The 66,493-nt window shown below is 26.3% G+C and overlaps 3 protein-coding genes across 6 annotated transcripts; 1 reads left to right on the top strand and 2 right to left on the bottom strand.

Moving 5' to 3' along the window:
- Nucleotides 1-246: 246 nt before the first annotated feature.
- LOC113557874 (myosin-3-like) lies at nucleotides 247-5,327 on the bottom strand. The gene is made up of 4 exons (XM_026963416.1): nucleotides 4,869-5,327; nucleotides 3,126-3,305; nucleotides 1,946-2,263; nucleotides 247-501 (listed from the first exon to the last, which is right to left on the bottom strand). Exons 1-4 carry the CDS (start codon nucleotides 5,325-5,327, stop codon nucleotides 247-249), a joined length of 1,212 nt encoding a protein of 403 aa, XP_026819217.1.
- A 19,155-nt stretch (nucleotides 5,328-24,482) lies between these two features.
- On the top strand, nucleotides 24,483-32,618 carry LOC113557446. Its single transcript, XM_026962972.1, has 6 exons — nucleotides 24,483-24,761; nucleotides 26,350-26,450; nucleotides 26,540-26,643; nucleotides 28,419-29,297; nucleotides 31,647-31,881; nucleotides 32,400-32,618. Exons 2-6 carry the CDS (start codon nucleotides 26,391-26,393, stop codon nucleotides 32,472-32,474), a joined length of 1,353 nt encoding a protein of 450 aa, XP_026818773.1. The 5' UTR covers nucleotides 24,483-24,761; nucleotides 26,350-26,390; the 3' UTR covers nucleotides 32,475-32,618.
- Nucleotides 32,619-36,272: 3,654 nt separating this feature from the next.
- LOC113556380 (rho-associated protein kinase 2) lies at nucleotides 36,273-54,702 on the bottom strand. 4 transcript variants are annotated; one of them, XM_026961278.1, is made up of 30 exons: nucleotides 54,142-54,702; nucleotides 53,603-53,712; nucleotides 47,047-47,128; nucleotides 46,208-46,308; nucleotides 45,071-45,130; nucleotides 44,803-44,938; nucleotides 44,608-44,725; nucleotides 44,461-44,545; nucleotides 44,093-44,391; nucleotides 43,928-44,019; nucleotides 43,706-43,865; nucleotides 43,574-43,619; nucleotides 42,773-42,781; nucleotides 42,364-42,555; nucleotides 42,091-42,249; nucleotides 41,794-42,031; nucleotides 40,631-40,867; nucleotides 40,144-40,167; nucleotides 39,909-40,069; nucleotides 39,590-39,844; nucleotides 39,239-39,508; nucleotides 39,089-39,182; nucleotides 38,757-38,962; nucleotides 37,798-38,020; nucleotides 37,553-37,712; nucleotides 37,404-37,482; nucleotides 37,010-37,235; nucleotides 36,720-36,936; nucleotides 36,516-36,636; nucleotides 36,273-36,305 (listed from the first exon to the last, which is right to left on the bottom strand). In XM_026961278.1, the coding sequence occupies exons 2-29, from the start codon at nucleotides 53,708-53,710 to the stop codon at nucleotides 36,549-36,551; spliced, it is 4,125 nt and encodes a 1,374-aa protein (XP_026817079.1). In that variant the 5' UTR covers nucleotides 53,711-53,712; nucleotides 54,142-54,702; the 3' UTR covers nucleotides 36,273-36,305; nucleotides 36,516-36,548. The 4 variants fall into 4 exon arrangements, 1 of the variants encoding a protein (XP_026817079.1); XR_003405489.1 differs by having other exon boundaries at nucleotides 36,283-36,305; nucleotides 36,490-36,636; XR_003405490.1 differs by lacking the exon at nucleotides 42,773-42,781 and having other exon boundaries at nucleotides 36,283-36,305; nucleotides 36,490-36,636.
- Nucleotides 54,703-66,493: the final 11,791 nt, after the last annotated feature.

The raw sequence follows: 66,493 nt of genomic DNA, 5'->3' as shown, positions 1-66,493 counted from the left end.
ACATGGGAAGAACATATCCTTTTATCTTACCATTCATTTAGACAGTTTAAAATTACGGTAAAAAGTGTAACAGAAAGCACTGAATTTTGATATGAATATATAACTAAATATAACTATGTGTAATAACTTTTGCTCCAATTAATTTTTATTTTTGTTCATGCTTAATAATTTAATTAAAATTTGTTTTTTTGAAATATTGATTAGAATAAAAGTTATAATATAGTTATTTAATTACATCAGCTTCAGTTATTCTTCACACTCTGTAATTGGTCGATCTATGTTCAATTCTACGTCATAATCGTATGTCTGTATGTACGCTGTCTTGCAAGTAGAAAAATGTCTGACTGCGCCTCTGTTCAATAACCATTCAAAGTTCATCTGGTCATACGACGTTGGTCGTTCTTCATCGGTCATGTATTGATTTGCTTTATTTACGATTGTTCTAATTTCGTCAAACATTTCTTTTAAATAATTGCACTTCCACTCTTGTGATTCTTTTTCCTAGGTAAAACAACACTAATAATAATAATAAAGAATCGTATCACTTATATATAACAGTGGTATTGTGGTAACACTATATACTAGTAGGTAATGCTTCACATAAATTGATTACTGGGAATTGGATATAGGCAATGACAAAGTTGATTCAATATAACTTTATGAAGCAATCACATCACCTACATGGAAACATCTAAAACCATATAGGTATGCAGTATACACACTACCTCACCATGACACAATTAAAAAAAAAAACTATGGATATTGAAACCAGGTTGAATATTATGATATTAATGTAATAACAAAATATACCTTAGTTACCGGTGTGCTATGTTCCTTAATATATCTACTCTTTTCAGAGCAGTGATGAATGTATTGGTTTTATAATAATACGTGTTTTTTTTTTATCGATAAAAAGTTGAAAAAAAAACGATTTTTGTGATTTTGTTGTAATTTAAAAATATGAATACGTAGTTAGTTCTTATAACACATTAAAAAATAATAAAACTTTAAAATATATATGCAATGTAAAAAAAGGGAGAAAAAACCGGTGTAATATGTAAAGATTTAATTGTCCCAATTTATGTCCCAATCCGTCCCTGAATTATAATAAATTTAATGTTATTATAGCTGAATTAGATACATATATATATAATGTAAATGTATGCTATGGGCTTAGTAGGTGAAGCCTTTACTGGCTTTACTCTTAAAAATAAAACTGATTACTAGGGCTGGGATTTATTTGTAATAAAAAACCAAAAATATGTGCACATATATGTACTTAAAATAGCCAAAATATGTAGTATAAAATAAAAAATATGTAATAAAAAATTTAAAAATATGTTAACGTGTTAACTTAAAATTCAATTCTAAATAATTTTTGAACAATACGATTCATTGTTTTTAATTTTTAATCAATTTAGTTTAAAAAATATAAAATATAAAGATATTTTCACAACCGCACACGAACGCAAGTACTGATAATACTGTTGCAAATTCGTAAATATATTTTGTCGAATAATTCTTAAACATAAAGTATAATTTAAGATCATTGAGGTGTGGTTATCGAACAGAAACAGATAAGATAAACTAAGATCAAGTTATTAATATTTAACTGATAGTTTTATATACTAATTTCCTATATGCATTATACACTTAAAATTTTTACAAGTACTATTATCGAAGTTTAAATGTATAATACTACAACTACTAAATCACCGAAATTGTCAAATTTACGGAATATGTGAAAAAAAATTCAGAAATTTTACAAATAATGTAAAAATATATATAAATAAACTATATTTTATTTTATTGCAAATCACGTGAAATTAATTTATCATTTGCAATAGGTACTTAATTTATCATGTTTTAGTAAAAATTTGTATTTACATACAAATCCCAGCCCTACTGATTACTATGAATAAATAATAATCAATATGACGCTTACTGTTATGGCCTGTTGTGTGGTGTTTTCTATTAGTTTTCTTTTTAGTTGAATAACGTCTCTAAGGCGTTCCAACTCCGCGGGCGGTTCATGCTCATGCTTTGAATTTTCTTTTTGCACATCAATTTTACTACTGCTTAGTTCTTGATGAAGATCTACGATCTTCTCCGGCACGAAATTTACTTTTTTCGACATTTCGGCCCTCATCTTTGCTTGGATTATCTCCAGTTCTACTGTTGTTTTAATTTTTTGTTCGTATAGTTTGTCCAATTCCTGATATTTACTAGGTGGTATATAGTTTCTTCTGTATTCGTTGAATCGCTACGCAGATACAATCATTTTAATTAATACAATAATCAGGACAGCGAGGGAAAAAACATAAAATTAAAAAAATCTTATGGTGTTCTATTATTAGGACAGCAAATAAATGGTGGATCCTGTTTTGCTTATACATTTAGCGACATAATATTGTTTATCGTGACAGTACATATTTAAATATTTATTTAAAAAAAAATATATGTTTTAATAAACATATGCGGTTTATTCTATCGTGATAATAATCAAAACATAAGTATGAATTTTGCAAGTCTTTAATCAATGAAATTATAATCTATTTAAATTATATTATATTTATATTTTATCCATTACAGTGATTTCAATGAATATCAGTGTTTACTCAATGCATACTATATAGCGAAGTCATAATCTACTTGACGTAAATTTATTAATGATTAAAAATTAAAATTAGGATCGGTGTATATGACATTAAATTATATATATATATTTTTAATTACAATTAAACTCTATTAAAACAAATGACTACTGAGTACTGATGTAAATTTCAATTGTTTATAAAATAATTTATTTTCACAAGGAACTATTTTGTGATTTATGGCACTCAGTATATTTGCACTTAGTATACTTGATTAACGATACTTTTGTTATAAATAACATCTGTTATGGATCAATCAAGGGTTTTACCTCAGTGATTTATACCTCATAGATTTAACAAAACGTATGATATAAGGGCCAAAATAAAATAATACTTTTAAACTTTTTCTGAATACGATTTGTAAAGTCTAACTTTATTTAGTGATCAGACTTTATTGGTAACCTACCTATTTATAGATACAAATTATTTTATTATTTATCGTTTCGAATCATATTACGCGTGCGTACATACCTCAAAGACATTATAGTATTCGTTTATGTTTTGTACTAATTGCTGATTGCGTATATCGAATCTGCCAAGTAAGACTGTTTCAAAATATTTTCCGATATATTTCTCTAATTCCTCGGTGTATTCGTGCATTGAGCACACCAATATCTGTCTATTGGCGTATATACCTTCTTGTTGTTTTTGCTACAAAAATACAATATTATAGTTTATAATAATACTATCATTTTTTTAAATATACCAGAGGCCACATGTGCAAACTTCATTAACTGGGTATATAATACAAAAAAATGGGCATTAAAAATAATAAATTAAAGCCTTCCCCCAAGAAAAAAATGCAGCAATATAATCACTATATTTACTGTTGATAAAACATAAAATAATATAAGTGACCTATTAATTTCACCAAAATATTCATTGACTAAAGCTTATAATAGTCACCTATTTACTAGTACAAAAGTTTTGATCTCGTCTATTACTTATAAGTTCTTTTATTAATATTTATTTTCAAAACTATTTTTTCTAAACGAAAGTCTAATTATTTTAATATTGAGTTCTTTAAGAAAAAAACCTATTAAGAGAATATAAATGGATTTTTTCTTATAATCATACAATACTATAAGCAAATAAGAAGTAATATTGTATTTGCTTAAAAATTAAAATGTTGTGAAAGGTTTACGAAAGACCTATAGAAGAATATAGACAAGTTTCTTACCTTTAAGTTTTATAATAAGTCCATTTACTTTAATATTTAAGCTATACAACACAAAATTGGAACTGCTAAGTCTAAATATTGGTATAGTATACGTTAGTGAGACGGAGACAATACATACGGATAGGTATAACGTCCTCTTAATAATAAATGTATTTAAATTTTAATCTTTGAGATTTTTAAGTATACTTAGGTAGTTAATATAATTACTTAACTACTGAAGAATCATATTTTAGATACTTATAGATTTTTATATAACTTAAGGAGTATCTTGAATTCCTGACTTTCTAAAATTATTCTAACTTATTTTTTTCAAATATAAACCCCCCTTTTTCCTTGTAAATTGTGATGATTGTTTTCAAATATTTTAGACTAACCTATGTTCTAAATTCGAACGAGTATATTCTAAGTTATTAATATGTATTTACTAATACTTAAAGCATAGAAGTGCGTACGAGGTTACAGGGTATGTAACTGCACCCACAGAGAGTTCAGCTTAGTTTATTGTTAATAAGGTACTGAGTTAAATAATATTTCAAAATGTTAAAATCTGTTTTTAGTATTGTGCACCCCCAGCAAAATGTTCTGCGCACGCCTATGACCTAAAGAGTATATTAAGGTCTAATTATAGTCCTAAACATGAATAATAAACTTAATTTAAATTATTGATTTGAAACTCAAATGCTATTATTTTATATTTTACTATTTTAGAACATACTATGGCAACCAAATAGATTTTTATTTTGTCCAAATAATACAATTTTTTCACTGCTATTGTAACTACGATATTCTTATAGAACGCCAAAAATTAATTGAAATTTGAAAACGCTTAATTTATATTAAAAAAAATTGTTGTGTTCGTTTCTATGTTTTGACGATGTATAATACCTAACACTTTTTGGAGTATAAAATATATTTTAAAAGCGCATATTATGTTAACGTTGTTTAGTGTTATAGTGACTATTTAATACCAAACCCATTACGATGGTTATAACTTTAACTGTTACAACCAACTCGTCGTGTTGCACTGCACTCACCTTAAGGTTGCTCGTATTCTTCAACACCCGAGTGATCTTGTCCATCATGGCAGCCCTTTGCTCGATCCTCTGGGTGGCGGTCTCGTACCTGGTTCTGACGAAGTCTGTGTCCTCTTTCAGGCGCGTCAACATCTGCTCGTATTGGACCTGCCTGCGTTCGTACAGCGCGTCTACGAAGGTCCAATAATTGTTCACCTCGGCCTCTAGCCGCTGTTTTTCGTCCATCAGCCCGTTCACGGACTTCTGGCGTTCCGTAATCAGGCGGCCATTCTCACCGAGCACCATCTCACGCCGTTCCTTGGTACTGATGTACTCGGCCTCGCCCGCGTCCAGGGCATCACTGGCCAGGCAGTGCTCGGCTCTGGCAGCGGCCAATCGCCTGTTCAACTGCACTAACTTCTCATCGTAATCTTCCCTGGTTAGGTCCTTAACCGACTCCTGCACCTCAACTGTCTCCATCGAATTTATATCTAACCTTTCGAATTTTAGTTAAAAACTTTAAAACTTTTAGCTGTTTGCTAAAATGAAATATATTATAATAAAAACATATGTAATACTAAACTTCGGTCTCTACGCAAAATCACGAGTTCGCCTGCAAGTGTGTCCCGTATATTGGTTAGAGTTAGAATTTATCAATTTTTGTCCCCATGCTTTAAACCGTAACTCCGTAATTGCATAAATGTTTTAAAGGATTCTAATTATTTTATAATGATATTTATTTTTCCTTAGATTTTGTTCATTTATTCGATTTCTTATAAAACATTTTTCACAATTAATTTTTATTTATTTATTTTATTCATTCAGTTTAGGTAATATTTTTTTGGGAAAATGTCCAATTATAAAGAAACGAAACTATATTTTATTTTTATATAACTACATAATATATATACTTACCACAAAACGCGATTTCCCCGCTAAAAACATGAGCAAATATATAATATACTATATTATATTATATAGGTGTATTATTGTTTTAGTGTAAGTATCTCAGTTCATGGCCCATTTTCTGTAGGTATTCATTTTTCTGAGATCAGCTATCCATCCATCTGTAGCGGATTCGATACACAGCACTTGGTATACTTTTAATGCAGTATTTGCCATTTATATAGGGAACACTAATTATAAATAGATAAAAACAAATCGTTATACATAAATCGAAAAAGTTAACATTTACAAATGACTTAAATAGCAAATAAATATTTAAAAAATATTAATAAGTACAAATATTTAAAAATGTGTATACAGTTTTTCAATTGTCAATGTCAAAAGGTTAAATTAGTATCAATCGTGTACTTAACTTATCAACTTATTTAGTTTATAATTTATCTAATTTATTTATTTTTCTATTAGAAATATTTAATAGAAGACAAAATGTTAGCATAATAATAAATAATTATTGCGAAATTTAATTCTAGGACAATTAGCCGCCCTGAACACTTAGAACGAATGAATCAATAAAATATGAGCTTGCGTAAGCACATGCGTGAAATTGGCCCCCCGCTTTAATCTATTTATCTCAAACTTTTACTAATATTTTGGAACCTATTTAGAACTATTTGGAACTCAGTCGTTCCACTAACCCTGCTCTCGTAATAGAAATGTTATAATTTTTTTAAATTTTGAAAATATCAATAAATAGCACACATTTAACATGCATTTGCACGATTATTGACAAAATTGTATTATATACCTAATAATTAATATTATGTAATCATAATATTATAGCATAATAATATTCAAAACAATTGTTTAACAATTTCTTATTAATAAAATATTTAAAAAAATAAATTTTCAATAAATTTTTAATAATTTCACAAAAATGGTATTACATTAAAAAAAAAATTATATAATTTTTCAATTATAATATGAGTTTATATATCATTTATATCAATCGCATTGATATATATATAAATATAATTGTAATATTCTATAGGCGTATCAATAATAGTTAATATGTAGCCGTACAATGGCAAAAAAATAACATAAAAGTATAAAAACCGAAAAGATTAATTTCTGAAATCTCATAAACAACGAGTCTTTTATAAATTTGCAAGAGATATATTTTCTTATATATTATGAGAAATGTTAAAGCCATCGAACTTTCTAGAGGGACGTAACAATTTTACAACAAACTATGCGATGTAATAGATAAAACATCTAGCACACGTTTATGTATATATACAATATACATAACAATATGTAAATTAGCTACAAAACATCTATTAGCGAAATTGAAAAAAAAAACTGTGATTGTATAGGCAAGTACTTGGTCATTAAATTTTCACGTATAATATGTAATTTAAAACGCAACATTTTTCTGTACCAACCTCGCATCACTCACTGAGGCGCTGAGTTGAATATATAGTGTGGTATATTATATTATTATTTATCATTAAAAATATAAAGTGAATTTAACTGTTTGCTTATTTTACGAGTTTGTTTTATTGTCGTTTTAAAACATTGTTGTGCAAAACAAGAAAATATCGTGACCAACAGTTTTAGAAATGTACTTTAGACCTAGAACGTCAATAAGTCTTGAAAACAAAAATATTATCAAAATAGCAATCTAAAAATAAATATTAATAATATATTATAATAATTATATTATCACAATTCGTGACAATACTATTAGATTATAGGTACTTTCTAAAGTTTTTAAATAAAATAGCATAGAGGTACCTATATTTAATCAATGCCGTGGAATACACGACAGTTATACAACTGTTTATTGTACATAAATAAAATATTAGCAATTTATAAAGTATATAAAAATAACATAAAATAAATTAAATCATATATACTAAGGCATAGCATGATTATGGTGTTGAGTTATAGAATCATGTAGTATTTCCGCAACTAATATTTCGAATTTTCGAAAATCTCTTCGTTGCTATATTTTGGTACGTATATCATATTATATTATATAATATGTATTATAAGTATATTCTTACATATTTATGTCAGACCATATCTCCGTATAACAAACGGTCGAAATTAAAATAATATATTTGAATATTGTACAGCGGAAAATATCGGAAAGTAGAATTTGACATTATGTGCACCTCGAAGCTTTTATTCAAATAAATAAAGATATAATAAATTTGGTGCTTAGCTTATATAGGTAGTGAGTCTGATACTCTGATCTCGTCTGTTTTGAGAAATCGTATGATTTTTGATTCTTATCGGGATCGAATGCTTCTATCACTGAGCACAGTGATGATGCTTGTTCGAGCGTGTTGGAAAGTGGAACATTCTAGGGAGATGAGTTTCATAGAGAGTATTGTATGCAAAGACATTTAGATATATTTCGTATAATATAAGTTCTGGTTAACTGTTATAGTGTGATATGACTAATATGAGGATATAAGTTGTGTGTGTCCAATGCACACTCTTGCTTGGGGAAAATAATAAATGTTAGATATTTCAATTAAATAGTAACACTGCAGACTAAAATTTCGACCGAATGACTTGATTAAAATAGGTGTGTGTGTGCGTTATAAGACTTATAGTTTTTTAATGTTAAATGTTAACACATATTATTGTTATCGAATTCAAATAGTCTATTTCTTATAAGCGACTTTGATTTAACTTTTTTTCTATCTCAAAAATTAGTGTATCACAATAATTTTAAGTTATGGGTGAGGGGAGAGGTAGCTTATACATGCAATAGACTCAGTAGAGATATCTGAATTTGGTTTATGTAAGGAAATTTTTTATTAAAAATAATGAAATAATATAACAACATTAAGGCGTGTTTTTTTTTTTGAAATTATCAGTTATTTGAAAAAAAATTGGGCCATTTGAATTTAGTGTTTGTAATAATACTAATAATAATTAGTGTTTAATTTTAATTGTATTGAGTAAATTTAAATGAGTTATTTAAAAATTAATCCAGAATGCGTACAATGCCTATACTTATATTAGTAGGTATGCTCAATCTTCCGCGAAAATTCTCATTTCAATCTAAGGTCATCATCCGACTGAAATGTTTCGTGCTATTATGAAACACACTACACTACTACAGTATACAGCATTCGCATGACAATGTTGTACAGTTGTACCGTTAATTACAAAAATAAAATATACCTGGTAATAGTATTATTAATCACGAGTATAAAAATAATATTATTCAACATAAGTAGTGGCTACTGAGTCATTAATGACACTACACAGGACTGAGTGGACCGCCGGAATTCAGAAGTGAAAGTAAATATTATTAGTTATTATATTATATTGAGCATCGCGACTGGGATTTTCCTGTAACGTGAAATCATTTAAAGGCCGACTGCAATGTTTATTGGCATTGCCAATAATTTATCAATATTAAATATTACGAATTGACCAACATACGGTCTATAATAATTTTACGTTTACGAGAGATTAAAGCAGGAAATATTCTGTACTTACGCATATCCAAAATCGTTAAGAGCGTTTTGTCAAAATAATGTTTGAGCGAACTATTATAATATTTAATGCCATTTAATTCACAACCATAGGCATATACTATAAAATTCGATTTACATTAAATATTTAATCCGTATACGAACGTATGTGTTATTATATATTAATATGTTATATAACATACTGGTCAAACGGCATTATATCGATTAGAAATTAATAAGGCTCGTTGCCCAATGGGGGGTACCTAACCGAATCACCAAACACATCTAAACTGGTGATTCCAATCCAGTTTGGGAGAATTTGTGGTTTATTTGGTATACACTCGAATTTATCGATTCAGTAAGTAATAGTTTTATTTTCACAGTTGTTTATATCCACTTAATCCAATCGGTTCGAATAAACAACCTTTCTTGGTAATTTGTTGACTGTTTATCAATAAATTTGCCATCGTGTGTTATCAAATTATTCAAAAACGATATTGATATCGTTTCGAAGTATCGAACCCTTGGAAATCGCTATTATATAGAAGTAGAATATTTGAATATGAGTAATATGACATTTGCGTGAAGGCAACGCGTTAATAACATGTCCACTGTCCTGATATGATGTAACTCAGGTAATACCATAAATTGTATTTGGAATTCTGAACCAACAACAAATTATTTAATTATGTAATTTGCTTGTTTGCCAAATGTACATTGAATATATCAGGACAGTAGCACTGGAGGTTTGAATTCAAAAAATAATTGTAATAAGAAGTTCAAGTTCATATGTTGTAATGTATTATAATTATTCTATTATATCCATTCGATAAGGATATGCCAAAAGAATATAGACGGGTACGCGAAACTGAAACAACTTTCACCAGCGGCGTTTGCAAGGGGTTAAATGCTCCCCCCCGGCCCCCACTACCATGATGCACTATTGACAACGTTATTTCTTTTTTTGTCTCGTGTCATATTATCAGATATCAATAGTCGACAGTCGTCGTAAATACGTAAATTAGTAAATAAATATGAGTAATGACATGTCAGTTTTAATATTTACTACCATAACATAATCATTACCAATACATATATATAGATATGACGCTAAAAAGATTTATTAACAACTCTTATATTAATCTTACCTATTACGGCCTTCGATGTTTTTGATGTTGTTGTCACGGCACTGCGGCAGTAACACGGTGACGTAGTTTTGTTTTTCATATACGTTTCATGGATATTGGAAATTCCCATAGTTTTGGTTCAATATTTTTGTCTCATTGCTTATGTGCATAATTCGTAAACCACTTAGTGTACACTTCTATAGTTCAATTATCGTTTCACGATGTCAGAAAAAAACAGAAGTCATATATAATTCGTAATGTGTTACATTATAAATTTTTTTTTATAACTAAGTGATGATTGCGTTGATTCTAGTTTACTCTAAAGAATATTTTATAATGTATAATATATATGTATTTAAATACATTTTGATTGGAGTATCTCAAACCAATTGATGAGTTGGACTAATGAATCGGTAAATAAAGTTGTAACTACATAAAAAATATAAAACAGAGGTACAATATATATCAGTATTGACTAAAGTTTAGCAAGTAATATTATAGGTATTGATATTACGATTATTATTAAATAATATAGAAGATTTATTTTTTCGCAATGAGTACTTCAACCCGGCACGCGTAGTATTATACTAATAAACAAATAAATTGCAACAGGCGACTTAGCCGAATCTGCGCCACTGCTATCACCGCCACGACTTCCATCCGAGGGAACCGGCGAGCCACGTCGATGTCCAACATTCGGCATATCCGTGGCGCTGTCCATCGCGCCGACGACTGTTCCCGTAACCAATACCGGCCGAACTGTCGCTTTAGAAATGTCTGCAAATGCACCAAAACCGAAGTCCGCCACAACATGTCCGTCTAAAAAATACGACCGCGGAAAACAGTGGTGTCATTTCAATTTTTTTTTTTAATATCCATGGCCACTAAGCGCAAGCCACTATCAATTTATTATAAATATTTATAAAGTGGGCCATATTAATACAATATTGGATTTTAAATACGCAAATGTATACCCTGCGCGGTCCAAATGACGCCACTGATATTATGTATAATATATAGTATATACCGTAATAATATATATCGTCTAATTGTACACAGTTTAGCTAAATATCCTCCAGAACAATGGACAGGAAGAATATATTTTTCAAGTTTAATTTCTGATCTCCATTTTTCAATAGCATTTACAAATTGATGTTCAACTTGTTCAGGGTCTATACTAAATTTTGGCCTAGAACTACGACCAAAGTCCAATAGATCCATGGCATATACAGGTCTACGGTTATTTGATATTTATACCAGCGACAAAACCAATTTTGCGTTTTCCTGTTTAGCTTCTAATGTCCATATTTTATCTTCTACGGTACAACATTAGACTTTCGGCTTTTGACTTTAGCCATGTATCGATTTGCGCCGGTTGGGGACTGATGGCTAGACACTCGATTACCAATTTTCGGTATGCATTTATTCTTTAATTACCGGACAAGCGTCGAGACAAACTTTTACACCGAATGATTACTGCTAGACTCACAAACATTATGGTAATCGACTTTATCATATTTTTTAGTGACCAATTCTAGACACCTGACTACCATTCCCTATCGAATTTCCGGTGAAACGATTTTTGCTCGAACACCTCGAAAGCGGCTTCTACACAGGTAGCTATTAATAATAACAATAATAGGTACATTAAATAATAACTAATTAAATAACATAACAAAAACGTTTGTACTTGGTTCACATGTCACATCAAACACAATTTGCAGTAGCTATCTTGATTCTTAATATAAGTATATAAATAAAAAACAATTTTAGCGTCATGACAAATACTCGTATACTCAAATAGACATGTTTATCCGAAATATTTTGACTTATTTTTTTCCATTGTATTTAAATTTTAAAATTATTTTTATTTTGATATTATTCTGTTTTAAACAAATAATACATTGAAACTTTGAACCATCATAATATACATAATTAATATTATTTACAATTTTAAGCGACAAGAACAGTTTAGACTTTAAAGTTGATCAATTTGAGTAAATACGAAAATGACTAATGAGTATATGATATTTATTTTGTACATAGATATTAAAATTAAATGTTGATCAAATACTAAAAATAGTAAAAATAAACTATTTTTATAAATTATTGCCTATTACAATTGTCATAAATAAAATAACTAAATATTACAATCAGTATAATGTTTGTTATATTTATAGACATAATTTCAAAATGTATTTTTATGTACAGAGTGATTCTTTTATCATAAAACACTTATTATTTCTAAGATTACTCGTGTTTTTGAAATAATGAGTGTTTTATGATAAAATAATCACCCTGTTTATAGAACGATGATTCTAAAAAATGCCTTCAGTGTAGTATTTAAAATAATAAATATTCAACGTTTACTATTTAAAACTAGGAAAATAATATAACTTGTACAGTTTTACTAAATTCTAAGTACTAGATTATCTGATTATGTATTACATTTATTATACATTTTTCTAAAACCATTTTTAAAGACTATTATTATTTTTAATAACTCAGAAACTATATTCAGTATAGTATACTGGTTACTAGTTCAAATTTTTATTTGAAAAAGTAAATCAACATTTTCAAAAAAATAATTTATTTAATAATATGGCAATATGCAGTAAAGAGGTTGGTTTTTTCTGAAAAATCGAAATCACTGTTGCTAACTATAAAATACTACTAAAATAATATACAATTTAATATCTATATAAGAGAAGGTTTTACTCATCAATGTTGTATTCGTCTTATTATTCATTACCTAATACACAAAACTATAAAGAAAATGGACAATTTAACATTCAGAAGAATCTGTTTTACTCTGTTATTGTTGTTTTTTGGTATTAGAGTAATAGAATGAAATGGCCATTACCACATTGAAGTATAAGAACATATTTATGAGGCGCCTTTCAAGGTTTTTTGTATATTTAAATTTTGAAAAATGTTATTAAGTGTTAACTTGTTTGCTATTTGAAAGTATAATGTATTCAAGTATACTTAAAAATTTCAGGATTCAGAATTTGAAAAAAAAAACATTAAAAGAAAATATGAGGTGAACATGATTGGTGAATCACTCTGTATTTAATTTATAAATAGCGAATAACATACAAAATGCGTATGTAGGTATAATATGTCGTCAAATATTATTATCTTGTAATTGCTTTTTGTTTTTTATTTTCGTATACGAACATTTTATAAAATGGGCATCTATAGATATCAAATCTAACATCTATTATTTCACATTTGTTTTGTTATGCGAGTGCGTGTCACTTATAATAATGTACATAGTACATGGTCTTGCGTCACAACTATAATATTATTATTATTATCGTCTTTATAGTAGACTCACCAGACTACTCGAACAACGCCGCAGCAAAACGGTACAAATAAAATATTAATATAATAAACATTGCAGCTGCTAAGCACAAGCCCGCATTCATCTTGCTTGCGGACACTTAAAACGAGCGCGTGTCTGAATTATTATTATAGTTTTTGACCGAATAAAAATATAATACGAACCTTGTTTAAAACGGCTCCTTTTTGTACGACGCCAATGATAAGCATAAATGAATAATATGATATGCACAATAATATTATTGTGTCATAATGGTTAGAACTGAAAATTTAAAACACAGAATTAATTATAATATTATATAATAATAAGTTAACTTTGAATTCAGCTTAATTAATTTTTTTTTGTTAAACAGACATTTAAATATGTTAACATAATATGTCTCTTCAGCTGTGTGATGACCGCATTTTAATTTTTAAAATACCTTTAATCCTTTCATTGCACTTACATAATATATGTGCATTACCTATTGTACAATAATGAATAAACGTGTCATTAAGACATACCAATGGTAGTTTAGTTTTTGATACATATTATGATATTTGTATAACAGGAAAAAAATCGAAATGTATTTAATTTTTTATTAATTAGATTTTATTACTGATGAGATGGATCATAAATTAGAACTATCGAATACAAAAAATAAAGTAAAATAGAATCCAGTTTATAAATAATTTTAATGAAATAACAAACCGTTTCAATCGATTATTACAAGTATTATGAAAAAATAAATTATATATAACCGCATTCATTATTAGGTAGGTACTCTAAAGGTTTACTGTTAACATTTTTCAAGTTCCTTAATACGGTCTGTTTAGATTACCAAAGCTGCTATGGGCAGTGGTGTAACTTCAAAATCTGAGTTGGGCACTGAAAATTTGAAAGTACTCTCATCTAGACATATATCCAAAAGATCTTAGGGTAATTATTTTATATACAATATGCATAATATAGTATTTTAAGTAAAATAGTTACAGGACTCAAGATTTAAAATATGTGTCCACGTTTGCTATTTGCTAAATACGCATAAACGCTTTCCAGTTTTTATCAAACACTCAACATTTACAGTAAATACTCTTAAGTCCCCACTACCCGGTACATATAATTTTTACGTTATTAGGTAATACATTATTCATATTTGTTATTGTTAAGTACATGTTTATAAAATTTAAATTAAATTAAATAATGTTTTGAAGCATTAAAATAAATTTAAAATAGTATGATTTATTAAGAGAGGAAAACATACTTTAGGCCCCCTAGCATCCGGCCCGTGTGCTACCGTACTTTCTAATCTCTCTTGAGTAACCACTGATAAATAATATAAATGCAATGCAATATTATTATTATATTATTATATTATTTAGTCTATGCTATTATATTCAATCTGAGTAACGTGGACATTTTTTTTTTTTAGGGGGGGGGGAATTCTATTTAGATAATATTAATTATTAAATTGTTTAAATAATTATAAACTTAAAACTGTATATCTTTAATTTAAACATATATTATCTTTAGTTCATAAAGCTGAATAATGGAAAAAAACTCCCCAATTGAATTTTTATTTATAAAAATAACAATTTAAAGTAAAAAACCGGGAAAGTCACCTTGCTAAACAGTAGATTTTTCCATATACCTAATTATATATATTACTAAATTATCGTCATTATGTTGATGGATATGTAAACTATGAGTTCAACGATAAGTATACTACAAACAATTCTGAAAGGAAATTATGTGTCAGCTTTTTTGTATTTCTAATTATATTTTATAATTTTTTTTACATAACTATTAGTAATAATATGGTATTTTGAATTATTTTTTAATAAAACATCACACATTTCATAAATATTATATTATGTATATTATAGTATATACATATATCATAATATATTATTGGTATATTAACTTATAAGTCATACTGACGCACCATGGAATAATAGGTTAATGGTATTAATAGTTTAAAAAGAGTCAAAATATTTTGAAAATTATTCCTTGTAAGTACGTAGCAAACAATATATACGTACTTATATGTATATCAGATAAATTTTATGATATTCTCTATTGTTATTCATTTATGTACAAGAACTTCAAGAAAAAAACAAAATTTATTTTTTCGACAACAAGTGATATTGAAACCTGATATATTTCCATTTTTATCTGAATATTTTTAAAAGAACTTTTTGTCTTCAACTTAACTTTTAATCTTTCAAAGTACCAACTAGATCCTATTATAATTTTTAATGGTTAACTATTAATTGGTATGTAGTTTTATTGCTTCAAAAAGTGATGACAGCAGATAGACACAAAATAAAAAATTAAAAAACACATAAAACCGGCACATAATACCAACACATCATTCATCGCTCCGTTTAAATCTAAACTAGTTGAACTGTCTGCGGGGAATTATCCTGCGTATATTAATAAATGTTATTGTATTACCAAATAATAGATAATTAATAAGTACCTACAAGTTTAATTTTGTAGGGTAGGGGATAGGATATGAATTATTTGTCATAAAACGTCATATTTTACGAAATATTGTTTGTTACATTTGCCCTTTGGTGTAAGTTCAAACTGCTTTTAGACATAGAAACATTATGTAGTTATGTTTATATTTATAAAATATACTCGAGTAAGTAAGTGTCTAAGTTAAATACTATTATATTATTATAATGCAATATACGTTTATATATTGCACTAGTGCACTACAATATACTAACTTATAGATGTCACCCTCGCCATACTTATTATAAAAATATTTATAATAAGACTATATATAAAAATGTTTTGTTCAATAATTATCGTCTAAAAAAAGTTAGGATATTTATAAGTTGACGAAGATGGACTTATTAGGAACATATTCTGCGAATGTATATTTTATTTTTTTAGACATAATATAAACTTACATGAACTGTGATAATTTTTTGTCATCTGAGGTAAAACCTATATACAGACATACAGTGACCACCAGTATTTAAGATTTGAGTAAATATATTAGAAGGAACTTAATGAATATTGAAGTCGAATAACAAGCCGAACCAATTAACATTATCAGTTCTCACCACTATATAGGTATATTTATTTTATAATTTTCTAAACCGTTCTACCGCCACCAGCTATATGAAATACCAACATAGTCAAATAAACGCCACGAGATCCTTTTATCCCTATAATATTTAAAATGATATTTATAGTTAACTGGAGCTTTATGATTACTAAATTGTTTTAAGAAGAACAGTAAGAGATAATAATTATTTACATCTCACAGTAAATTATAAACTTCTATGATCACATTAGGTCGTCATGATAGATAATAATAATAATACAAATATATTATACATTGTGAATTAGTGCATACCTATGCATATTGTACTTATAGAATAAATTATAAATAAATATACAACGGCGGGCACTACGGCCAACAAAAAAAAAAAAGAGAAGAAAAGCATTTTAAAATTAACCAAATTATTCATGGTTAATGATTTATCATTTATGAATTCAAGATAAAATCATAATCATCAACCAATATGTATATTGTTATTGCATAGCAAAGTTCAATGCGTTCAAATTTAGGAATACATAATGACTACATTGCAAAAAAAAAACAAAATGTAAATAAGCGTCTAAACAACGAATCATAAATATCGACTGAAGTATGAAACATAAGGTGCCTACGTCGTACGTACATCGAGTACAGTGTACTTAATATAGGACATAGGTTATATAAAGCGCTGCATTGTAGTTGCACGAACGAGTAGAGAAATAATTAATCAATTTAATGTCGATTAGATTATAATATTAATATTCCTAATATTATAGTATTACTTATAAGTATATTAAATTATAATTTTCTTGCCAATTTAAGCACATTGGATACCACCGTAAGAATATTAGAATATCTACTACCTAATATTTAATCATAGCTGATTAGTGGTTAGGAATCGGTTTAGTTATAAATACGTTTAACTGTACAAATTACCGATTCTAATTTAGTACCTATCTAGCTATTATAATTATAATTTAAGAGGACACCATCACATGTAAAGCGAAACGTATTCAATGCCCGTAGTAATTGAACTACTTTTACCACACACTTTACACTTGAATATAAACACTGATTTATAATATCCTCTCCTACGTTCTGACTGAAATTGCACATCGATAAAAGTACATCCAAACGCTGAATCGTGAACGGTGGTTTTAATTTGCTCGAATAAGTGAGATATGTCCACTTTTCTTTTGCCTTCTGGAGCTCAGTAAAGTAATTACATGATAATAATATATGTATTTTATTGTGATAAAAAATAATGTTGTATAATTTTGAATCGCGGACATTTCCCCTCGACTGGTTTCGGTGTAGTAAGATATTTTACTTGACGGTGCTGGCCGCTTGTGCTCGGCATTCATTTTTTAATAAATAATTAATCAAATGTGAACACATTTTAGAGGTACCTATTTCAAGTGGTAAAACAGTTTTAAACAATACACTCTGATGACCGATTGAAACTAAACTGATTAGGTACTGAAATCTAAATAAGCCATAAGATGTAATTTGATAATGGTCAATTATTGTTCGCGAACCCCGCATGATAATTACAGGTCCGAAACCAAAATAATTATAATTATTATACGAGATTACGACCCAATACGAAATCATGGAAGCCGACGTTATCGCAACTATATTCCAACAGTTTCTATTTCGTATCCAGTTTACGGGCTAAAGAATTATAAGTTTACTTTGAAAACCCTTCTAAGTATTTCAAATGCTACGAAGTCAATAATGATCGCAGACTAATAAAAAATATACTGTTAGAAAGGTTATATATTTTGCTATGTTATGTTGGAAATCAATTCCCGAAAATTGTATTAACAACCGAGCATTATGGCGTAACAAAAGATCTTTTTGTAAATACTAATTTACTTATATGTATTATGTATTTAAGAAAATAAATTACAATTTCAAGTATCTGATTCCAACAAAACATGGTAAAAAATATCACCTTTCAAATAGTGTATTACTTATGGGTATACGACCATTACTGACTTCGTAGCATTTGAAATACGAATGCACTATTTCTGATGCAAAAAGGCGTTCGTAGTGTCCTCTTATCGTATTAATTTTTTTACTATGTCTCGTTATTGCGCTAAATTCGAGACATAAAAATGTTTTTTATATTTGCAGTTCAAACACATAGTATATTTAACATGCCGTTTAAATCAATCAACTTGTTGAAAAATATATTTGTAAAAAAATAAGAAACCTTTTTGTTATTATACAAATACAATGTTAATGACTAAATTAATGATTATATTATTTTAAATAAATACTCAATAAATCGTAATAAAAAAACTTATATTATAATAATTAAGACTATATATAGTTTAAAATGAATAATTAAAAATATGTATTAAATTATTAAAATGACATCTTATCGGATTTTAAGGAGTTAGATATAGGCAATTTTAAAATATTTTTGAAAAAACTTAAAAATAAATATTTAAATTCCAATTGAAAAATGAAAATAAGTGGCAAGAAGTCCCAAGCACACATATTAAAAAATATATAAAGGAAAGTCAACAATATTTCCGAGGAAATCACTTTTAGGTCTTACATTTTTGCTACGTTTATATATTTTGTAACATATAATTTTCCCAATATTATTATTTATTAGTATATTTTTTTCTCCTTTTTATTTAAATAATATTTATAAAAAACATAAAAATATACAGCATAAAAACTATAAAGATGCTATAACATAGCACCGATTCCGTTAACTATCAATTTTTAACTGTAATCATTCTCATTAGGTAGTCCTTAACGTTTAGATTTAAAAATAAATTCCAATTGTATATAGTTATTATTTAAATAAACATTAATACATTATTATGTACATACTACACAATAATACAATATTACATTATTACTCCAAAATTATATTATTTAAATAAAGGTAATATTTTAATTATGAGATTATTCCTCGATCTATAATTTTTTAAGGAATTTCTTTTAATTATATTAAATCGCTCAATTTTCTTTTTAGTTGATTTGAAAAAAATATGATCTATATAAATATAATTACATTATACCGGATGATATTACTAGTGTAAACACTCATTAATCATTTTTTTAAACATGCATTTTTAATTTCTTATTCCAAGGCAGAATAATTTTTGGAACCTATATAAACATAATATATGTATATTAAATAACATTTCCTGACTCGGCTGACTCATTAATTTATCATCATCTAGTCGGAACTGCTGAAATTATAAGTATGAAATTCGGTCCATAGTTTCGTAGTTTCGCTATATGTTGTAGAGACTCTCTAAGAAATGATTTTTAAAAACTCCTAAAGGGGCCAAAAAGAGTAAAAGGGGTAAAAATGTAAAATGTTCAAATTTTTTTTTTAATTTTAGCGTACACCTTTTATTGTAATACAATAAATAATAAAATATATTTTATACTTGTTTAAGAAAGGTTAAATCCATAGAATTTAATAACTGGTCACAGACAACGCCGTGAAAGATTAGCTGGACTTTGATATTTAAAAAATAAATTTTTGATGAGTAATTATGAGTTTTTTTCTTGAACTGAGTGGAGTAATGCAGGAATTTTCGTAGAATGGTCGTTCACTACTTCGCTCAAATACACTTTTAATTCCTATAATTATTAATAAACTACTTGTTCGAAATTTAATTTGTTTAGATTGAAATACTCCAAAACATATTCTGCTTCGTAATATGAAATTAAGAATACAAGTTATCATTTAAAAGAATAAAAATAACGGCTTAAAATTATGTACAAGAAATATTTTTAAAAACGTTTATAGTGTTTTCTGAAATAATAAGTGCACGTCTTATGTCTTGCATTGAATGGATCACCCATCATATTATACTATTAATAGCTTTAATAATGCAAATTTAAAACGTTTAGTGAAATTACGATTTCGAAAAAAATTGCGATCTGTTATATTTGAGAATTTTATGTATCTATTTCTCCATACTTAACTAGTCTATCTAGTTGACAATTTTTTTGGTATAAGAATAGTAATTTTATCTCGAGTTACCTAAATTTATGATTTCAAATTGATGAAATCTATGAAATCCCTGCATAGTATAATATACAGCCACAATTACCGCAGTGTATGTGAGTTTGTCAGTGTACGTTGTACAACCCGTTAGGGCATAAGAACTCGCTGCACAAAAAAGCAAAAATTGCGAATATTAGTATTTTTTGTACGATGGTCTTTCCACATGGAGTTTTTAATATTACACATGTAATTGATAATTTTCTTAATAATAATTTTTTTATTATACTATATAATATTATACTGAACTCAGATCTCAGTATTTTTAAAATAAACTAGTTATTATTAGTTAGCTAAAATTTAATTATTTAAAGTTTAAACACTAGTCATTGTAATGTACGGTGGTATAAAGATATTTCTTGACAAATAAATAAATAATAATGTTTATATTTTTACAAAATATAAACTTCATTCATTTAATAAATGTTTTTATAATAATATCATTATTAGGGAACGGATTTTATTGTAATAAAAATATCAATATATGTATCAATTATTCTTAAAATATGGAAAAAAATCCAAAATATGTATTATGTAAATTGAAAATTACAAAAAAATAATTATATTATAATATTATATAATTATAACTATAAATATTAAATAAAAGTAATACAAATGATGTAGGTATATAAAATTATGAATATTATTTCGGAACAAAGTAATGAGAAACAACATATTGTTGTAGGTTTGCAAATAAAAAATTACGACGGTTTGGTCGTAGAATACTTTTGTACTGGCTAAAAGACCGTTTCACATCAACAGATGTGATAAGTGTATAATTCTTAATCACTAAATCAGAAGGGGTGTATCCAATTTCCAGAGATCCTTGTTGAATTTTTCCTATTAAAATATTTCTGTCAAAAATTACATATCTTGTTGTTTTAGACGAAGCAAATGATGTTAAATGTCAACGAAAATCAATGAAAAAATCAAAAATTACTATAATATGTACAAAATATGTACTTATTTACCAAATATGTAAAAATATATAAAATAAGTTTTGGTTTATTTCAATTAGAATGGTATAAATTGTACACATTTTTTATCAAATTTAAAACATCTCATTTCAATAAAAATATGAATTTAATTATTATTATTTTAATTTAATTATAATTAATAATTATATATCTTTAAACAGTCAAAAATACATATGAATAATGTTTACCTAACGAGATGGTTTCGTAGCTTAAAATGTATACGTCAATGTTTATTACAGAACAATATAGAATATATAATATCTACATTCTACATCTGTTATAGTAGTTATATATACTTATACTTATAACGTAGGTACCTATTGCAATTTCCTCTTCGTTAAACTCTTAAATAAAATCAATTTTTTTATTCATATAATATTACATGCATTTCTGATCTTTCTAGTCTTAGAAAAATATTGTACACCTAATTACTATTTACCATCCACCCTAACAGTTTTGATGGAATAACGGCTCATTGATGAAAACATTGTAAACACGCCATTGTCCACTGGATTGGTCCAGCCGTTACCCATATTATGTAAATGCGCGTCCCAAAACTCGAGGAAAAAAATGTTCGATGAACAATATTTGTATACACTAAACTTCGGTGGCATATACCTAAAAAAACTGAGATCTATTGTTGACAGTCGTAATATTACAGCTTTTGCCTTTCAAAATAATATTACATGTGTCCCGTGTATCGGGGCGAGTGAAGCAAAACATGTGCTAACACACCCGGTCGCTGTTACCAGCCATAGTCATCCGGCAAGTACCTACCAAACTTTTTTTTACACGTAATACGCGTTGTTAGTATTATACTATATACCTTTTTTATTACTATGGAGATCGTGTCTGGGTGGGCCAACTAAACAATAATATAATGCTCGGTCGTTTTAGGGTCGGTCTCGGTATAGATTCCACCATTTCCATCCCCGCAGACGCCATCACTGTTTACAATACTTAATAAATAATACTATACCATATTATATATTATAAGTTCAGTTTCAGACAATGGTTAATGTTTACATTATCGTAAATTATAATGCGTTTACAAAAAATAAACACAGACGAGTAAAAACATATTACACATTTACACATTTGACATTTACACAGTATTGTTGGATTTTAAACGAATAAACGACGATAATTTTTATCTTATATGATATTTTAAATATTGTCGAAAATTTGGGGAGGGGGAGATGTTTGCTCAGTCCAACAGTCCCCTTAAAATTCTTTCAAGTATTAAAATAATAATTTTTTCCCTCTTAATCTTTATGAATTAAATCCATAAAAAGTACTTGGAATACAATATTTACTTGGTAAATATTATATTTTATTTGTGTTTTGTTACAAAAATTTTTCATTTTCTACTTATGTGAATAACATCAGTTTGGTATTTCGTAATATTTTCATATATTTATCGTAATAATACAAATTGACGACCAGCATTGGCTTTCAATATTAGGTAGAGTACCGCATCGAAAATTGAATTGGCTCTCTATATAATTTTCAACAAGTGGTTCTCAAAACATAAAAGTTGAAAAAGTACGCGACTTTAGTATTTTTAGAGACACAGTACCGGATAACTGCTTGAAATTATCTAATCGTTAATCCGATATCGCATTAAACGGTCACAACTATCTTCGTATTTATACAACTTAACTACATATATATAAGAGATTTCACTAATATCATTAAACGCAGTGCTCGCAGTTCATCACAATCCGTCGCAGTTTATTACAATTTGTCGCAATTCATACGTACATAGATAAATATAAAATTAATTCGGTCGAAAAAATGAGTATCTAATGAAAAGTGAGAATTCATTTTAATAGTAAATAAGTTTAAATTTAGCTTTTTAAATTTAAGCATTTAAACGATTCAAATATACTAAACGAAGCTACAAAGCTTATTTGAGAATTTGTAACAACGAAAATTACTATAAAATGTAATACCTATACTAATATTTGCATATTAAATTATTTTAATATTTTACCAAATCAATAGCTTCGTAAAAACTAGACGTTCATACAAAAAATAATATACCTTACACTTTTATTGAAAAAAAACATTTGCAAAATGAGTATTCATGTCGTTATTCAAGTCTTATAAATTATATTTATTAATCATTAATACAATAGTACTATATATAATACGATGACATACACATTATCATTACACAGTACGCTTTTATTCGTGCCGCATATAATGTTATGTTACGAAAACTTCTATAGAATTGCCTTCATTTTCCTCTCCTACCCATAGAGTGATGGATATTTCATATAATTGTAACAAGTTGTAAGGAATAATAAGACAAGTAAACACATACGACATACGCTTCATAATTTATAATAATTCGTACATTAAATTTTAATAATTTATTAATATTTTAATAAATTTAAAGTGCTTTTTACACGAAAGAAATGCGTACTTAGAATGCACTGTCGTAGGTATCAACAAAACGATGAACTTTGCATTGAAGTCTGTGTTTTGATCAATTAACAGTCCGCCGTCGTCGGCGGTGCGTTATCGATCAGCAAATTATTTAATCTACTGACTGTGCGTCCGATTGTCGGTCGTCATAATTTATTTTACAAAACTTATATTTAGCACCTACACGCATATCGCACACGATAACGATAATTCAATGTATATCATATACGGGCCGATAGTCAATAAACGATTATTATACTGATTGGTCACTACATACAAGTCGATCGGCGTTATTTATTTTTTCGGCATTTCGGTCGCTTAACCTACAACAGTGTAATCGCAGATTATACCGAAATTATTATAGATACACCGACACGTATACGTATATGTGCTGGTTCGCTCGGCTTTGAAATTGTACTTACATCACGTGCGCGTAGATTCTTGACGGTGTTTATCCACTCTTAAAAACGATCTGTCAAAAGTGCAACACACGCCGACGGAGATAGATCCTGCCGTTGCGCGGTTATAGCTGCAATAAACGAGGTGAGTACCTACGAACAAGAATGATCCATCTATTTGATATCTTAAGAAGACGCCGAAACCGCACGTGTTGTCTCCGTTGTCTTACAAACGTACAACCTATTATGTGTTGTTTTAGTTTTAACATTGGAGTGAATTATCAAATTTAAGGGTAACAATAATATTTAGAGCATTTCATATACATTTATTGATAGGTACTTATTTTAATTTTCAAATACAAAGCGTGTTAAAAGTACACGAGTACAATATAAAATCTTGTAAAATGTTTCAATTTTAAAATTTAATTAAAACATAAATAAAAGCTCATGAAGTGCCTAATTAATCCGATAACATCTATAAGTTTGATAATATTTCAATTCGCTCTAATGGTATAAAGTTAACAGTAGCCAACACTGTTGACTCAACACTCAACAGTACACAATTTGTTGTAGGTAAGTTGTTTGTAAGACGACGGTCGACGATATCGCATGTAAGCCTTCCGGGAACATTTTTTTTGTAATTTAGAACAATACTTTGTGTGTGATATTACTGAAGTGTAATATATATATATATATATTTAAGTAGGTACATTATAAAGTATATTATGTATTAATTTAATTAAAAATTCAGCCTAAATTCTAATCGAAAGAATAAATAAAATTAAAATATTGCTTGTAAATTATTTTGATTATAGGTATGTACTGTAATAGTGTAATCTATACACCGAAATATTATATTATATTTCATTGAAAAAAATTATGATACAATTTTATGGTTTTTTTTTTAAACGTTTATGTATAAAATATATTAAGCCAATTAAACAATTTGTTTAAGAAACATTTCAACCTTATTTTCCGATAGTGTGATATGACAGATTTTTAATTTTAGTATAAATACGTATATTTTAGTATATGACCGAGTTTTGGCTTCTGAAGTGAAGACACTCGGAAGACAGGTTTCCTGTGTTGCACAACATAACTACTAATTATCTCCTAACTATTATTAAGCGAAACAGAAGTATCTCATACTAAAAAAAAAAAAATAAACGACTTACTTTTCATCTAAACTGTCATTTTTCATTTACTTTTAAATAAAATATCAAATGCATTTATAATACATTTCTCATTTAATTTAAAAAAAAAAGGCAAAATCACTGATTATATATTAAATTGAAACTATATATACATGACTAGGCATATAGCCTTTTCGCTGCTTTAATTCTAATAAACCATAAAATCTATATTTTTCGTGTTTATATTTTTAATATAATATGAAAAATAAAAAATGGATCATTTGAATCAGCGTATAAGGTGGATTTATGCATATTGCTAACCCATCTTGTAAATTGACTCTGCAAAAACAAACTTACTTATGCATTTAAATCATATACCTATATACTTATTAGTTATTGGTAATTAGCTATTCATAATAAATAAGCTATTATTATACGTTATACGATTTCAACGCATCATGAGAACACGATACATGGTGTAAAATAACACTAGAATTTTTGTGTGCACGTACTTACTATGGTTGCATTGTTATATTTTGAACATTTTGTCATAAATTAAAAAAAAAAAAATGTATTTTATTCATAAATTATATTTTACAGTCGAGAACGTGCTGTAATTTAAAATCGTGAACACGTCCAAGATGTCCAAACAACTGTGTCCCATTGTATTCGGGCCAATCGATGCCAATTCAATTCATACCGTAAGATACGACGATAGATTCGGAAGAAATCAATAGTCTTATTTTATATTTGTATCTATGATCGTTTATATAGAAGGATTTTTGTTTAGACCAACAACAAGAGGAAGAAATTGAGTTTGTCGAAGGAACTGTTAAGAGAAATCACGCAATTCAAACGTATGCTCATCACAAGGAAGGAAAATTACGAAATCAAGTAAACATCGATCGAAAATAATATTACATTATTTGGCTTCTTTAAAATAATATTAATCGAACTAGAGATATGTCGCTGCACGTATGTCATCGCCCACAGTTTTTTTTGTCTAGCTTAGGATTTAATGGATTTATATAAATTAATAATTACCCAATTACCTAAACAAATATTACTATTCTATACGATATACACATTATTTTCGTATTAATCTATAGTTTAAAATGTAAATTATTTAAATTAGTCTGAAAGCTGCGATTAGTTTAAAATAAATATCATTTGGGGGAGCTGTATTTTGGAATTTAAAATTTGAATGTCAAAAAATGTATATTAATTTGCACATCCACTCAGCACTATTTTCAAACAACTACTTACTCTTAAACAATTTTTTTTTACAAGGAAAAACGTGTTATTTATGTATTTAAGTATGGTATGCTTTATAGTTAACTAAACTATTATATTATTATTTTAATTATAAAATAACATTTCCTTTCCCCAATTTGTAGATATTTTATTATTTTGTTCATAGTAAAATTATAGTGATATTATAAAAAGAGGGAAAGTAGATATAATCACTCTCCCGTATAGAAGGTGTCGAGTGTACCTCGTCCTTTAGAAAGTCACTTAGTCGCTGTAATATACGAGTAGGTATATATTAATATTAAATTTGAATAATGATAAATTGATAAATCAATAATAATATGCATAACGATTTTGAGCGAAGACGGTCTAATGCCGGTCTATATTGCTATTACAGTATTTTATTTTACTATTAGTAATACAGTAGGGTGAATAATTTTTTCCAAAGACATTAAATTTAAAAATGTAATTTTGTATATAAATATAATATATGATATACGTTCAAAATTTCAAGTCACTACGAATAATATTTTTTAACAAAAATATTACTAAAATTGTTTTTTTTTTTTTGGTTAAATATCGAATTTAGTCTAAATGTGAACTTAAAACGTCTATAAAAAAAAGTATCAATTACTTATGAGAAACCTTATATTATTTTTTTAAGATTTTTGACCTAGTAAAAATTATTGGATTATATATAGTCATATAGGAAATGTTAATTTAAACATATTTTGGTGAAAATTTCTATTTTTTCTTAGTTATTTTAAAAAGAACTAGGAACTTTTTACTTTTGATTCACCAAGTTTCTAGACTTCTAGTTAGATCAAATGTACTACTAGAAACAACTTAGGACTCCCAAAGTTGAACATTTTACCATTTTTATTGTCCTAAAAAAGGTGATGACAAACAAATAAATAAAATAAAAATATACATCATTGTAAAATCAATACATTCATATCGCTCTGCTCAGAATCTCTACAAAAACGAATATTTATTAAATTTTTAATATTATTAAAGTAGTAAATAGATTTGTTAATCTTGGATACCAAAAAGGTGGATCGTCTTCATTCAAAATCGTTTTTATCGGATTTATCGCTGAATTAAAATTTAACATAACCATTACAGTGACGCGTTCATTATTTAACGTCGAGATAAACTCGATAGTTATCGTACAGCAGCGCAGTTAAACATAAATATTCGATTTCATCTTTTTAAATTGCAGTTATATGAAATTATTTTATAGGAATTAAAATAGTTTTCAAAGATTGGAGTTCAATTAAGATATTAACTTTTTTAAACCAAGTGCAATTCGAATATTACTTTTTTCTGTCTCGAGCACATCGTATTTGACGTATTATAATCACGTAATTATAAGTGCGATTCGACACGACCATTGAGTTGGTTTCCGTGTTTTTCAGTTTTCTCGATCCCGTCAACGGCGAACAGCTGAAACTCATGTGCACCGACACCGTGTGCACCGGACGGGTGTTGCACTCGGGCGTGCGGACGCTGCAAAAAGCCATCGCCCGGGAACGGTCGCACCGATGGGAATACGTGGACGGCTTGACGCGTTACACGCGCGAGCTGGACCAGCTGGACGGAGCTAAGGGGGAACTGTTGGACGGCCTGGAGCGGATGCGGGCCGGCGTGGACGACACCGTGAACGCGCTCCGCGTGGACGTGGAACGGGCCCACGACGAGTACGAGGAGCGCAAGAGGCGGTTCTTCCGGTTCTCCGATAGCGCGGAAGGCGTCGGGCCACAAGAGCCGGCCGCCAAGGTCGCGGACGATCGGTTTCGGTCGTTGTGCGAGGGCACGGCCATCGGCGCCGTCTCGCTACCCGGCCGCAGTGGCTGCAGCTGGCCGGACGACATCGACGACGAGGACGACGACGACGCCGCCCTAACGGTCTTTCGGCGGCTCCGGAGGGACGCCGTGGCCCGCGGCGGCGACGCCTGTCGTACGCGAACTGACGAACTGCTGACGCTCTGGCGCGCCGTCAAGTCCGTGTCCGAGTACAACCGGACGCTGGAGACGGCGGCGCGTGCGCTCGAAGAACAGACGGAAACGCTGCAGACCAACCTGTGCGACGCGGTGGCCGCGTGCACGGCGCTGGACGCGGACCAGTCGGTCAACAAGTGCCGGTCGGTGGTGCTGGACGACTTCTGCGCGGTCGCCGAACAGATCACGGCGCAGCAGATTAGGAACTTGGAGTTCGGCCGCATGTTGGCCGTTGACGAACGGCAAATCGGCGAGGAACTGCACAAGATCGGACAGCTGAAGGCCAAGATTTCCAAGTAGGCACTTGCTCGTAATTCATTGTTCTTAAGAGTGGCGTATCCGCGGTGCCCGACCGATTCAGTAAAATCGTATTATCCGGGTATGATTTTATTGAAACGATTTAGGCATTTTTTCGCTTACTCTGGGGTGGAAATAAATGGGGCTAATATTTGCAAAAAATAAATACGTTGGCGCATAAGTTACATAGTCTTGTCTAATAAAATTTTCAAATCATGTCCGGAAAATTTAAATAAGTACAGAAAAGTATTAAGAGTAAGTAAAAACATTTGATTTATTCTTTAAAAATCACCAAAACCGAAAAATATATACAAAACTTATAATTTGATGTTCTTTGTACGATACAAGGTTATATTATTATTGTTTCATCGATTTATTCGACTTCATAAGAAAAATTGCCCGATTGTTGATGTTAATATTTTGTATCGAGGAACACGTATTGATTTGATCAGAAAAAAAATCAGAATTTTTTCAAGTCACTCAGGTATTATCGGTACTATAGTTGAAAAAAAAAAATTAAACGAGATAAAATGGTTGGAAAAAATTAAAAAATAAAAAAAACATCTAGAAACAGAAACTTTAACGTGAAACCAGTTTTTGACAAAATTGATATCTTAGTATTGATATTATTTAAAAACGTATAACCATAAAAACTTGAAATTTTCACAAAATATTTAAATTATAATTTTTTTATACATTGTATAATTTTCAAAATGTTTTGACTCTTTTCGTAAATTTTTAAATGTTAACTTAAAATCATTTGTGCAATTACATGCAATGTTTTAGTAATATCATGTAGGCTGATTGCCCGACCAGTGGTCGGGAACATTTTCGTAGGAAAAAGCAATTTTTTCAAAAAATACAAAACCATGATGTCCAGGAAGCCACGGGTTTTTTTTTTTTTAGTTGTAGTTGTTAGTATAGATTATAGAATATTAGAATAAAGATAGTATTATTATTTCATCGAGAGATTGGTAGGCATTAAAAACATAATAATACGTCTTAAATTTAGAAAATACAGAAAAACCTTATTTAATTAATTCATTATTATTATTATTGTTGTTTATACAAATATAGTATTATTTAATTCAAAAATATTATCACTATAAACACTATATAACTTATATTTAATGGGTCTCGATTTTTAATCACAGACCTTCGACAACTATATTAATAATGATGTACAAAAATGATAATTTCTTTATTACTTTAATATTACATACCTTAGTGAATGAATTTGTTTTTTTTACTTACATTTCATAAATATAAATTAAAGTAATTGTGTTAAGTAATTAACAGATGAATTTGTTTGACTCGATTTTAATGCAATGATTTGGGATATATTTGTTTATTTCATTCAGTAATTAGTAAGTACTCAATAAAAAATAAAAGATTTTTTTCTTATTTTACAAATTTCAACTATTGAAATTGTAATACATTTTTTCCTTAGACAATACTAGTAGGTTAATCCATAATAAAAAGACCAAAGATGTTATTTGTTCAAACTTAATTAATTCAATTATTATAAATCGACAAACAATTCACAGTTTAACATATCTGTAGTGTTGCATCTAATCAAACTACACACAACACACAAGTACCTATTAGCATTAGACTATGTATAGTAATAAATATATGTTAATATAGGTACTAATAAAATGGGTGTATAAATTAGTCTATCATAATCTCAATTAAGTTAAATCTAATTAAAACAAATAATAAAAAAAATAAATAATAAATTATGCATTAGCATAATAAATAATAATTATAGTGCTTATTAATTTATAAATGCAAATTTTGGCTGTCATTCAATTTTTTCATTTATTTTTATCATAATTAATTTATCCTTTACAGCAAAATAGCTATTTTTCTTAACTTTAGTACCTATGCTTCGTTGTCTTGAATATGTTATTTCACATTGGACTTATTTTTAAATTAATACAATAAATTATTTGAGCAATGGAAAAAAATTTTCCATCAAATGATTTGCAACAGTAAGTAGTTTATTGTGAAGTAGATGAAAATTTTTTCAATAGAAAATCAATTAATAGATATAAATAATATTAATTATTTGTACATAGTATGGAAATTAATTATATATTTTCCAATCAAATGTATAATAAAAAAATTACATTATTTCTTTTTCAAGCTACGTCTTAAGCGACATCGGTCCATAATCTCAATCGGTTATTGGATCAAATCTCTTTTAACAAAATTATGAATTTATATTATTTTAAACTCTCTAAAATAAATTGAAAAGTATAATGTAAATACCTTGCATCTGCTCAAATGTTTTACAATATTAGGTATATATAAAAAGGTATTAAATGTTAGAAATTTTGTTTTAGGAAAAAAGAGAAAAAACAAAGGCTTCTCCAGCAAACAGACAGTGTGAAAAGTCAACTGGAAGCATACAAAAATCGTTACGAAGATTTAAAGAGGAAAAGAGCTTTTCTTGACGACAATTTAAACGCTATGAAACGTTCGCCAAGCAAATTAGCAAATCAATTTGAACAACAAGGTTTCAGTCAAAGAGTGAAACATTTGGAACTACTCAAACACCAATACAACCAATTGACTAATGTAAATTCGTTATATATTTGATAATTTTTTTCCCATATAATATTATTGTAGCTAATGACATGCATTGTTTTTTGATATCCAAAAGTAGAAAATGTTGACTAATGGTGACTAACAAACCATTCATTGTAATGTTGTATTAATATATTTTATTTTTTAATTCAAATTTATTGTCAAAAAGCTTTATATAGCCTACCTATAAATTTATTTATTGCACAACAATGTCAACTCTCATAAGTTAATATTTATACAAAAGGACTTTTGTCATTTATCACACCATTAGATAACTAATAACTAAATATTTTGCTAAATTATACTAACTAATATTATTATAATTTATAATCAATTATAGATTGATATTGAAAACTGTTTTTTTCCTCAATTCTTAAGCTCATGTGTTAAAACGACAACTGTTCTAATCTCCCACACATATAATAAATATTAATTTGTTTATACAATAATGCAGTTGTAATTATAACATTAATATAATATATTACTAATGCGTTGACATGATTTTTCAGAAAAGAGAAGCATTAAAATTGAAAATTCAAAGTCAACAACAGGTGGTCAAGACACCTCGTCGAATAAATGAATAAATACATTTTACGATCCTTAGTATCACAGCATTTATCAGTTCGTTTGGTTAATGTACTGATTTCAAAAATATTCTTTTAAGTTTAGGCATCTCAAAAGCTTTATTTTCTTCTAAAACTAGGCTAAAAATTTAATTAGAATTTTTACACTTTAACTTAATATAATTTTACCTTTTATTTTTTATTTTAACTATAACATTCTATTTAATTTACTGTCCAAAATGATAATTTTACTTTTATTTTTAAATTAATTAACTTTAGATTATAATATGAGCATAATGGTTTTATAAAAGAATTATACATCGGTTGAAGCAAAAATGTTTATTTTAAGTTTATCCAGATAATAATACTATTACATAAACATAAACGTTTGCTTTTTGTTCCATTGTCCATAAACTATTGTTATTATCATGATTATTTTATAATTATTATTATTAATATATATATATTATGCGCAAGCACATAACATATGCTACATATGCTTATTATTATTACATATTGTATAATAGTTTAATTTTACAATTATAATATATGTAGTTAACATAATATGTAAACACAACAAATGATGATCTTATAATACTTATAAATATTACTAAAAGCGCAGCGCATGTAAATAACAGTATTGTCAAACAATGTTATGTTAAAATGTTGTTTTAATCATCATAATACAATATAAGTCTTCCACTTAAAATGCTAGGATTTAAACACTATAAAAAAAAAATTATATAATAAAATTTAGACTAAAAAAAAAAAAAAAAAATGAAGTAAAACGTTTAATAAAACAATCACAGAGTAAACAATGTATTCCATAGCCATTATTGGTACACATTCTTTTAAGGGGGTACTTAAAAATTATATTAAGAATGCCTCCGTTTCATTATAATATGTTATATTCCAATGTTATTCTGCTAAATGTATATCAGGTTCAACAATTGCAATATTAATAATATAACTACTATATAAATGAAAATGTAGGTATAATATATAAATATTTTATTCGACATTTATAATATGACAAAGTTAAATATTAATAAATTTATATTGTACACATATAATAAGTTATTTTGTCACTGTTTCAATGTAAGCAATAATCTCAAAGTTATATGTATACTAAATTAAAATAAATCAACCAATTGGTAAAATTATTTCAATTTCACACGCACCAAAAAATAAAGATAAATAAATAATCAAAATGCATGGTTTTTTTTATTTTAGGTAAAAAGTCTGCATCAATAGCATTAACTTTTATCATTTGTAATAATAATAATAAATAATAATTATAAACATAAATGATTATGTACTAAAATAATAACTTATACAAATTTGTTTTTAATTGCTTTCTTACTAATATTTTTAAGTTAATAATAAAAATATTTGTTGAGCTTATTGTAATAACAGTTGATATATTTTACCACTAGATTTAAGAAGAATAACACTAATTTTCCTATTTTATCAAAAGAATAGCAATGCAAAATACATTATGAGGACCTTTGCTCCCAGTAACAGTTATTTTAAACTTATTTTGTATTTAGTTATACCTAAGTTATAATACATAATATGATATTCACTTATAATTATTTGTTTGGATCCTTATTGGTAATTGTTTGTATTAATTTAATTAAAATGTTTTGAGTGCAGGGATTAGTAGGTGGATAAAAAGAGGTAAAATATTTTATTATGAGTTATTGGATGAGAGCAAAAAATCCTAAATTTAGATAATCGTTATTATTTTTGTTAATTATGATTAAGTTGATACACTAAAAAAATTGAGTATTAAAAAATAAAGCTCTATGATTTTGTGTTTTGTACTATGTATAGAATAGTTTAAGCAGAGCCGTGCCATGAGGGGGGCCTATGGAGCGTCTTGGTTGCATGGTTTAAAGGGGCACCAAAAAAATTGAAATGCATAATGATAATTAAAATAGGGGGCGAATATTTTAAATTTTGCCCTGGGCACCAAATCTTAATGGCACGACTCCGAGTTTAGGAACAGTGTGCAATATATTAGCTATTAGGATTCATTTGATAAATGGAAATAATATTGTTTTCAGACTTTTTGAAAGAATATAAGTTTTACTTATAACTGATTTTTAATCAAACACTTTATATATCACAACATTAAAACGTTAAGTTGAATTATAGCAAGTGGTGCAATAAAACATCACACAGATGGTTTGTAAAAAATAAAAAACAAGCAAACAATTTTTTTTGTGTGTATTATGATCCCTATCTAAGGAGTTTATCACAACTCTTTGGATCAATATAATATAATTTCAAATTACCTCAATAATTTAGTGAAGTATTTGAGTATTTGATTGAGCAATTAATTTTCCATTTCGTTGTTTAATATAAATACAAAAAAAAATATACATTCAAATTTAAAACGTGTTTGTTACATTACATTGTTAAAATAATTTATTGCTTTGAATTACTTATGTTCCAATTATGAAAGACAAGCCAACTAACACAACATTTTAGAAAAAGATACAATGAAATAATAAGTGTTAAAATATTAATTCGGGATATCAACCTGGTGATTTTAGGAGTACAATAGTTTCAAGTGATACAATTATATAAACATAATTTTTGTCAGAAAATTACATTTGAAATAATGAAATAGACAAAACTGACAAAATTAATATATTCAACATTCTTAAACATTTTATTTTATAACTAACTTTTTGATTTACCTAATAGCAAATATTAGGTAGAGAGGTATAATAGAGTAGGACTAATATGAAAGTGGATCTGTAATTTTTATCAGTTTTCCTATTATAGAAATTACCATGACCCACAAATCTGTATAACATAATACTTTGTATTGTTGGACTTTGACTGATCGTTATGTTATGGTATTTCATTTTTATTATTTCAGTATAAATATTATTTATTAAAATACACAATCATTAAAAATAAAATGACAACAAAATAAATATTGTTAAATATGCCAATAAAATTACATAATACACATTACATATAATAATACTTAAGATACTTCACGCAATGGGTAACATATGACATAATAGTGACAAACAATTAAAAGTTTAAGAAAAATAAAAGAAATCCCTAAATAAAAACTTTGGCAATCACATACAAACAATGATTTGATTCTGAGAAAATCGATTGTTTGAAATGTTAAAAAAAATTAAAAAAAAACATTTAGCAGTCTGTCATGCGTCTTTGTATTTAAAACAAATTTAAAAAATGAACGCTTATTGCTACATGATACCTAAAAAACGTTTACTTTACGTTATTTTAACGGTTCTATTTTTAGATTTAAATTGTATGAGAAATACCATTAAAAAATAATAATTAAAGACTAACGAGCACAAAGATTGTTAATATAAAAACTAAAGTACAGAAAGCCAACAATGTAGAAATTTAATTTTATCAACTGAAAAAAAAAATAAACTAAAATTCATAATGAATATGCAGTAATTATGTATAAGTGTTATTACATAATACAAATTCTGTTTCTTAATAAGTATAACTAAACAACAAATTTTCTCAGCTATCAAAATTATTAAACGTAAAATACAGAGGTTTTTATAAATACATAATCAGTCATTGCGAGTTACACATTGAATATAATAATAAACTTATAACCTACACGAATCAATTAAAAAAAGTTGATGAAAATCAACATTTTAAAAATGATTCTTAAATCGTGAACTAATTGGTGTTCAATAAACCTAACTGTGATTTTATAAAACATTTTCGTTGTAATTATTTATGTTTATATATATATATATATATATATATACATAATACCTTGTGATCCATTAATCCTCTTTTCTTTTAAATGTACATGTGTGTTTGATTGAAGATTGAATCCTAATATGACAATTTAAATGTTAGTATTCATTAGATAAATAAATATGCATAAATAATATTAGGATGAAATATTAAAAATAACTTTTACTAGAAAACAATGAAATGCATTTTTTTTAAATGTAATTCTTTCTGTTATTGTTTAAATAATAGCAACACTAGTTGTTAGAAATATAAAAACACTCACTGCTAACTGTTGCATAAACACTTTACCATTTGTAGCTATTTTTTTTTTTTTTTTTATGTTTATTTAGAAATGTTGGATGGTAACGTTGCAGATCTCTGATGTACAGAACTTCCAGAATAGAGTTTTAATGTGGATCGAGTTGATTCTCTGTAAAGTAATTAAATATTATTATATAAAATCACTCATTTTACGATACAAATCATCAGATATGATTGAATAATGAAATTAACCTTGGCGATATTTTGGAACCATCTAAATTAGTATTAGCTTTGTATCCACACTTTTGGATTTTTTTACTTAACCTCTGCACCCACAACTTTTGATCATCACGACTAGGCGCCAGGATCAACAGCTCCTTAGCTGATGTTGGATCATTATGCAGCTTGCATGGTGCAATCGCATCTTCTTTGCGCTCAAGATGTTCTTTGTGAACTTTAATTCTACAGCCTATCCAGAAAAATACAATGAATACATTCACATTGATATTGTTACCGAGATATTTTTAAGTAGTTCTACTTACTTCTACACTCTAGTGCTGGCGGAGGTCTAAAAACATTTGACAATGGTTTAGGACATACTTCACAATTTGTTGGCATGTGGAACGATATTTGAACAAATTCATGTCCTTTTAATGTAATTGTACCAGGCTTCTCATCCACAGTGCTTGTAACACTTGTACTTCTTGATAGATGTTCTGGCCCAGATTCATTAGGTCTTCTAGCCTCACCTTCACCTGCATATAAAAGCTAAAAAAAGATAATTAAAAATACAACTTATAACTTACAAATATGAATAAACTTAATTTAATATAAAGTCACATAATAAGCCAGTGTTAATTTTCTTTTTTTATGATAATTATTTTCAATAATAAATAGAAAGTTTGAATATAATACATTATATAACATTTAACATACTTGAAATATTCTGGGGATGTCTTTAGCATCTGCTCGAATAACATCACCTTGAGTTACTGATCGTACATGAAACACTTTACTGGAAAATAAAATTTGACAAACAATAAAAACATATACAATACCAAGTTTGTTGAACTGTTATAGCTTACTTTAAATTTATAATTAATATGGGATCAGTATTTTGTTTGTCACTTTCAGAATTGTAGAAAAATATTTTCTTTGATGATACTACAACATATTGTTTTTTCCAACCATGTCGTCTTATGTTTTGTTTGTTTGGAACTGATAACCAGCCTTCTAATCTGGATTCTACAAAAAATTACATTCGTTTAAGATCAAGTAATTTTTTATAAAATGAAAACTTAATAACATTATGTGTAAGTGTAAGTCAAACCTTGAGTGTAGATATCAGTGTCATCATTGTCAGCACTACTTAGAGATGCTGTCTCACTACCTAAATTGGTTAATTTTCCTTGAAGTTGTTCAATTTCTGAATCTTTTGAATCAAGTTCCATTTGAAGTCTTAGTTTACTAGCGTTCTCGTCTACTACTTGTGATTGAAGTTCTTGAAGTTCTTTCTGCCACTTTGTAACTTCTTGATTGTATTTCTCTCGTTCCTAATAAATATAATTAATTTTTTAAGTACGTATAATATATTATATATTATACACACTTATAAATTATACTTAGTAATCATGTTAATGGGAGTAATATAAATATCCAATGTCTATTAATAATAGAATTCATAACATAAGAAATTGAAAATATAGAAATTTGATAAAGATACTTAAAAAATGTCAGAACATTTGGTTTACCGACAAAAAAAAAAAAATCAACTTTAGAATTCAGCAAGTTATTTAATCAGGATAAAATGGATAAATGAATAAATTGCTATTTGAGCCTGTTAAAATGGATCTTGGAGTCTTTTCAGTTTTATAATGAGATCTGTAGTGAGTTACTAATTCAAAATCCATATTAAAAAAATATGAGATCTCAGCTAATATTCTTACTCTTAAATTTGACAATAGGTAAATTGACTCAAATATTAAAATTAACAACATAAAATGTGTTCTGTTGAACGCATATTTGCTATGATGTACATTAGTAAAACCAAGACAACACATGCTAATATACAATGTTGTCTTAAAAGAATATTTTTACACCCAAAATAAAAGTATTATATTTAAAAATTTTAATTTTACTTGTAACTGTCAGTTTTATATTAATATGCAGTATTTTAATATATTATTATTTTTTGTATCTAAATATTATTCAGATTAATTTATGAAATCATCAATTTAGCTATATAAAATATCAATATTGTTTTATTAATTTCTTCAATTTGTTACATACTTGTGTCAATTCTTGTTGTAATTTTCGACATTCTTTCTCCTTTCTACGCAAATCGGCGGATGATACTTTACTCTTTCCTTTGGTTGTGTTATCTTTACGATTCATGATTTCAGCTAGTTTATTAACAGCCTGAGCTTTCAGCAGCTGTTCTTGCTTAAGTTGTTTTCTAAGCTTTTCAAGTTCCTCAATAAAATTCTTTTTACTTTCTATGAAATATAATTTTGTACATTGATGTATTAGTGTTTTATATAGAAAAATGGATTTAATATAAACATGATAAATGATAATAATATATCAACATTAAATACATAACATTTAGCAATATATCTTACCTTCTTGAATTATAGTTAACTGGGTTTTCAACTCTTCATTATCTTTAATCAATTGCTCCATTTTTTTCTTTAATTCATTTTCTACTTCTCTCAACTACAAAAAAGTTTATTTTAGTTTATTATAAATTGTATATTTTTTTTGTAGCTTACATTATTAAGAGTAAATTCTTTTGATTCTAAGTCATTGCGATGCCGATTTTGACTGTCTCTTAGTTCTAGCTCTCTCATTGTCTTTTCCTTATCAAGATCTATAATAGTTTCTTCAGCTATAGATCTAGCAAGTGCTTCACTATCAGCTCTAGCTAATGCTATTTGTAATTGATGAGCTAGTGAGCCACGTTCTTCTTCCAACTCGGCAGCGCCCTTTCCTCTATCCTCGACTTCTTCACGGAGTTCGGCAGCTTGAGTCTTGTACAAAGTCTATGAAATATTCAACATAATATTGATGTTAGTCAAATTTTATTATTTACTATATATATATATATATATATAAAGGTTTACTGAAAAGTATTGTTCTGCTTCTAATTGGTCTTGTAGTTCTTTCATCTGTAAATCAGTCACCGAGTGTTCAGTCTTTAATTTATGCAGTTCTTCTTCAATAGCACGTTTATTTTCTCTTAATAAAGTAACTTCTCGCAATAATTGTGCTTCTCTGGCACGTAATTGTGTCGCTTCAGATATATGCACACCCAATTCAGATTGCAAAGCAGATTTTTTTGTTAATTCTTGATCAATTTGAACATGTAATGCTTTGCTCTACAATGATCAACAAATTATGTAAAAACAATATAAAAGTTAATTTTTAAATTTAATAGCATACTTTTTCTACTTCTTGTCGATGTTCACCTTCAAGTTTTTGAAGCCTCTGTTGTATTTGACGATAATCAACAGAAAGCATTGATATCTGTCGTTCTTTCTCTTGAGTAAGGGAGTCAGCTTTTTGTCTGGCACTTTTTTCTTCACTTAGTTTAGTTTGAAGCGCTGAAAAAATAATATTGATAATATGATTTAAAAATTTTTTCACTTATCAATAAATTCACATGAACTATTTTTACCTTTAAATATATAATCCATTTTAACTAAAGCATGAAAACAAAATCAATATATTTAGCTAATATTAACAATAATAATTTAAGTATTTTATTAAAAAAAAAAAACAAAATTATTCACTCTTCTTGGTTTTTTTTAGTTAAAATTGTTTATAAATATTCATGTGTGAAATACATTTATATGGTTTAAGTGTGATCATAAAACTCAATAGTTAAAATATGTTAATTAACAGATAATACAACTTTTGTATGGCTTCTTATTTATTAACTAATTTATTATTGAGTACTTCTTATAAGTATATAACATTACAGTAATTGTATAATTATTCTAATTTAATATTTTTTTCTTGGTAAATTTATTTATTGTTTTTTAAAAAAAACACTAATTAATAAATAACCATACGTTACTATACCAATAATGAATTTAGTAGAATTTCATTAAAAAATTTAATTATTTTTATTAAAGTAAATTTAAAAAAAAATAAACACATACCTTTTACTATTTCAAGATTAGCCTGCTCATTATTCACTAATCTGCTTTTTTCTGTTTCTTCGTGAGCCCTCACTTCTTGTTGATATCTATTTTGAGCAGTTTTTAATTCCAACACTAAAGATGCACATTCTTTTTCCAATACTGATGTTCTTTCTCCAAGTTGTCTATTGTCTTCACTTAATTTTTGTTCTCTTAATTTAGAGCGCACAAGATCAGCTTGACAGGCTTGCAAACGACCTTAAAAAAATATTTGATGAATATTCAAAAACTTAAAATCAATTATATACTTCATATAGATAAATCAAATATTAAACCAAGTAATTTGGCTTAAAATCACGTAATGGTAATGCATAGAAATTTTTACTTGACTAAAATAGCTACTCATACACCCAATTTCCAATTTTCATAAAAAATGAAAAATAAACACATTTTTTATCATATTGTTAAAACTTAACTAGTAAACATTTTTAAAACTCTTTATAAACATTCAAATAAGTCACTTCCTATGTTTCTAAAAACCCCTGGTTTAATTTTTAATTTACACTACATGATTTTAAATAAACTTAAAAACATTCTGAATACACAAAATACAATAAATACTAACACTCCTATATTTCATAAATTAATAATTTAATGTATTCTTATAAGTTATAACAGTGAAAGATTCTCAAAAGCTATGTCAATTAAAAATAAAAATAAAAATTTTTTTTTAGAAAGTCTGAACATAATAATTGGCCTTAATTTATAATCAAGTAACATCACATTCTTAAAAAAAATCTTAAGTAACAAATTAATTGTATTAAGTAATTCATTTATAATCAATTATTTTTTTAAATAATACACACTAATTTGAATTTTTAGAATATAGGTACAAATGTTACTAACTTTTGAAAATCTAAGATGTTCAAATGTAAATCTATAATAATATGTTTTTAACAAAAAATAGCCAGCCTATGATACTTATGGTTATATTCAATAAAAAAAGTTTTTCTATGCAAGAAGTAGTTAAATGCTATTTTTAGTTTATGTCTTTTGTAAATGAGTTAATATATATATAATTAGAATATTAAATATTATGAATCTATAACATAAAAACAACAATCATTATTAATTTCACATTATTTATATTATCTATAAAGTATAAGCTGTCTTTAATAGTTTACCTTCAAGTTCCAGTTGTAAATCTCGCAGTGAACTTTTTTCTTGAGACAATTGACCTTGTAATGTTGCTAATTCTTCATGTAATGTGTCTCGATTTAGTTGCAAAGTAGTTAACATTGTTTGCAGTTCAACAGCCATACGTTCATTAGCTGCTTTGGCAACTCCCAATTCAGCCGCTTGTTTACGAAGCTTAGTACAAGTATCTGTTTCCACTTTAAGTTTTTCGTGCAGCTCGGTCATCTAAAAATATAAAAAAGCTATTAAACCAAACAAAATAAAATTAATGATGATAAATTTACTTGTTTTTCGAGGGAATTTATTTTATCATTATGTTGTTGGTTATTGTTCATCTCTTTTGTTCTTTTATTTTGTTCCTCATCTAGTTTTCTTTTTAATTCTTGTAATAATGATTCAGTTTTCCTACGCATTTCACATTCATTGTCAGCTTTTCTTTGTGCCTAAAAATAATATAAAACATAAACAAATTGTTAGTAAAAAAAAAATAAGGTAATAGTTAATAGTTTGATTTGTTTGTTAACAAATACTGTTATTTTATTTATAAAAATATTTACATCTTTCAAGTCTTTGTGGAGATTAGAAATAGAAGTATTTAAGGCTGATGATTTTTGTTTGAGAAGTAATTCTCGGTCAGCTCCATCTTGTAACTGCATCAATAGCTTATTATTCTGATCACGTACAACTAACAATTCTTTTCTTTCGTTATCCAATTCTCTTTTAAGAACAACAATATGAGAAGTTTCTTTCTGTAAATATTAAATTTTATACAATTATTTTAATTTTAATTAATTATCCATATAAATTATAAGTTTATAGTATAGTTGCAAGTTTATTGTGTTTTAGATATTAGAACATAGTTCAGACTTATATATAAAGCTTAGATTAAATTCAATAAATTTAATACCATAAAATAGATTAAATTTATCCAATCATAATTGTTAAAATAAAAATAAATTTACTTACACAATCCACCTTTATATAGCACCGCACATGAAAAATAATAAAATAGAAATGTTAATGTTGAAATCAAGCATTTACAAAAATTAATATAGAATGGTTATACAATATATTTATCTACATCAAAAATAGTGGTTTTGGCAATGATTAGTATTTTCAAATATTTTTTATTTAATACTAATAGTTAAAATGATAATAATAATAGCTTATAAGTATTTTTAATTTGTTAATATTATCAAAAAAGTATTGATAGAAGATAAACATATATAGTATTTGTCATAACTCATAAGTTTTAACACAATCTATTTTCTATTCCACCACCTCAACTAGGATACATCCAATTTAAGTCTCAATAAAATGTACTACAAAACGTGCACTATATATTAATATATAATACTAATGTAGAATAATATAAAAATTAATTGCAAAACCAATAACTTTGTTTTCTTAAATAAAAACAGTAAAAACTTGAGATCTAAAAAGAACTTTTTATACAAAATAAAATTCTGATTTAAAAATAATATGATATACACTAGAAATTTACGTTTTAAAAATATTTTTAAGCTATAAAAATGTAATTATTACAACAATTGAAATTAAATAAATTCCGCACAATGGCTACAAGATAAATACTATTATATAAATTATAATTTTTTTAATAGATTATTATAATTTGTTAAAAAAAAAAATCATGAAAACGATTAAAAAATGTATTGCAAGTATTGTATTTACAAATATTAATTCAAAAAGTATATTGATAGAAATAGACTAAATATTTATTAGTTAATTAGTTTCGCTTAAACTTACAGTATCAGGTAAACATTCTCCATTTGTTACATTGTTCCCCAATAATCTGAAATTAAATCAAGGAAAAAATATAATGAAAGCTAAATAGTCTAATAGTTTTAAATAAATGTTATTAGAATAAAATGAACTAACTGATAATCTCTAGAATAAGTGAATCCTACAAATGGTAAATGATTTCCAGCAAATGCTTTAGGAACAGGGAAATTTTCTTCTGGACCATCATCTTTTTCAACATCGTCAAAATTACTTGTGTCATCGTCACCATTTAACTCTGGGACAACAGGAGGTACACCTAAATTTTTAACTTATATTATATACTTTATAAAAAACACATTGATTTTAATTATTTCTTACAATCTCTTAAATTATCAAAACTCCACTGATCATTTTGAAAAAAAGGATGTTCCTTAATTTCACTAATTCCATTTCTTCCGAGACGTTTTTTCCTAAAATATATAATATGATAAAGAAATAATATCATACAAAGTTCTAATATTATAAAATGTCTTGAGTGTGTACCTATTAGTGAGAAATGCATAGATCAAAGATTTAGCATTTTGGGATATTTCAATATCAGAAGGAAAACTTAGAGAATTTTTATGGTCCATTATTTTACTGTATGTTCCAACAAGTGAATCTGCATAGAATGGGGTATCTCCAATGAGCATTTCATAGACAAAAACACCAACAGACCACCAATCGCACTCTCTACCATAAACGCCATGGTCTCCTGTTCCAGTTCCGCCTTGAGATTCTAATACTTCTGGTGAAATGTAATCAGGTGTTCCAACAGCTGTGTCAGATCTAACCATCCCATCCTTAATATTTGAAAAATAAGTATGAATAACAAAATAAACAAATAAATGCATTTATTGTAAATTAATTACCGATCCCATTCTCATACACGTTCCAAAATCAGCTAATTTTAAATGACCATATTTATCCAATAGCATATTATCAGGTTTAACATCCCTAAAAATTTTAATGTATAGTTAATTGATTATTATTTTATTCACTATTATGACATTGAGTACCTGTGTACAAATCCCATTGAGTGAATTGCATCTAATGCTAACACAACTTCAGCACAATAAAACTTTGCCCATTTTTCAGGAACATCATAATTGGACATTAAATTAACAAGATCACCACCTACAAAAAAAAAAAAAATTTAATTTAAAAAATAATTTTTAATTCATGTATAACAATAAATTATAATAATTTTATACCTGGCATATAATCCATAACCATATATAAATATTTATGATCTTGAAAAGCAAAATGAAGTTGAACAATCCACTCTGAATTTGCATGTGCCATAATATCACGTTCTTCCCAAAAAAATGCTGAATCTGACCGCTTTATCTATATAATAAATACATGTATAAAAAGTATACAACGGTAAATAAATAACATGAACTATTTGTTACATACACATGAAACAAGTTTTATATAATGAATAATTATAATTTATATCTTTGAAAAAAAAATACATACCATTTCAAATTTACTTAACAATTTCATGGCATACACTTTATTATTTGATTTATGACGCACCTATAAAAAAAATATATAAATACATTTATTTTAATTGGTATGTTATAAATTAAATTTGTTATTTTAATAGATGTTAAAAATTCAAATTGAACTATAACAGTATTTTGTTTATTTATTTGTGAATAATTTTAAAATTATTAGTAGTACATTACAAATTAGTATCAATGATTAATATGCTCACTAAGATATAAATAGTAAGTTTATTAAAAAAATAAAATAAAATATACACAGAAAATCATTTAATTGTATTATTTTAATAGTGTAAGTTTAAGTTGATTTAAACGGTTTTCATTTTTTGAAAGGATTGTTCAAGGAATAGTCAAAATCCAATTCATTAATTAGAAATATAGATTACGTTCTTCATACTAAGAGGAGACACTCACTCTCCTTGTTATATTCTTGTTTAGTACATAACTATCATCATAAATCTGCGTATTAGATCTTTACTACAGTTTAATTATAGTTAATATTAGATTAAATTTATAGAAGAGAATATAAAATATACTAGAGCAGTTTTAAAAAAAAAATAAAAACATATAAATAATTGCAAATTTTTACAAGTTGTTAAGATACACCATTGTTTAGAGGATATAAACTGTGTAATTGAGTGAAATGTATTTTTCAAATACTAAAACAAATTTATTGTAGTTGTTTGATATAATATGTACTTTATAAAATATGTTTAAAATAACCTATTACCTATATAATTCAAATTATATACTTACTAGTTATAATACTGGTAAAATATGACAAGGTTTAAGGAACAATGACATATGATGAAACTAGAATAGAATTTCTGGAACTGGAAAAAGTTGTATTGGATTTGATGGCTAGAATGAAAGGATATTAAGAGGTTTTTGATTTTGCAATGACTTTAATTTAAAATAGTATATAATAAATAGTAGTATATAATAATCTGTAATAGGAAAAAATGGTTAAATCTAGAAGTTTTTTAATAATTATTTTTTGAAGAAAAAGTGAGAAAATAGGGCTTTTATTGATTGTTATTTGTATTATACAACATACACATACATTGTCGTAAGAATCAACAATTAAATGATTCACCATGATACTTACCAATTGAACTTCACCAAAAGCTCCTCTTCCAATAACTTTAATAAGATTGAAATCATCAGGTTTCATACGTAATTGACAAATATCAGAGGCAAATTTATCATCTATAAAACATAGAATATATTTATAAATTATAAATATTAAAAAGTGAAAAATAATAGAGCATATAATTTTTGAAATAATTTCTGCCAATTAGTTTAAATAGTTGTTTGGTACTTACATTTTATACGGGAGGATAAAAATGTTAATTAATAAGTAATATTTGTGTGATAATGAAAAAAAATTATTATATAACTTATACTAATATACTTTTATATACAATACTAATTTGTAACTAGTTTAAGCTTAAATTATGTTTTAAATATACATATACAAATATAAGTTTTAATTACTTTTTGATGGAACAGTAAAATATTAAAATTTGATCACGAAACAAAGCATTTTTTTAAATTGTATGTATACTAGCTTTTATAAATAAAAAATAATTAAATAATTTCACTTTAAAAAGTACCTTTTAATATAACATTTTAATTACAGTAAAATTTAACATAACAAGAATAGGCTATTAATACAATACAATACGAAATTATTTTTTTAAACACTCAGTATAATATTAGTACTTACAACCTGTTTATTTACAAATAAAGATATCTATTATATCTTCATTAAAATCTTTCACAAACTTATATTTTGTATAAACAATTCTATATAATAAACTTAGGTATTTTGAAATTTAATTTATTTTTAATGAAATTTTAATAGAAAACATACATGTACATCAATATTCAAATAATTATACTATTAAAATGATACAACATTTCGTATTTAATTTCACTACTTACATCTTTGCATAAATGCTTCGACATTTTTCATTCGTTTAACTGCAGGGTTTTCACAATCAGCCACTAATGCTTGTACAGTGTCCTGTAATAAAAATAAAAAAATAATAAGTTATAAAATAAGCTATTCAATTGAATATAATTTTAATTATTAATATATATATAAAAAATATATAAACTAAGCCGTGACGACAATGTTAGAATTAATATAAACAATAAATAATACGTCTAAAACCGAGTGAATAATAAACCTGTAAAGACATGTTTAACATTTGAAGACTACATGTTGTCACAGAACCTAGCATGTTAACTTTACATTAAATATCTATAATATAATGCTTTTTACCTAATGAACTTAATAAAGATAAGATTAAGTAAAATCCAATATTATAAAAAGGTGATTATTATTCCTGTTTAGTTTAGTTTATTGATAATTTTGAATGTATAATTAAATATATAATCTTTTGTAAACTTGATGTTAAAACACATTACCACTTAAATTACTTATAAGATTTGTCATAATTGAACCATATGATCATGCCATTGCTTGAATTAAATCAATTTTAATTTTCAAAATTAATTTTGATTTGTTAACAACTTTTACAATGATCTATTTATATGACAATATGTAAAATTTCAAAATCTATTTTTGTTATATAAAAAATTAAAATATATATTAATATTGTATGATTATTAAGTAACAAATATTTAAATTTGCTTAAATTACAAATTAATATATATTAACTATGTTCATCATTCAATTTTCAAAATTAACATCTGTCCATCTAAGTCCTACAATTTTTAACAGGCAATTTCATTAATTTTGTTATTAAAAATATTTATTGACATTATTGTTATATACTTTTACACAAGTACAAAATGTATGAAACATGTATAAAATGTGTATTGTGCACCAATTAAAAAAAATACCATTCATTCGATTACAAGGAGATCAAATTTCCAGCCAAATACTGAGAAAAAGTACTATCATATCAATTGCTAATAATTTTATTTTTAATACACAATAATTCTTTTACGAGGACACATTCTTTTTAAGGGGTTTAGTTAGCAAATTTAAATATAGTTTTAAGAAAAAGTATAATTGTTAATCATATATATTTAAGACATTAAATAATTCACTTATTAGAAGTAATTTAAAAGTGGTTCCATTAGTAGTAGTTACATAATTACCCCACCATAAAGTAAACGGTTTAATAAGAGAATAAATCAAGAAACCAAATTTTAAATTGTAAAAAGAGAAAACTTTGAATATTAATTTTTCTATATCACTTTTACAGAAGAATAATTGAAGTTTTTTTTACAAAAAGATCACAAATTGTCCAACTTAAATAACTTATTTTTCAACAGTAACATTAAAAAAAGGAATATTATATAGCAGATAGGAAATTAGATTCCTAAAGGAGATAGTACGTGGCCTGTTTATTTCTTTAAAATATAACAAGAAAAATAATCTCACACCTCAAAATAATCCAATTTCAAAGTTTCTTTTAATCTGAAAGAGAAAGACAGGATATGTTTGACTTCAATCATCAAAATTATATTCCCAAACATCTAAACTATATAATATGATATAATTTATATGATCAATTCTAACAAGTTGTTGTTTAATTTTATTATTATATTTTCTTAAATAACATAATTTATGAACCAAAGTTCAATTTGTCATATAAAAAATATTCATTTTCTAACAAAAAATAAAAATGATATCAGACGACTACGACACGTAAGAATTTTTCCTATGCTATGCTTTAAACAAAAAATCACTTTTATCACTATAAAAGTGCTGTTGATAATATTATGTTCTTGCTGGCAGTGCATATATAGATAACTTGGTATCCATATACAACCGCACTCTCTAATTATCATTTACGATATTACGATTTATGACTAACCCCCCAAAGCTGACCAAGAGCAGCAGTGACAAGATTAAGTATTGTCTAAATATTACTTCTTAGTAAAAGACATAAGCAGGAATCTTAAAGTAAATTTAATCCATCTGAATTTTCAATTAAAATAGATCTATCTTATGATAATTGTACTAATTAATAATTATACTATTTATTGATTAACATTTCTAAAAACATAATTGAATAGAGTTAACTTAAAAACTACTTTTTATAATTTAAATTCAAACCCCTTCAAAATAAGATTTTTAATCGAATGAATTTATTCTTTTAAAATTAGCTCTCAGTAAATATGAATTAAATATCCTAGATAAAATGCCTATATTTTAAAACTTAGGTACAATTAAGTTTGTTTACTTTTATGGTTCATACATCAACAAAAATAAAAAAACCTAATCGCAGCTTTGAATAAATGAAACATTTATTATTGTATAGTTTGCGTATTACTATAGTATATAGTTTATATTATCACAATATCAATATTTACCTCATGTCTTATCTAGTGCCTCACAGTTTGGGAACTGCTGCTTTAAAGTGATATTTTTAACAACTGTACAAATGTGATAAAATGAAATGAAATTAATTTAATCCACGTTGAACAAGTTTCAACATTTTAAAATCTATTATTTGAAGAAAAAAAATTGAGATATTTCTAATAAATAAAGAATAATATTGTGTTAAGTTTTCAAATGAAACTCGTTATTTGTAGCTGTTTTTGTTCTTAAGCAGTTGTACAGTTATAATGATATATAATATTTTTCACAATATTTTTTAATCTCAACTTAAAAAAAAGGTGGGCATGTGTGTATCGCTCTGCTATATAGTAGAGATAGAGAGTAGGTCACTGGTCACTATTATGGATGTGTTAAATTTGAATGCAATGACGGGCATCATTGTATACGAAAAACAATTCTGAACGGAGATGATTTGTCAGTCAATGATAATTAGTTGGATATATTATATTATAACCTATATTTAAATTGTAATATATCGTTATTTTACGCGATTTCATAAAAAATTTAATTTCATACGCTCATAAAATGTTTTTTATATAGACGTTGGAATTTTTTTTTACAGTTACTTGAAGGAAAACTTATGGATAACCTTGTATTGGATTTTTGAACCTTAACTATAAATCGCAAAAATTTTATGAATTTTCAACTTCAAAATTCCTTGCAAATTTCCGTGATTGATATATTTTGTAAACATTTGAACTTTAAATGGTTATAAACAAAAATTGTGACTAACGATTTTTTTTTAATACGATAAGTACAGCTTATAATAAACCTTGCACTAAATTTTAAAGATTTTTTAGGTTGCCAATTTTTTTTTATCGGTATTTTAAGAAAAAAAAATTAGAAAAGTCGAAAATTTTCAAATTGTCTATAAGTAGCTTAAAAAAGGTCAAATTTTGAAAATTTAATCGTAAATAGATAACAGGCAATATAAAAATTTGGTGAAAATTTCAAGTATTTACAATGATTCGTTTTTGAGTTACAGCAAAATCGAAAAATTGATTTTGTTGAAAAGTGGTTATGCGTGAAAATTCCCGTTTTTCCGTTATTTTTTCAGGGTTTTTCCCAATGCTTTTGAAAACTACTGGAAATTTTTTACTTTTGACCCCCCAAAGTACCAACTAGATGAATTTTCCTATTCAAAGAGAAGCTCAAGTCAAAAATCGAAGCATTATTACTATTCCAAAACGTGATGACAGACACAAAAATAAAAAAAACCACACATCATTGTAAAATCAATACATTTATCACTCTGTTCAGAATCTAAAATCAAAAATTTAGGTAGAGGTATTTCTATATTTATTAGATATATATTTGATATTAATTTATATTTCATTTCATACTAACACTTAATTTTAATCTTAGTAAATTCCATAAATGTCATAGGTGAGAAGATATCAATATAATATAAATTTGTGTAATGAATAACTGGCTGAAAAGTCATTATGCTTAGTGACTTAATTCCTTGTTTAATTCTAATCCAAGAACTGATATATGAGGTCAATGCTACATAATTAAATGCTTACTAATATGAATAAATCTTTTGTTTCTATTTTAATTAGATTACCTAATTCCACATGTTACCAAAAAGTATATTTTGTTAATTAATTTACTTAATATGACTTTTAGAAATTTTATAAAATAGTGATTTGGATTAAGCAATATTTTGATACACTACAATTGTGTATTTAAATGTATCATATGATAAATGAATAAAAAGAAAAAAAGATGATTACAAAAGAATATATTAAACATAAATAATTCATATGCATTAATTAAAATACTAAAATAAAATATGCAGGTAAAATAAATAGAACTTAAAAAATTAGAAATATTTTATGATAAAAATTAATTTTGATTAAATAAATACTGCTCCGAATTCCAAATAGTTATTTGTTAAAAGTAAATGTTTGATATAGCTACCTAATAAAGATATATATTATACTAGTAATAAAATAAAGTAACTAAATAAAATAAGAAATTAGGTATCATTTTTGTTAAAAAATACATAGAATTTATTTTTAGTTCTTGTAATAAATATAAAATCCTCAAAAAATGTAAATGTTAAAAAGTGTACAGATAATTTGTTTAATCTAACAAACATTGGTATCTCATATTGGACTCTATAAAATTTGATTTTAAATGCATAATTTTGTATGTATCTACATGAAATGTTTTATTAATATTATAAAAAACTTCTTTACATTTATTATTTGTACATGTAACTTTAATTGTTTCTTCATGTTTTAAGCATATTTTTGTCCATGGTGTAATCATAAATTAATAACAATTGTTAATAAATAAATGATGATATAACATATTATGTAGTTATTTTCTAGATTTTGATCAAAATTATGAATATATTGATTTTAAAATGATTTTTGCTTTATTTTCATCTTTCATATCTATAGAAGAAGTAAAAATACTTCAATCTTTAACATTTTTGGTAAGAAGTAAATTTTTTAGGCACTTAGAGGGGAGGATCAAAATTAAATATTTCAAGTAGTTTTCTTAATAACCGGGAAAAGTTTTTGTATCAACAAAGAAAATGTTGAATAATTTAAAAATAAATTACTTCAAATAATTGAAATTTTGACTATTACCTATTATTATTATTATCTAAATGTATAATTACTTAATAATTGAATACAAGACTTTTCATAAGTTGTAATTAATGAAATTAAAAATTAAGTTAAGCATAAATCTACAAAAACTTTTTATGAATGTTTTAAGTTTGAATTGTTATCTTAATATTTACACATAAAATTATAATTTCAGTTCTCTGAATGTAATTCAATGAGTATTAACCATAGATACTTGAAAGAATTCACTGTAACTTAATTATCATTTTATTTATTAAAATTTTTTTCAAAATACTTAGACTAATTTTAAGTTATTCATAGGCATTTGAAATTTGAAATTTTTTTTAATGATGACACATTTTTTTTAAGATTTACTTAAAAGCTTAAACATTTAATACAAAATTCTACATAAATTATTGATCTTATAGTAATTAATTTTTGTTTTATAAGAATTTGAAATTCAAATTATGACAAGATTGTCACTCATTAAAATATACAAATCGTTTTAAAGTTAAAGATGTATTAAATATTTTTAATCAAAGCTTGACAATTGAATACAAGGTTTGTTTACTAAAATTTATCATTGAATTAAATTGAACACAATCCATTACAGTAACCTATTTAATGACAAGGTACACCATACACTCAATACCTACAACTATATATAGCAGAGTGGTATTTATTTGCCCACTTTTTGTATTTCAGCTGTAATGAATTATTGCCTAAAAAATCATTTTTATTAAAATCAAAACGCTTAATGTGTAAATAAGTACTTTTTCTATAGAATTAGATATTTTTTACATATGTACTTTTTAAATATTTCAAAAACTTGATAAAAATAATAAATATTAATCTGTCACAGAAATAAAATAAAGTAAAATAGATCAAAATAATAAGAAAGAATAAATGAGTATCCGTTATAATTTATTTATATAATAACATACCTAATAAAATAATAGTTCAATAACTCTAAAATGCTTTCAATTAAAAACTATTGGTAGTTAAATATTTAAAATAATAAAAATCAAAATAAGACATTAGACATTAGACCAAACATTTGACTATATAATAATAATTATAGGTACCTAAATATTAATTAAGTTATCAAAATACATAAATCAAATAAAAAATGTCATAATATGAGAGGACTTTGTACTATTATTTTTTTGTGCATACTTTTTCTATTGATAGTTTTAAATACTAATTATTATCAAATTATTTTTTTTACGTTTTTAGCATATTATAGGTATATATTATTAACTTTTTTATTGAAAAAACATAAATAATTGACTATTTACCATGATTATAAATTCATATTACCATTCAACTACTTATAATTTTGTATAATAAAATTGTTACACTATGATAAATTCTAATTTATTAAATACCTTAAAAAGCTTAAATAACACTGAATATTTTAGTATAGGAAGTACCATCTACAATATGATTTATATATTTAAATGATAAATATGGGTAGGTAGGCACTTGAAAATTAATTTTTTGTTATGTAAAATCAAAACATTATGGATATTCTTACCAACAAAGAATCAACATTTGAAACATTTCTTGGATCTCGTATCTTTTTCTCGAGGATTTGCAATCGCCGCAACCTATCTTCTTCTTTGATAACCTCCATCTCTTTCATTCCTAAATGGATTAAAAAAAACATTAATATACATTTTTATGAATGAACATTATACTAATAACAATTAATACTAAGTATGTTTTGATCAATGGATGATAGAAATAAAACATTTAGAACTATCACTTTAAATTTGAGTATTGACAGGTGTCATAAGGTATATAGTATCAGTTAAGATGATATCTTATGTATAAAAATACTTTTGTTAATCCTAATCAATAGCACGTAATTGGTTTATTCTAAACATCAAAAACACAATATATTATAAGTATATGTGTTTAAAATAGTAAAACAAATAAGTGCTTAAAAATAGGTGTAATAACTATTTGATTTGGGCAAAATTAAAGTGACTTGTCATACAAAATTAGATACACATATGTATGTGATGGTTATCACCACAAGAGACTAACAAAATAAATGTATTTTATGCTCACCTTTAGCGTGACCGTCTTCGAAGCTGATCGACTCTGGACACACTCGAGTAATGTCGATACAATTGGTCGCCGTTCGACACAATATCAAAGGCAAAAGTCAGCTGTGCGGCACGTACGTTTTGTGGAACGCATCATAATGTTTCCTTTTCAGACGCAGTCGAGATTTTTCGAACACCATATATGGCATCTCACTGTGTCAGGTCCACGGCAGAAGAACACCGTCCGCGTTGCCATGTACTATTGCGCGTGATGTCGAACATTGGAATTTCACGGTGCGGACCAGAAGACAAGAAACGGACTACCTACTCGAACGGCGACAACAACGAGCGTATTAGGTGTATATGTATATTGATGCGAAGACGACGCGGGAGACGGAGACGGTATGGTAATTATATTAAAAATAACCGCGATTGTCGACTGAAACGAATGTCCAAAATCGCAATACGCGACGACGGCGACAGCAATCAACACGAACGAGCGTTTGTAATCGCCCAAAGGGACAACTGCGAGCCGAATCGAAATGACGAAAAGTCGAAAGCGGTGTGATAAGGACTGATGCCGTGATAAGGACCGTGCGGGCAATACGCGCTTACCACCTCCGGTGGTTGGGTTTTGTCCGGCGAATTGGTCGGGAATGGGAAAGAATCAAAGAATGCATGCACACACGCACTCTCAGCCGCGCGCCACGATCACAAACACGAGTGCGCGCGCAAGCGCACTCGCTTGAACAAGGACGCCGATATACCGCGACTGCATCGGCGGACGGCGGCGGCGGCGGTGTCTACGGCGACGGCGTAGACGGCTATCCGGCAAACGGTAGCACTAATAGATATTTATTATTTTTGTTATGATGAAACGGTCGCTTAGCCGTTCGATCGGCCGCTAGATGTCAGGGCCGTCGACTTGCGTGGATCCGCGGCTCGATATTTTTACGTATGTTGTACCGACTACCGCTATTATAGCCTACTAGCCTGTGATCTTAACGTTTTGTGTTAATCGATTGGCACCTAAAATCTAAACCGCCTACCTATTTTATTGGCTTTAATCTATTAACATTTGTTAACCTGTTATGAGGTAAACGTAATAAGCAAATAAGCTGTGGTCGGTATAGGTAATTAATATTTTTTCAATAAAGCCCAATGTAAGTGTAAAGGTGTGTGTGTGTGTGTGTGTGTGTGATCGTAACTCGTAATGGTAGCTTTTTTTTTGAAAATCACAACTACAAATATTTATACTATTTTGATATTTTGTAAAATACCGTACTAAATGTTCTAACAACACCTGACGCAAACAAAATGAAAATACACTCCTTATCTGTAAATTATCACTACACAAAAAACATAATTACGTAAATTTATACATTTTATTTATAGTAATTTGGAATTCTTGAATAATAATATACTTAACAATTTTGTGATAATTGTAATAATCCTTTTTAACTTTTATATGGCCATTTGCCAATTAATGTTGTATGTGAAAGGTCGTTTTTAAATCGTTTAAAATGCTATTTTTATAGTCATTTATTTGGAATACTTGGTATTATTACTTAATAGTGTTTTCTTCGTGATAAAGTAAACGAATTTCTTAAGAAGTGTGAATATATTTATTTATATTTATTGCTAACTACAGTTACCAATATGGATTACATTACAACATACATAAACCTGACTACCCGTCACTCGAAATCTCAAGCACCTTCAAACCTGTCTATACATGCAAAGTGCAAAGGCCTAGTTGTTCTAATTAACATTATTCTTTTTAAATCGTGATTTGTGATTGTTATGCATTATACGTGTTATTATTCTATTCATATCCATTCTATATTTGTTCTATTACTGTTGAGTCAACTGCACTTTTGGTATTTCCTACTGTTCATTATATAATATTAGACCTGACCGCCAGGGTGTACGGTCATAAATTCATAATATCCTATTACAATAATACCTTTTATTAAATTGCATGGGTACAGAAATCATTATATGACACGAATCATATCTATAATATTATACCTAATAATATAAGTACGCGTTCACACAATATAAGCAGTTGCAAATAGCAACACAAACATATCGCGCGTCAGTTGTTTATAGACTATTATGTCCGAGTGTCCAAAGGCCAAAAGGCCAAAGTTCTAACTAGTTTTGGCTATATACCTAGGTATTTACAGTTAGAAAGAGTAAGAAGCATTTACAGTATTCAGGCTGTATTATGTAAATAAGTAGCGTATTGTACAATTTTACTACAAATGTAGTATAATAGGTCCTTAAATAGGCATACGAATTTATTTGGGTAATTACTCAACGTATGATAAAATAACTGTCATAACACTCATAACAGGTGGACGGAACCGTTATACAAATACCGCAGTGTGCTAGTGTCTAATAATTATGTTAATGAATTGATAACGATTTATTACGATGATCATTAATTACGATCGGGACATCTTGGTGTAGAATGACAGATAATTTATTTAATAAATAGTGTTATTGCATTTCACTAATTATTCAAAGTATTGTAGAAGCGTTTGAAATCGTGACAAAATATTTAAGTTTGAGACACAAAGAACAATACATCTTGAAAGACACGAGATATATTTTGTTTGATCAATACTCGTATAAAAGTTGTGTGATCAAGTACATAGTATAGTTACAAGTTTATAACTTGCACCGAGCATCACAAAACCGTTGATATAGGTAATATATATCCAATTTTAATTTATTTGTTCTTAGGTATTATTTTTTATTTTTTTAGACTTTTTTAATACAATAATGTCAACAATATCTAAATATCAAATGTCAATATTATCTTAATTTTACGGCAAATTTGTTATCAGTGACCTATACGAAGACACGAAGTATAAATCTAATCGAATTAAAGTCCACGGAACACTACCAGTTTTATATAAAAACTAAAAATACAATATATTAGTGTTTTAATTAAAATATTAGTTAACCTTAACTCCATTCAGTATTAAAAAAAATTATATGGGTTTCTAAATAATTGTTATTCATTAGCATAATATGTACTAATATATTATCATGTAGGAATAGACAATAATACGATGTATATATTGTAAAATTAATGAAAGCTTAATCCTATGTGATAGACTGATAGGTATTATAAAATGGTAATTTATATCAGTCAATGGCATTTAAGTTGCATACTATATATGTATATTATATACAAATACGTAGACGTCTGCACTTTTGATATTATATTATAAATTAAACTGGGAAAGTTACTCAAAACTTTGGTACACAGTTTTGGTACAAAAAATAAACATTCATTAAATCATTACTTTTATTATTTAAAGAACAAATTTATTTAATAACATAAATTATAGATCACATATTTGACACACGCGATTATATATATAATTATATATCGTATCTATACATAAGAAATTCGTATATTTTTAGAAATAAATCATGAAAATATAAATAAAAATATATAAAAATTTGTTTTGTAGGTAATATAAAAAAAAAATTGTACAATTTCACAAAGACGGCATACAAAGTTGTATGTGTTGTTTCTATTTTACTAACGTATCTATATAACAGCAAATTTGTTTTTAGTAGAACCAATTTTGTGATGTTACCTTTATATATTAGAGCGAATTTGCGAATTGATTTTATTATCAAACTTAAAGGTAATACAATTATTTAAATTATTTATTATCTATATCGGTTTTTACGATATTTTAATTTTTAAGCGAATAGTAAGTATGTAGGTACAATACTAAAATATAAAAATGGTGATAATCGTTTTGTCAACAATCACCAGTATTTAACCACCAGTAATATACGTATAGAAAAATAAATATATTATAGAATATGAAATTCCCTAGAAATCATTTTTCGTATACAATTAATTATTATAACAATATGTATTTATGTCCATTACACTATTACAGTGACCTACTATATGGTGAAGTGCACTCGAAACCTGCTATAAACCTACATCTATATGTATAGCAGAGCGAGTTAATACGAGTGGTTTTAAACAATATAATATAAAATAGTAATACTTTTATAAATTTACAAAACAAGACTATTATTTGTATACTACTGGTAGCTACAGTAAACTATATCATAGTATCGATTTTTTAGTATTCGTTGTAAGCGAATATAATAATTAATAACCAATAGCCATAATTGACCACTATAATAAGAGATAATAAGAGGTAGATATATATATAAAATAATACAATTTTTGTTGTGCCGGGGCAGACCCAACACTCGGTGAGGCTAGCTTAAGTATTAAACTTAGGTATTTTGTCAAACTCATGAATTACATTTGTATTTATATGTATTTACATTTACTAACAAAATTCGATGAACCGTAAAGCCGGTTTTCACTTCACCGTTTCTTATTTTGTTCTTTTGTTCCATTTTCCGTTTATCCATAACAATCACTATACTAATAAGGTAAAAAATATTTTGGTAATACACCAACACATTACCAATAAGTTATATTTAAATCACAACTACTCAGTATTATAGAGGGATCTCAGCATTAGAAGCCATAACATAAAAATGTATTTTCTCTGTTTGTTGTATGTGTAATATACTAATTTAGCAACAAAAGTATTCTGTGCTTCTACCATTATGATTCTATGGTTTAGTTAAGGGAAAAATCACCTAATAAACATTTTATAAAGAAGAATATTTCCTGTATATTGGCTAGTATTTAAATATTTTAATTTTTTAATAAGTTATTTATTGTTAAAAATAATTGAAATAAGTTTAATAAAAAAGGGGGAAGTATATAACCGCTCTGTTGTACCTTGTACATTTGTATGTCAAATAAACTTTGTTATCGAGGAGTAAATCACTGTAAAGTATGTGTTAATTTGAATACAATGAAAAATTATTGGATGCGAAAAACAATTCTGAGCGAAAACGATCGTCAACCTATATCAATAGACAATCAGTATATATTTTATGATTTATTTAAATTGGTATTAAATTAATGTTTTAATTTTTTATTTTATTATATGTATATTGTATACGTATAATATAATACAAATATTTAACGAGGCGAACATGTTTATATTATGTTATAATATAATGTGTGATATTTATTTTATATTATATCGATTTTATTTAATTAATTTATAGAATTAGACACAGAAAAAACAACTATACGTATACTAAAGTAGTATGGTACAAGTGACAACTAACAAGTGAACAACTATTTAAAGGACGTTATACACGCAAGTGTTGTCACCACGTATTATTAGCGCACATGATGATGGCAAATTGTACGTTGAAATAGCGGTTTTACTATGTTACTTTTAATAATATTAGAGCAATTTAACCTTATAAAACCTTACATTAATCAAATTCAAAGGTGAGAGTTATGTCAAGGGTACCTTGAAAGTTTAGTTTTGATATTTTAATTTTGGAGGAAGTAATGATCATTTTAAAATTGTAAATTTTAAAATGTGTATTACTTACTATTAAAATATCAAAATCAAACAAAATCCTATGAAGGTGTCTTAGATAAAATTCTTAATTTAAAATTTGATAATAGGCTAATTCACTCTAATAGTCTAATATTAAAAATAACTAGCTGTATAAAACGCAGTGACAACATATGCATGTATTACGTTCTTTAAGGATGTCTGCGTAACGTTTGTTTTTTTTATTTGGCTCACTCATGACATAAACAAAATACATTCACGCAAAATAATTTTATTTATGTTTTTTGTAATCTTATTTGAGTAAAATTAACTATTACAAAAATTATAGAGAATAATATTTTTAAGGGCATGATATATCAATTTTTCTAAATATTGTCTCAAAATAATTTAATATCTATTTTTTCAAATAAAATATAATGTAAAATAATAATTAAATAAGGGGTCGATATGGACCACTTTGGAGACCTCCAAATTAAACAAAAGGGATACAAAACTTGGATTTAATGCATACCTAATAGGTACATATTATAACATACTACAGTTCGCAATATAATTCACTAAATATAATATGTTATTGAAAAATCATAGGTTCTGAAACACTCGTTTTTTTCTAAAACTCAGAATTCAAAACTATATAATAATAAAATATTGATATTTAATAATTTTATTTTGCATTTACAGTTTAGCTTATTGAGTATCAACTATGTTTTATGTTTTGTCTTTTTTAATTGGAAAATCGGGATTTGGTATTATGATAATAACAGAGAAGTTACTTCTAACTAAGAACAGATTAAGTTATTTAGAATTGTGTGATGTTTTTATATTAATGTTTATAAATTATAAGCAAAATTAAATTGTTTAATATGATGTATAATTATATGAATCATTAAAAGTCTAAAAAATAAATACAATTATTATAGATATAAGATATTTATTTATGATAAAGATTTTATTTTTATTATGAACCAAATGTAAATAATCTACTACCTGCATATTCTGCAGTATTTATCACGCTTTTAATATTATATATTTTATACTTAATAGAATAATATGTACTGATTTTGGGTTCACAAGTATCACGACACTAGACTCTTGGATTTATTGTTTTATATTTGATTACTATACTGTGTCTGTGTGGCTGCAAGTACATTAATCTTTGATTATATAAAACAATTAAAATATTAGATATTTTTCAATACATTTATAAATATTATAAATAATAATGTACGCGGGTAGCGTGTGACTGTGACAAAATAAATAATAATAATATTTTTTGTAAAAATAGCTTGAACATTAGATCATTATACTATGAACTTGATTAATATTGATATTTTTAATATTTTTAGTAATACCTATTGCATACTATATAGAATTTAGATAAAATAAGAAAACACTTTAACTGTATATACTATAGGATGACAGAATAGACAGAATAATAAGATAATATAGCTTGTTGTCTCTATTTATCACACATTCATTGTAGTAAATGATGATTAGGTGTCTAATACCTATATGGTTATATCGCACATTCGCACTACATCAATAATGATATATAAAGCTATGAAACATTAACTATACTGAAAAGTATCCCGACTCCCGAGGTAAATGGTGAAGAAAAAAAATCGTCTGTTACAAGAAGTCTATTAAATATTAATTATTAATTCCATATTTAAAAAACATTAAATCATTATTTGGATTAAAATTGCATTATACTTTCCCGTTGTTAAGGCATTATTTATAGCATTATCAGTATTCAGTAATCAGTATCATGTTCATTGTCCATAGTTTATATTGTATAGAATTTACCTATTATTAGTGACCAGTAAGGATTGGGTGTTAAAATTTAAATTCGACGATAAATCATTGCATACTTATAAAAACAATTCTAAGTGTGAAGACGGTGTGTCTTTTATTTATATTTACTATTATTCTTTATTAGTTTTAGAGAATTCTTAATTCTAGTTACTCATTTAAGGATAAAAGGGGATGGTGAACATGATTGATTATCATCCCGTGCACATAATATGTTATATAATATATTATATTAAACGCCACATATATTCACACCTAAATTTATAATATTTGTTTAGACATTTTATAATTTATACATATACGAGTTTGTTTTATTGTATACTTCAGTTTTACTCGCTTTAATACTAAAATAATATAATATGCACGTCGACATAATTTAATTGACAGAGGGAGAGGTTATTGAAAAGTAAATAGATAATCATAAAAACCTTTTTCATTTCGCGTTCAGACAGGTAGATATACAAATACAATATTATATACTCGTCGTATTTTATTTATATTTCATTATATTGATACGTACATCTTCAAAATGTATAATACATATTATTATATCTACATGCTATACATACTATAGTCATACTACATAGATATATCTATCAATGGTTAGTACTTCGTTTTTTAATTTATTTTTATCCGAATATGATAGAGATAGACTGTTTTAATAGGTAATATAAGCAGATGTGAGGTGTAATATTCCTGAATAAAAAATAATACATACAACTATATTATATTATATATATATATATATATATATACTTTGGATTTAATCTTTAAATCACAATCCGCGATGTGAGAGTATAATTTATACATTACAATTGTCCAATGATTTTAATTTTTAAGTTTGTATAAGTTGTATTTATAAAAAACATTTGAAATGTTTTAATTTATATTGAAGTTTAATAGATAGTTCTGGACAAAGATTCACTCAAATAGTGGAGAAAACTAGAAACTATTACTTATGTTAATCAATGTATACTACAACTACAGTATACTATAATTATTGTTCATGAAATTAAGATCACAAAATTTTTAATAACAATTAAATGTCTGAGTTAATAATACATTAATCATTTATATACAATAAAATTCAAAACAATTGTGGGTATAAATGTCGTGATAATACGTTTTGAGTTATTGGCGTTATTGCACCTCGATATTGTCAATATAGGCAAATTATATAATAAATAGGAAAATTCGTAAATTTGATTACTTTACTAATGCTAAAGTAAAAATCGAGGAACTTACTCTTCTGTTAGAAGTCTCAACTCTCAAGGTACCTCATCACTGAATACTTGGTAGATTACTGTAATAAATGGGTAAAATGTTAATTCAATGATAAATCATAATTTCAAGGTATACAAAGAACAATTCTGAGCTGAGTCGAAGACTAGTTCTAAGGGCATTTTATAGTTTTATTATATATTTTTATATTTTTATAATATTAATAATTTTTATTTTTCTGATTTTTTATAAAAATAATATCGCATCTCAATATTATATTATTAGTTATTATAATATAATAATAAAATATAATTCAATGATATTGTATTATAGAATAGTTAATAGGTTTAGGGTATAATATCGGTAATATCGGTTTACGGAAAAAAAATTAACGAAATAAAAACCAAAATAATAATTCATATAATGATTTATCAATATTATAAACTATATAGATAATTAATATAATTTTAGTGGGATCAAATATGATTTTAAAACATTTTAGAATGATTTATTTTTCGTCAACATTTACAGTATGTACATCTACATTTACCAATTTATTGCAATAATGAATACATTTATTTATATGATTGTCAAAAAATAAAGTTAAGCAAGTAGGTGCTGCCCAGCTATATATTATGTGTTAAGTAGATCACTGTAAATTGCTATTAAAGTAATTTATTTTATAATCTTACCATTAGTAATACAGTGGGTTAAATTAATTTTTGGCAAAACATTGCATTTTAAAATATCATTGTGCATTAAATTTGTGTGTATAAAATAGTATAATATAGTGTATAGGAATATGCTCCACTTTCTTTCTGGATCTACTATATATTTTTCATATTTAATTAAAATATGAATCAATACGCAAATGTAGAAATAATAATATAATAATTGATGATAAAAAAGATGTATGTATAATGAATAAAATTCATAAATATCTTTATAATAAATCGTTAAATTAATTGATTTCACTGATTTCAGCTAATTTATTTAAAACATATAGGACGATAGGTGCTAGCCGTCTTACATAGTTTTTAATTCATAGTTTTTTCCTTTGATTTTTATTTTTTTCCGGGATTTGAGATTCGGAAGATTTTATTATTTATTAGTCTAAGTATTTTTAAATTGTCATTGCGTCATTTGTGTACATGGGAAATAACTATTAATAGAATGGCAAAAATCTCAAGTACTTACTCTCTACGACCACTATTTTTTAAATTACAAAGTTAAATTAGCAAAAATCATTGGACGAAACATTATTATTTTTTGTTTAAATATCTAATTTCGGAAAATTATCACTTCATTTGTCTATAAAAAAATTGAAATGATGGTTAACTATATAAACGATGTATTTTTTTCATACTTTTTAACTGCTGAAAGAATAACTTACATTGAACTTTGTCTTAAATTTTAAAGTTTTTCGAAGAAAATGGAATATTTTATCATCATAAAACGCAAAAAATTAAAAAAATTAAAAAAGAGTTGTCATTTTCATATGACCATAAATATCTATTATAAAAACACTCAATATATTTTAAAAATTATATCATGTTTAGAAAATGCTAATCTAAATATTTAATAAGAATGTAAAATTCTTACAGTTCTTCAATATCTTTTTTAATAAATGAGTAAAATTTAGAAAAGAACAGGAATTTTTATACCAAATTAGTTTTTGATAAAATCGAAATGTTTATGTAGTAGGAATAGGTACCTATAGTTAATAATTTTAATTCAAAAATGAACAATCGTAGACTTAGAATTTTCGCCTAATTAATGTTTACTAGACATCTGATATATAATTTGATTTTTTTAAATATATTGTAACTATTTGTGCTAGTTAATGGTACCTGAAGTTGTATAAGTTTTTTTTAAATTATTAAAGTAATTACCTTCATTTTTATGAGCATTTATGAGCATTATAATTTATAATGATGGTATCCACAAACAATATTTGGTTAAATATTAGTCGTAATAACATTATTTAATATTACTTAAATTATCTTTATCTTTTCACAATGAGATTCTCAAAATATTTAGATATACTTTAAGTTTTTCAATTTTTTATAGGAATTTGAAAAATTTTATTTTTATTTTTTTATTTTACGTTTTTTTATTAAATGTTGATAAAAAAATTTAAGATAGTTCAAAAATCTTGATTATTACAATATGTACAATACCTCGCATAAGTCATTCTAATTTTTAATATAGAAAGTAGAAGGGTATTTTTTTATAAGTTTTAGAAGTTTCAAATTCCGCGATATTGGTTAGGCATGTAAGCAAACATTAATGATTTTAGTCATTTTTTTTTCAAAAAAAAAAAAAAATATTCGTATAGAATTGAAACTTTTCATCATTATGTTTATTATTATTTTGTATTTAGGTACCATATTTTACTACACATTATAGGTACACCATAACATGTTTAAAATATTATAATTAATTTTAAGCTATTGGTTTTTGGTAAAAATTAGTTCCACATAATCTTTTTACAAATAGCAATATAAATGCTGATCAGAATAGTTTTTGATTGAACATTGTGTTCAATCAAAAATATCCGTACAATATCCATTACAGTTTCCTACTCAATGTCGAAGCATGCTTATTTATATGTACTAACTACTACTAAGTATACAACTAAGCGAACTATTCGGTTTTTTTTTTTTTATTGTAACTAATCGTCGAGTTAACGGACTGATGCATTTTCAAATTGTTTTTTCTTTTTTCGTCGATTTTGTCGAACATTTGTTTTAACAGGTCTAAATTAAAATATACCTTGCTATAAGTTCTTAAAATACAATGCTCCTATTTCAGAAGAAAAATGTAATAATATTTTCTATTTTTAACCTCCAAAAAGTTCAAACTACTTGATCAAATTTTATACCAGAAACCCATTTTAAAGTTTAATTACTGAATCATTTTTTCTATTCCAAAATATGATTATAGAAATGTCATAATATACACATATTATTCACAATATTTAAATAAAAACACATATCATTGAATAAATTATAAAACCAATACATTCATCGCTCCGTGCAGAATCTAAAATTATATGATAATATGATAATACAAATAATAAAAAAAACTTAGTATTACGCGTTAAGTTAAAAATCTATTGGTATTATTTTTCTAATAACATTACATTTACTGAATATATTAATACAATCTCTAATAAAGTCTTTTACGAGTATTTGGCTTTTTAAGTAGTAATTGTTAGGAATTTAATCACTCGACATGTTTATTTGTTTTATAATTTTCTCTTATCCGTTCGATGGTATGAATCGATAATATATAGACATATAGTCCATATGAATGTTATATAATTAATAATAGTAATTAGAAAAAATAAAAAGTTTAATGCTTACTCTAGTTGATGTTATGGTAAGTACTTATTATAACCACTAGATCACCAGATAATCAAAATATTATAATTTATAATATATGAGTTGGTATAAACTATAGTGAATATTTTTAGAATTTTTATATAAATGCACCATTAAAGTAGTATCATTGATTATTATCGTTGTACCTACCTAATAACTATTAAAAATGTGTACCCTAGTTTTTCATTTTAAAATTATACTAATTATTAGATATAGCATGAGACTAACGTATTTATGGCATGACTATATAAAAAAATACATTGTTATTTGTTAATCTGGAACACTTGAGTATGTAGTATATTTTATAATATCACTTCTAGACTTTTGTTTTAGTTGTAGGCAAATTTGTTGTAAGAGATTTTGTATTTTGATTGTAAAATAAAATTATAATAAGCTCCAATATATGGGCTACGAATCGAAAAAAGGTTGAAGATCGCCGTACTGATATAGTGATATCCACCGGTCATCGTTTGCTCATTATCTGTTTATAATATAGAAACATTATAAA

This window comes from Rhopalosiphum maidis, chromosome 3 (genome assembly GCF_003676215.2).
Source record: "Rhopalosiphum maidis isolate BTI-1 chromosome 3, ASM367621v3, whole genome shotgun sequence".
In the NCBI taxonomy this organism is placed as follows: Eukaryota; Metazoa; Arthropoda; class Insecta; order Hemiptera; family Aphididae; genus Rhopalosiphum; species Rhopalosiphum maidis.
The sequence above is the reverse complement of the archived record's forward strand: the minus strand, read 5'-3'. Positions and strand labels throughout refer to the sequence as shown.

What these genes read in the sequence shown, in the direction of transcription:
- LOC113557874 (XM_026963416.1), bottom strand. Translation starts at nt 5,327, where the DNA reads ATGGAGACAGTTGAGGTGCAGGAGTCGGTTAAGGACCTAACCAGGGAA. An exon ending in AGAATACGAGCAACCTTAAG is followed by an intron (nt 3,306 to 4,868) that starts GTGAGTGCAGTG and finishes GTATTTTTGTAG; the next exon opens with CAAAAACAACAAGAAGGTAT. An exon ending in CCACACAACAGGCCATAACA is followed by an intron (nt 502 to 1,945) that starts GTAAGCGTCATA and finishes TGTTTTACCTAG; the next exon opens with GAAAAAGAATCACAAGAGTG.
- LOC113557446 (XM_026962972.1), top strand. Translation starts at nt 26,391, where the DNA reads ATGTCCAAACAACTGTGTCCCATTGTATTCGGGCCAATCGATGCCAAT. An exon ending in ATGCCAATTCAATTCATACC is followed by an intron (nt 26,451 to 26,539) that starts GTAAGATACGAC and finishes ATTTTTGTTTAG; the next exon opens with ACCAACAACAAGAGGAAGAA. An exon ending in CTGAAGGCCAAGATTTCCAA is followed by an intron (nt 29,298 to 31,646) that starts GTAGGCACTTGC and finishes ATTTTGTTTTAG; the next exon opens with GAAAAAAGAGAAAAAACAAA.
- LOC113556380 (XM_026961278.1), bottom strand. Translation starts at nt 53,710, where the DNA reads ATGAAAGAGATGGAGGTTATCAAAGAAGAAGATAGGTTGCGGCGATTG. An exon ending in CACTGATATCTACACTCAAG is followed by an intron (nt 37,713 to 37,797) that starts GTTTGACTTACA and finishes AATTTTTTGTAG; the next exon opens with AATCCAGATTAGAAGGCTGG. An exon ending in ACATCCCCAGAATATTTCAA is followed by an intron (nt 37,236 to 37,403) that starts GTATGTTAAATG and finishes ATCTTTTTTTAG; the next exon opens with CTTTTATATGCAGGTGAAGG.